At 39.4% G+C, this 60,948-nt stretch overlaps 6 protein-coding genes across 9 annotated transcripts; 2 read left to right on the top strand and 4 right to left on the bottom strand.

Moving 5' to 3' along the window:
• Positions 1-1,423: 1,423 nt before the first annotated feature.
• LOC110047453 (uncharacterized) lies at positions 1,424-13,810 on the top strand. 2 transcript variants are annotated; one of them, XM_020753204.2, is made up of 6 exons: positions 1,424-3,420; positions 4,438-4,569; positions 10,943-11,041; positions 11,316-11,366; positions 12,033-12,107; positions 12,475-13,810. In XM_020753204.2, the coding sequence occupies exons 1-6, from the start codon at positions 3,259-3,261 to the stop codon at positions 12,925-12,927; spliced, it is 972 nt and encodes a 323-aa protein (XP_020608863.1). In that variant the 5' UTR covers positions 1,424-3,258; the 3' UTR covers positions 12,928-13,810. The 2 variants fall into 2 exon arrangements, with proteins under 2 accessions (XP_020608863.1, XP_020608862.1); XM_020753203.2 differs by having other exon boundaries at positions 1,425-3,420; positions 10,940-11,041.
• Positions 13,811-14,384: 574 nt separating this feature from the next.
• On the bottom strand, positions 14,385-16,964 carry LOC110047521 (uncharacterized). Its single transcript, XM_020753272.2, has 5 exons — positions 16,475-16,964; positions 16,127-16,197; positions 15,539-15,650; positions 15,006-15,138; positions 14,385-14,662 (listed from the first exon to the last, which is right to left on the bottom strand). The coding sequence occupies exons 1-5, from the start codon at positions 16,551-16,553 to the stop codon at positions 14,515-14,517; spliced, it is 543 nt and encodes a 180-aa protein (XP_020608931.2). The 5' UTR covers positions 16,554-16,964; the 3' UTR covers positions 14,385-14,514.
• A 116-nt stretch (positions 16,965-17,080) lies between these two features.
• LOC149098612 (histamine H2 receptor-like) lies at positions 17,081-20,733 on the bottom strand. The gene is made up of 3 exons (XM_089277897.1): positions 19,440-20,733; positions 18,090-18,303; positions 17,081-17,528 (listed from the first exon to the last, which is right to left on the bottom strand). Exons 1-3 carry the CDS (start codon positions 20,211-20,213, stop codon positions 17,452-17,454), a joined length of 1,065 nt encoding a protein of 354 aa, XP_089134023.1. The 5' UTR covers positions 20,214-20,733; the 3' UTR covers positions 17,081-17,451.
• A 1,307-nt stretch (positions 20,734-22,040) lies between these two features.
• Positions 22,041-36,350, top strand: LOC110058862 (glucose-6-phosphate exchanger SLC37A4-like). The gene is made up of 6 exons (XM_089277532.1): positions 22,041-22,465; positions 27,297-27,693; positions 28,307-28,392; positions 31,615-31,728; positions 32,069-32,207; positions 33,284-36,350. The coding sequence occupies exons 1-6, from the start codon at positions 22,049-22,051 to the stop codon at positions 33,445-33,447; spliced, it is 1,317 nt and encodes a 438-aa protein (XP_089133658.1). The 5' UTR covers positions 22,041-22,048; the 3' UTR covers positions 33,448-36,350.
• Positions 34,762-45,183, bottom strand: LOC110047493 (E3 ubiquitin-protein ligase rfwd3.L-like). 2 transcript variants are annotated; one of them, XM_089277530.1, is made up of 12 exons: positions 44,651-45,183; positions 43,848-43,939; positions 42,674-42,970; positions 41,171-41,309; positions 40,474-40,572; positions 39,884-40,044; positions 38,877-39,083; positions 37,780-37,877; positions 37,115-37,206; positions 36,843-36,930; positions 36,164-36,309; positions 34,762-35,249 (listed from the first exon to the last, which is right to left on the bottom strand). In XM_089277530.1, the coding sequence occupies exons 1-12, from the start codon at positions 45,035-45,037 to the stop codon at positions 35,091-35,093; spliced, it is 1,965 nt and encodes a 654-aa protein (XP_089133656.1). In that variant the 5' UTR covers positions 45,038-45,183; the 3' UTR covers positions 34,762-35,090. The 2 variants fall into 2 exon arrangements, with proteins under 2 accessions (XP_089133656.1, XP_089133657.1); XM_089277531.1 differs by having other exon boundaries at positions 36,164-36,306.
• Positions 45,184-46,242: 1,059 nt separating this feature from the next.
• LOC110047476 (monocarboxylate transporter 10-like) lies at positions 46,243-58,628 on the bottom strand. Of its 2 annotated transcripts, none has more exons than XM_020753229.2 (6): positions 58,206-58,628; positions 51,621-51,702; positions 51,121-51,316; positions 49,655-50,223; positions 48,706-49,075; positions 46,243-48,293 (listed from the first exon to the last, which is right to left on the bottom strand). In XM_020753229.2, the coding sequence occupies exons 3-6, from the start codon at positions 51,290-51,292 to the stop codon at positions 47,815-47,817; spliced, it is 1,590 nt and encodes a 529-aa protein (XP_020608888.1). In that variant the 5' UTR covers positions 51,293-51,316; positions 51,621-51,702; positions 58,206-58,628; the 3' UTR covers positions 46,243-47,814. The 2 variants fall into 2 exon arrangements, with proteins under 2 accessions (XP_020608888.1, XP_020608889.1); XM_020753230.2 differs by lacking the exon at positions 58,206-58,628 and adding an exon at positions 56,876-57,169.
• Positions 58,629-60,948: the final 2,320 nt, after the last annotated feature.

Genomic DNA, 60,948 nt, shown 5'->3' with positions numbered 1-60,948 from the left:
GTTATCTAAGAAGAAAACTTTTCCACTATTTGATAACAATGTCTATTCTCTTCTTTGGCGGGGCACAATTTAGTTACGAAACCTTTTGACATAACTGCACGCAGCTTGCCGCGGTTTGGCAAAGTCTTAGCGCAACCATTAAACTTTTAAATTAAATAGATGAGAGTTTTTCCGGTATACATGTGGCTGGACATGCTGATAAATATAAACACAATTTATTTAGAAACTTAAACACTGAAGGGTAGTAAGTTAAATTTTACTGAGAGAAAATAATGCAATTGAACTAATTCTGCCCTTTGTAAAATAGTTCAACGACGTTTTCTATGTTTCAAGGACAATATTGGCAGTGACTGGCTAGCCATAAACACATGCCTACTGAGAAACTTTGGGTTTATAGTTAGATTCCCAGGGGCATCTCATTTCACTGTCCAAGGTCTCATAGGAGTATCTTATATTGTCGCTCTGTTCCCCCGGGCGATAAGACTATTTGTGCTATAGCTGGATTTCATGAAGCGGATTAATCTGAAGACGAACCACAAACATTTTAACCAAAAAAGACTGAGAGATTTCTGCAAGACCACCTCTAAGAATTATACTTTGCACACTAGACAGTTAGATTATGAGGGCGAGATTTCTATCGCGTGATAGTTGACTCGGGCTGCGCCCTCGTCAACTATCACGCGTAGAAATCGAGAGCGAATAATCTAATTGTTTTGGTATAAATCTACTAGTCGTTCAAAACTTCATCTAAAGCCTCTTCACAGTTATTAGCAGAGAAGCGGCGGCCGTTTTGTTAACAACTGCACACTGCTACGCTACTCACTATCTACAACAGAATGCAGACTGAGTAGCTTAGCCAATAACAGAACAACGGCAATCATGATAGAACGCTGTAGATTTATACTAATGTAACTAGATTTATACTAATATAACTTATATACTCGTAAACGAAAAGAAAATGTTGTGTTTTAGCTGGATGGCCAGGTTTCATGCAGGGGATTAGTTTGAAAACGAACCACAAACATTTTGACAGAAAATCTCTGAAAGAACACGACTGGGAATGTACTGTGCGTAGCATATCCCGCTAAGTTCTACCCTCAAAGAAAGGAATTTCACTTATTTTCGAGAATAGCTGTTCCCAGCAGTGTCCATAAGTTCTGTGTCTGTAGGTAAATAAAAAATTTGAAATACTACCAACTTGTTAAGTGTTTGTGTCTCATTTGGCTCTCGTTTCTCTTCTCTAAGCCCGCCAAATAAACTTTTTCATCGGCGCTGGTTTAATTAGACAGTTCTGTCCCGTTTCTAAATGGTTTCTGAAAAAAAAGGGTTGAAACTGCTCATCAATGGGGAATTTCTGATTATGATCAAAACTTGACACAGATTATTATGTACAAATGTTCGAAAACCTGGTATTTTCATGTTAATAGTATTGAATTTTTTTTCTTTTTCAGATATTAGACATTCTTTTGTCCGCCTGGCCTTCAGAATGACCTTTGAAAGTTATACTTTTATTTTAAGTCTCTTATCTATTTCTGATCATTGGAGAAATTGTCCCTGTATGTCGTATGAATAGCTTTTTAAAATACCTGACACAGAAATGACTGAATGCGGCCATAAACGGGCAATTAAGTGTAAATATCTGTAAGATTTTTGAGCGGTTTGCAAATTTATCTGGCTTTTTCACATTTATGTCAAACTTTCTACATTTTAGTACGACGCGGCATAAGTATTTCTGTGCTGATTTTAATTTTCCACAATCTCATTGCCGAAACAGTGGCAGCCCACCGGAGAAGCTGGCTATTTTAATGTAACTTGAATTGTCCTATCGTAGCAGAATCCTTCTTTCCTTTATCTAGTAAAAATGGCGTCTATTTGATCAGGAAGCAAGTGATGCTGAACGTTTTAGTACCTGGATGCTGTGATAGGAACATGACGTTTTCATGTCCCACATTTGTTATCGAGAGATTGATGCATATGTGTAATTTATCTATTTTTCTTTTTTTTTTTTTTTTCATGTTCATACAGTGGCCTTCAAATCCTGACTGACATATACACCAAAATCTAACAAATCCTCGGATTAAGCCTAATTATAATTATGGTTTGATGTTGTAGAAAAAAAAACCAGTAAATGATAGGAACCCATTGAAAACTAAGATTGACAAACAATGGTGAGGTTCGAGGCAAACGAATTGCTGTGTAAACGAGCGTGTCTGAACATTAACGGGATAAAACGCTAAGAACTGAAACAATTATTTAAAGGCAGTTGTGATATTATCATTTGGTTTGATTTATGTTCGTGACTGATGAGGGAGGCTGAACGAAACGGAACATAACATGGCTTGACCTCAGTATCAGCAAAAATAGAACGTCTTCAAGTCACTCAAAGTGTTCGAATTTTCAGAATTTTTAAGCTCTCACGGGGATATTAATAGATAGTTTGGGAAAAGTTCTTATTTTCTGAAAGATTAAGTCTTTTTTTGACGGATTGGTTTAATCCGGCATGTTTTTCCTCTGAATTAGAATAGGATGTTTTATATTTTCAAGGAAGTTTTTATGGCCGCCCAGAAAATAAACTTATAACGGTCTTTTTACACTTTGGAGAGGAAATCGTTGCCTTTTCTGATATATTTCGGGGTAAGCTTGTTTCTTTTGCCACTCCGTCGTGTTTTGCCAGTAAATAGCATTTAAAGTTTTCCTGATCGGATTTGGACCAAATTAGCAGTGATTTAAAAATCTACTGCTAATTCCTTGAATTTCCGTGGTTTTTACCCTGCGGCTTAAAATCCCAGGCGGGAAGTTCATTGCAACCAGTATTCCTGGGTTTCTCGCAAAAAGAAACAGATGTTAGTAAACTCAGTATGAAAAATCCAAAACTTTTTGCACCGCAGCGAAACCCAACAGAAAAATCGCCATCGACGCAAAATCCGGGGAAATGACTAGAGGGGAATCCTTTACACTCTGTGCCTAAAGCTAAACTTGCCACGAAAAGATAACTTTTCATCTCAAACGGTGAATACCGCAAACGATAAGTCAAAGTCGTGTTACAATTGGAACAACCCTGATGAGAGTGTTGACTGACGGAAGACCACAAGGAGAGATTCCGGGATCTTATTGGTCCACATCGACCGAGGGGCCACATAAAGTCCATCACGGTAAGGAGATTTTGAGCTTGTTTCTGTTAATCACGAAAAGGGAAACGTCCATACGAGCTGTCATTCAGCTCGAGTTGCCCATTTATTAACGAGTACTTCATTCAACATGGCACCCCGTGCAAATCGCGAGTACTTCAGAGTGAGATTACATGGCTTCTCGGTGATTAATTTAATTGCTTTAGCGATTATTGTGGTTTGTATGGTGGCAGGAGCGGAATCGGCCCGCGAGACGAAGGCAATAAAGACATCGAAATCGAGTAAAGAAAAGGTAAGGCTGTCCGTAATGCGACTGTACAGTACTTCAGTTCAACAATGAGCTAATTCGAATCGCTGTGTTCTTTGAGAGCTGCGCTTGGTCACGAGTAAAGCATGAAAATTCGCTTGAATGAATACGGCGAGGTCCCGGGCAACATGCGCTTTATCTACCATCAAAACAAAAACTAGGCGTTATTTACACAGTGAAGTGGGCTTTAATTATTGTGGGAGATACAAAATCACCATTCATGTCCTCAGACATCCACACGAGGTTTACCCGCCGAGTAGATGTAGTTGGGTTTGCTGTCAAATTATGAACGAGTTCAATGAAGTTTTGGCCGTCTCGCCAGATGGGTAACAGATAGCCACCCAGGATCCACTCAGTTTATCAACAGCGATATTACATGGCAAACTAAGAAAAGCCGCCATCAAAACCGTTACGTTTCACAATTTGTTTGATTGCGCACCCATCCCTGTCTAGCCGTGTATCCCTAAACACTTCTAAATCCAAACAAATTCTAACCAGAAGCTAGTTTTAATCTTCTCGGACGGATGTGGAGAGAAAAACAAATATTTACAATTGTTTAGTATCTAGACCTGTGCTAAAGAACACTATTACAGACAGCTCAGAATAAGCCTTTATTCGTCCTCTACCACAGACGCTGTTTAACTGATTTTAGCTCGTTTCGCGATGTTATTGATTCGATGTGTACCAAAAGAGATGTTTTCGCTGGGAGACATTAAGCGTATCGTATCAAACACAGATGTGTCTCGTATCTGCTCGCCACCCATTAATTCTGATCTGCATTGTCCAGCCGGAGAAAACAAACGAAATCGATAAGTCTTTTGATCTAATTATTTTTTAATAAGATAGTCAGTTTATGGAAAACCTGAATTGACGCCGGGAAGAACATAGAATGGGAATGAAGTATTATTTTTGCTCGAGGCTAAACCTGTTAGTTGTGTATACTCATCTTACATCCATACGACGGAGAATTATTTTACTTTTAACCTTGTTGGCATTATACAGGAGAAGTGCGTAGTCCGCCAAGATGAAAATCATCGTTATTTTGTGGAGTGTAGCGTCCCTGGAGAAAAAGGAAAAAAAAGGGGGAAAGGCCCGAACTCTCCCGGAGACAACAAAAAACGCCCAAATAGCCAGGTTAGTAAAACTTAGATAACGGTTTTTTTTTTCTTCCGCAGGTTTTATATACCCTACATAAGTAAGATTCAAAAACGGCGCGGTTATGGAGAAATAAAACTAAATGAACTGGTCGCTATTAACTCGCAATATAAATTGAAACGAAATGAGGCCATTTTCAGACTGAGGAAAAACTATGTGCCCACATGGCCTAGTCTTGTGACTGTCGTATTATTATCTGTTAATGACTTATTGTCGTGGGTAAACGAAGCTCGCTACGTGGACTAAACTAAACATGACGTGTTTTTTTTAATATTATTGTTTTCTTTTGTGTTATTTTTATTTTGATAATTAGTGATACATGGTAGTGGTGTATCGATAGACAGGCAGATAACGAGCTCCACAGTTTAAGACGTTGTCACGCAAGCCTCGTAAATCGCACATTATCATATTTAGAACTATGATTTACTTAGAACCTAGTAGGATACGTTTGGGAGTCTTCTTTCCTAAGAAGAGAAACTAAACAACCCTTTAAAAAAGTCGTTTTTGAGGGAAACTTTATTTTATCTCCAGCTGTAGATCTAAGAAGTTCCATCTTGTTAGTTGAGGCTCTTTACTGTGTTTGAGTCAGATATCGTTTCAACTTTGATCTTGTGCCTGGTTTGGCCTTTGAACGTTTTCCAGCATATCTGCCCAACTCTGGAAAGTCATTGCCTTTTCTTTAACCAAAGTAAACGCCCCAAAAAACACATGCTCAAAAATTCCGTTATGAACGACATATTTGCAACACTTAATCAACTTGCCTTCTTTTCCTCTCACTCTATCTCATCAGGGTGTTTAGAATACATACCCCTATCATAGCACGACACCTCTCTGACATGTTGTTTTATTTCTGATATCCCTGTTGGAAGAACAAATCTTTCAACATGTCCGTTCACAGTCACGAACGGCACCGAAATCGTCTCCATTTTACCATAAAGGCGACGCGTTTTGCCGACTTCAACAAGACAAAAAACCTTAGTTAGCCTTCGTTTAAACTTAATTCAATTTCTCATGATCTGGTTTTTCTAGAATTGAGTTCTTCTGGTTTTGATTTTCACGAGGCGCCAAGCCCAGCATGTGATATGAACAGCTCGTTTCACTAATTAATTAAAGTGGATTATGGTTTTACCGCAAACAAGTAGTGTTCCGTCGACAATAGCTTGCAAATAATTTTGTTTATCTACTTGTGTGCTCATTCTGGTTAATCCCTGAGCAAAAGGGCTGCATTTTTAAATCTAGATTTGAAAAGATAGATTCTACTTTGAGAATATCCCGGGGGGCTTTAGGATAGGAAACCATATGTGTCAGCGCACGGACGCGCTATCTAACTTTTCCTTCGTTTTTCAACAATTAACCCGTGAGAAACTCTCTCATCGCTCGTTCTGTTAGCGTGATTAATCTGTTGCCGAAGAATTAATTCTCTCATTGTCTCTCGCTTCTGGTTTGAAGATATTTAAAACTGATCATGGCTTATCCTAAGAATTCTTCGCAAGCTCTTCAAACACAGCAATACATAACTCTTTGATGGTTTAACAGCATGTGCTGTTCCACAAATGTTTTTCATACCCTTCCTGTACAACCAGTGCCTCAGAAAAATATTATTCGTTCACCACGAAGAAGATGGCGGCACATAGGTATTAATTTCACAGTCTGAAGCGCCTACTGAAGAACATATGTTTTTTTTCGGAATTCTGTCTTTGAAAGATTTTTGAGGAAGCAAGCGCGGCCTCGGGCTGCTAAACATACCACAAATTACCCGGGATTCTACAATAGAAATTAGAGCTCGGACGTGAATTTGTAAGATATTGGTTTGTAAGTGTATGTTGGATTACGATAGTGGTAAAAGTTTTGCATTGAAGATAGCTAGTCTGGGATAGGGTAGGGGTTTTTGGTGCCTAGTCTGGTGTAGAATTGTAAAATCAAGTTGATCATGGTCCTGTATAGGGTAAGGATTTCAGTGTCCCATTGGCACACCCCCACCCAAAGATTTACAGAGTACACCCCCGGGTATTTCCATCACAAAAGAGTAGAGTTAGGTCTAGAGATGCAAATTATTCTAGTCAGTACGTATTTGGCGCTGTTGATATTGCCAACGAGGTTACAGTCTCTCGTTCGAAAGCATTTTAATCCGTTATTTCAAACCATGGTCTAGTTTTGCGAAGGTGGTAAGCAAACTTCCAGGCATCTCAGCGAGGTTCTATCAAGATATGAATTAATTCGTACAGGTCTGTAATCATATGAATGCGAATTTACACATGATTTACACCACGAGTGATGTTTGAAAATTCTCTCATAATTGCACAGCACGAACCTTTAGAAGAGAGCAATTTCAAACAATTTTCAAATATCACTAGTCGTTTTAATGCGTAATTGCTCTGAACTGGAATTTCAGAGCAAATTGAAAATTAACAATCAATTTGCCCGCTCTCGGTCAACCCTGCACAATGAAGTATTTTTCTCAGACATATGGTAAATTAAGAAATTAGGCAAGTATATATCAAATTAAAATTCTCAGTTGATTTTAAGAGCTTTGTTCTGCAGTCACTAATAAATGTACCATATTAATGAGCAATAGACCTTTCCCGCATTCCAGTTCAGTGCGTGCGAACAATGGCATAAAACCAGTTAAAAGGCTGACCGGACGGCTGAAAAGGGTAAATTTAATGCGCAATATTTTGGTTAGACAGGACTAACCTTCTTCAGGGGCTACACTGAAGCTAAGTGGACATTTGCTGTATTTTTGTCAACCCTGACTTCGACTCGACGACATTGTTTGTTGGAATACTGAAAAGGCCTGTTGTATTGCAATCAGTGTCACGTTTGGAACCCGTCAGTTACCGAAATTCTGAACAAAACACTTCAAAAGTGTTTAAACATTCTTATTTGAGCATTTAAAAAAACCTAGTAACCCCCAACACCACCACCGCCTCCCCCCTCCCCCCGCGCCCCTTGCCCCTCTCCTTAGTTTGGTGCAAGACTTGACGTTATCTGCCTACCAGAACACCCCTTGACTTAAAAAATCGTTTAGCTGAGTCGCCAATAAAGCCTGTGTACAGCCCTCCCCTCCCCTCAAAAAAAAATCGGGGAGAGAGTCGCTCTTCCGGATTTTTTCGAGGGGAGGGGGCGGCTGTACACAGGCTATAGCTAGTATTGTGCATCTCCGGTTAACGCTTTTAATATTATGCTTGTACTGATATCGTATTTTAATGACCGATAAGGAGATAATCATTTATCGCCTTTATATAGCTTAGGAATTAAGAGGTCATATCTGGATTATTGTACTCGTAAAAAAAAAATCGAGATCTTGTCAGATTCTATCAGGTAAAACTTAAATATGCCTAGAATGTAATCCAATAGATTCTCGAGAAGTATAAATTTAGTCGCGGATCTATACTTAGTCTCGGATAACTGCTTTGTACCAAACTAGATTTCAATGATCAACTTCCGACAGGCACAAAATCACGAACGATAACTGCAAAGTTTGCCCGACCAATATTTATTGCACCCTGTAGCTGCTAGGAAAACGCTGGCCCACCTCAGATAGGTTAAGGTGGCTCTTTGACGCCTTAAAAAAATAACTAATTAATTAGTTAATTAATTACCCTATTCATTAATTAGTTCAATGGTGCAATTCATTCATTATAGAAGCTTGGGTCTGGCATGAAACATAGACTTGACTGATTTTGATCTGTCGCCGGCGGTAACTGAACTGGTGTTTTTCTTGTTTGCCAAAAGTAAATACAGACAGTTTATGTCCTGGATATACTTGTAGTACTGTTTAATCAAAAGGTCCTTTAATAATTTATCCTCCCTCGAATCCAGAGCAAGGACATTTACGAGGAGTGTGCGCCAAGTTGTTCGAATCCTATCCCGTTCCCTTTCGGACCAGACTTTCGTCTCCTGACCTAGTGGTTTGCATGCATAGCTGACTAGCCGGTCACGCCAAATGAGATTTTCTGGTTAATTCGCTTTCCTTTTTTTTTCGCACATCTATAAAAAAAAACAGTGAGATAAAAAGAGTTCTTGTAAATTTCTCTGAAAACAATTCCCATTTTTACACCAAAATGGCACAACATTCTAAACCAGCCCAAAAATCATTTCTCAAACTCAATAAAAATAAATAAAAAAAAGGAATTGTATTCATTTCATTTGAAACATTAAACATGTTATAAAGCTCAGTTACATACGAGACAATAAATTCTTTGTGGTCGAATACACGGCACACGTTCGTCAACATTGAAATGTTACATAACCCTCAGTTGAAAAATGGGAAAGATTATTTATAGAATCATTTTGAACTCCAAAAACTTGTCGGCGGTGAACCCAAAAAATGCAACATCGGGCTCATTGTTTTGAACGTAAAACAGAAACGATAAATTAAAGTACATAGTCTTTTTCTAGGTACCGTGTGGCAAGAAATTTTTTGCGGGAGGTTAATTTTGAGAATCGGCGATCGATTTTTTTGCATTTTGCGGGAACCAAACAGTTTTGCGATTGTGGAATACTGGTTTTTCAGTATCACTACGTTACAATTTCATGTTGCCCTAGTGTGCCTGATTGCTGGGACAACGGCTCAGCTTAAACTACGGTACCACTTGATGCATATCCCTTGAGTTTGTTTTTAAACGAAAGAGACGTTTTAAATAAATGGTACCAAGATTCTACTTGTGATGTTTGCATGTATAATTTCACCAGCGGAGAAAATTATTGCGGGAACTTTTTTCGCGGGAACGTATTTTTGCAGATCGTGGAAAAAACCGCAAAAATCGCAAGAATTAGAACCCGCAAAAGTTTCGTGCAACGCGACAGTCGGAACAGAAGAAGAAATCTTTGCTGATCTGGATTTATGCCGGATTAACACCATTAAAATTATCTGTATGAGTTCCATTAACCACTAAATCTTTGCTTCTCTGGATTTATGGATTAACACCATTAAAAGTATCTATATGAGTTACATTAACCACTACCAGCTCAAGTTAGGATATTTATCTTCTCAAGGTTAACCGCGAACATTGTTTTTTGTTCGAAATAGAACTTTCGAAATTTACAGAAACTGTAACCGAGCTGCAACCTCTAAAGTCGTAATCGCTATGCAAGTGCGCTGTCCCAGAGGTTTTCTTTTCGTTGGCATGTTCTCTTTGATTGACAAATAGGAAAGAGAAAATTGTACTACAAGAGAAATTGTACCACGTGACCTAACTGCATGGCTACAGCTTCAGCTGTTTAATTTAATAAAGAGTGTTCAGTTATATAACGCGGAATGTCTCAATAGAGATTTCTGCGCTTTATCAGTTCGTTTTTGGTTTATCACGAAATGAACTTACATTTGCGGTTAGAGTGTGAGAAATATAAAAACCTATAGATGCCAAATCCTAAAGTGGTGTCATCCGGCTCAGTTTTGAATCTCTAGGACAGGTATAATATGCCATGATAACCAAAGTGAGTAGCGGCTTAACTCCAGTCTGTTTTCATGGCGATTTTGCTACATTTTGGTCACCAAATGCACCAAATGTTCCTAAAAGATGAAAGATGAAAACAATAATTGAGTTGATCAAGGGGGAACAAGTTTCAATTGGTTTTATGGCATTTTCCCAGAACACGACGACAAAATAGACTTGACAGGATAAAAAAAAAACGAGGAAAGCGATAGATTCTCTCCATGCTACGCACACACGTAAAAAAGGCTTAGGACACAGCAAATGAATTCAGATCAAATCATTTATTTGTGAAATTTCTGCGTTTGTCATTAGCTAGCACAGAATCTTGTGTTCTTCCAATGGTGTTTTTTTTTTTCCCGTGCTTTCAACGTTTTTTCAACGTTTTTGACGGTGAGTGTTTCCTTACCAACCTGTAATAAACTCGGACTGGAGACATCGCCGCGACATTTTAAGTCGAAGGCCAATGCAAAATTGTGATTTACAAGCGATTCACTAGACGAAATTTGGCGACTTGGTTCGAACGAACAGGCTGACTTGCACTCGCAAGTTCAGCTGCGTTAAACGGCTGTGTTTTACCTGAATGCTATCTCTCTTCATTCGTTTTTGTTCTTTTCTCTCCTTATCTATTATTGTTTCAACACAATCAATCGGAAAATGCCGTTATAGTTTTATAGTGGTCCCGGACAATTCAGAGAATTTGTTGCTGAATTTTAAAGATGGTTATGAAGGTGAAAAAAACGGTTGGAGAATTATTAGTTGTGAAATAAATCGGGGAAAAAACGACTTGAAATTAGATTTTACAGTAAATGATTAATCGGATTGTTGGAGACGTTTCTCTGTAATGGCTTAGCGGGATCAACCTGCTCTACAAAGGCCCGCTCATTGATCAGATCCCTTGTGTCTATTATCAGCAGTGTTCTTCTGAATGTCGCGGAAAGCGAGGCCAGAGAGGGCAGCGCGGGAGAGCTGGATCGAAAGGACAACCGGGCTCAAAAGGACCGAGGGGACCCCCGGTGAGTACAGTTTCACCTGAGTATGGAGACCACTTCGCACTTGCTTTGCTTTTGCATTGCTACGCTTAGCGATTGGCTTAAAAAAACTCCCGCCACTTTGTCATGCAATCAGAACTGAAACCAAAACTAATCGTGAATCGTTCGCACGCGTTTTCCCGCGTTTCGCGTCCGCTACATGTAATTACTTTGAGATTTGATTGGTTCACTGGATTGTCTGTGTAATTTGATTGTCATAGTCGTGTGATGATGAAACATCATATTTTCTGTGCTTTAGGGAGACGACGGACGCGACGGTGTGAACGGAATGCCGGGACCCAAGGGATCGGTACGTAAATCACAAGGTCTGGATGAGTGTGGGAAGGGGAGGGTGGGGGCTGAAATCTCAGCTGTAAGTTAAATGATAGGACATTCCTCGGCTATCAGTTAAACTTTTAGCCCATAGACACGTTGCATCATAGCAATACAGTATACATCCTAAGCCTCGCATTCATGTGAAAAATCCTTTGTCTGGAAACATAAGTACAAAGCTAAGGACGTCTAAAGTAGGGTCTATATCACGGTTATGAGTGAATTTTGGAGATCTCAGATCTCAGCTTTCACTTCAGAAGAAAAGCTGACAGTTAAAATTCTCAGCAATCAACAAAACTCAATTAAGACACTCAAATCTATTCTCGTATTTTTCTCAAATTTTCCATTTGAGCCCTGCAAACTTTATTTCAACTAATAAGGATAATAACTACTCTGTACCCCAGTACCAATCAGAAAACAGAATATTCCGTTTTGGGCCATGTAGTGCCGGAGATAAATATTTAGTCAATTTTGTCTCGCGTTTTATGTGTATTACACAGTTACAAGGCTGCAAATAGCCATTGACACATACAATTAACTGCACTTTAATCGTTTTAGCTTATGATGTAGCTTTTGAATTTTTTGATAATTCTTCTGTTCTTGTATGTATGCATTTTTTCGATGTTTCATTGTTTTGTTGAAGATTGGACCAATCGGAAGGCCCGGATTACAAGGTCCTCCTGGAATACAGGGCGGCAAGGGAACAAAAGGAAACCAGGTGTGACATTTATCATTTAATTTCGCCATGATTGTATTTGAATACAACATTTTTATGACAACTCCAAACCAAAATAGATGGAAAACTCGTAAGCAGACCATTTGGGAACGGAATCGAAAATGATCGATTACTTTACGGTTTTCGAAGAAGGCTCAAACTAATGTACAATCAAAAGCGAAGAATTTCTTTTAAGATTATCTTTTGAACTCTGTAACTTCCGAGTTGAGTCGACAAGAAAATGGATCTACATCACTCAAAGTTGATGGGTAAAGCTACCTTTAAGTGTCTTTACGTTGACTACTTTAATTGTAGCGGCCACGGCATAAAGACAATGAATAAACTAACCGCCGGTTTCCATTTCATTCAGGGACCTCGAGGGCCGTCCGGCTTACAAGGGCCCCCCGGAATACCCGGAAACTGTGTGACGCCATCTTCATCGAACACCACTATCCCCCCGGTATTTTGTTTGCCTGGCAAACCGGGCCTCAAAGGAGCCAGGGGTGAAACCGGAAAGCGCGGTTCACAGGGCCCCCAGGGGCCCCGAGGGAATAAAGGACCTAGAGGAAGCAAGGGCAGTGAAGGCTCTCACGGGAAAAAAGGCGACCCCGGTCCTCCGGGGGATTTTGCGGGGTTGACTTGCCTGCCTCGGTACACAGGGTGGGTGGACAGAGGGGACTGGATAAGTGAACAGCCAGAGGTTCATTGCGATAGAAGAGAATTCTTACAAGGATTTAGCCTGGAAGAAAACAAAGCTCGTGGTCAAAGAAGATTCAAATACACATGTTGTGCGCTAAGATTAACCATCCCTGGACAAGGTTAATTAACAGTTAATGGCAAAAACAAGTACCAGTGGTACCCGTGCGAAAGCATCTGTTTGAGGACTTGCTCTAACTCCTCAAACAAAGGTTCAGGTTTCAAATGAGGTTGAAACGAACATTTCCAATACAGACCGGCTCTGAGAATTTTACGGAATAATCGTCATAAAAAAGCGAAAAAGATGTATATAAAAGTATTTTCAAGCGCATGAAATTAAAGATATTTTAACTAGCACAACCCCTTTTTTGTACATACGGTATGCCATGAGCAATCAAACAAAAAGAGAGTTAATCCCCGTATGGTCCTTAATCCTCCGTACGAAAAAAGATGGCGACTGGTACATTTACCCATAGTTCTTAGCGCACGAAAACCTTAACAACGTTCGTAAAAACGCACAGAAACGTTATAAAATCTTCAAATCTAGGCTACTCAATGTGCTTAGTACAGGGACAAATACTGTAAAAAAAGGCTTTCTTTGTGCCTTATAGGCTGTGTTAAGTTCGCAAGGCATTTTGGTAAAATGTACAGCCGCCATCTTTTTTTCCTACCGTGGATTCCAAGGTAATCCCTAGCTCTATAAAAGGTTCATTTTAAATATGGTATCCAGTCGTTGCGCGTTAATGTCACCACGCGCGTAACGCGGGAGAGGATGAGAATGTAAGCAAAGCCACATGGGGCTGACCACGTGATTAATCTCCAGACCCTCCTGGTATCCCTGAAGCCAGAACTGATCTGAAAATAGCTTGAAATGTATTACCTTAGTAATAAGTGATTCAGTCTTACCTTTCATCTTCTCTTGGTAGTAATGATTTGGATAATAAGAAATTCGATGCTTCTCCAATAATCAGTGAAATAAGCAATGTAATAAAGAATCAAATCAACTCTTCCTTGACCTTCTTTTCTTATTAGTAGTAATGGCTGGAGTGAACAGAATTTTTTTTCAGACGAAGGCAACGTTTATGAGCGTACGGGTGGCTTTTAAATGAAAATATACAGATTTAATGGACTTCTACCGGACAGATGAGTTCCATAACGGGAGAATTACTTGCCTGAGAGGGGGGGAGACTCTTCTGGGATTTTTACGATCGTGTAAACTTAATCGTGTACACATTTTAAGTGACTTGGCTTATTTTGACTGAGGGACAAAGTTAAATCAGATTCAAAAGTACTTATTGAGTGAGTTAATTTCCTTGGTTTTTTTTTTGGTTTTTCTTCATGACACTGAAAGATCCCCTTTATTTTTCGAGTACTGCTCTACGAACGCTAAAGAAGCGTGCGAGAAACAGCTGGTGCTACAGCCGCCCACCCCGAAAGAAAAAATCGAAGAAAGCGCTCTCTGATTTTTTTTTTCGGGAAAGGTAACCGTAAGGCTAACGAGAAATGCGAGAAAAAATGGGAAAGCGAAGGATGGTAAACGTGGAAATAGGTTACAATATGGACTAACTTAGATAAATAACGATATCCTGTTATCAAGAACAAATTTATTTTCCAGTTACATAAAGTGTTTGTCACAGTAGAACGTTAAAAATACACATAATGTTTCACATTACGAGACAAAATAAAATAATACAAGAAGTTTTCCGAAAGAACGCTAATGAGATTTCCGCTGTCCACGCCCGCGCCCAGCACCTTTTGTGTGGCTGGTTGCTATGGTGACGTTCCAGTTTTCCGACAAATTCTTCTCCCGGCTTCTAAGGAATTCTTTCCTTTGCCTTTCTCTTTGACGGAATTTAAGCTCCCTAAAAATAGATTGGTAAATGTTATGGACGTTTTATTAAACCAACAAATCGAACAACAGACACGTAAGCAACTTCTGAGCAAAGTTAATAGCTTTCTACAAGAGAACTCCTCCATAAACGAGCTTGTTAATAACGCCACCTCATTTTATGCGGTCACTTTCTTTCTCTATGACCAAGACCTCACGGCTGTAATTTTATAATTAAAGCAAAATTCCTCTCATAATTTTAACGTATTGCTCAAAACAACTCAAAACTGAAGTTTCCATAAACATAAAGGTTCTTTACCAAGAACAGAATTTTAGGAAGCTATGTCACACTTCCATGACCCCATTGTTGTACTTACTCGTAGAAGCTTCTCTTGGTAGCGTTTCGAATCATCTTCAGGCACACAGCGATCATTATGATGATCACCAAGAACTCGCCAAATTTGTTCAATCGTTTCTGACGCAGTTCCTCAAGAATGACGGGATTGATACCTGTCGATAATGAACAAAAACATGTTATAAACACTGCGCCGCACAGGACCCCTGTCGGTGAGACACATTATTACTCTCCTTACCCCGTGGTGGTCACAACTGGACCGAAAAGAAGTGATTCAGAAGAAAACAAAAACAGTGAATTCATTATAAAGAAGAAACGCTTGTTGTTCCCTCAACTTCAACTGGATCTGATCTTTTTTATCCTTTGATAGCAATTGGGACAAACTATAAAACGTAGACGTTTAAGTAAACAACACCAACCCACCCACCCTCCCTTCCTTCCTTCCTTTTTCCCACCGTCCCTCCCTCCCTCCCTTCGTGAAAGAAAAAGGGGAAGGAAGTAGGTTCGGTCTGAGTAGTGATTACATGCATGTTAAGTACCTAGTGTAATACCAACCTTGTTCTCTGATTTTCTCATCAAACATGAAATCCATACTCCAGTCAATGATATCATAAATCTCATCACCATGTTCTTCGATGTGCCACGAGACCCACGAGTACGCGGTTTTCTGGTGAGAAAATAAAAAAAATCAGTTCTAATCAAAATATTGTCAGAAGCGGAAATCAGTTTACCCCTTGGGGTATTCAATTTTGGACAACTACGAATTTTACCACCATAATTATAATCCTGTGAAAAAGAATTCAGATATTGGCAAATTGAAGAAGTTCCGTTTGTGGTTTTTTCTTTTATAAGGACCGAACATCTTTTTCTTCATGTCCAATTAGAAAATCCTCCTAAGCAAACATCCTTTGGTTTTGTTACGCATCACATGTCACGTTTTACGGGTCAGGGCGTCGCGCGTCAGGCATTTGAAATGTCTGCGTAAGAAGCTGACTAAAGTTCGCGCACTTCAAGTGATGTCACGCGCGCTCGGTCAGGATGTCTCGTCTCTCTTGGCAACCACGTAAACAAAAACCGCGGGATCGAGACTTTTTATAATTGGCATATCTACTGCCCTAATTGATTAATTGATTAAATACTCACGAGTGTGATCCAGTAATATTGAAGTCGATCATTGATCATTCCCTGAAATCCTTCTGGGTGCTCTTGAATTCCTTGAGAAAAAGAAATCAAATATATCAAAAAGACAGGTTAGGATAAGTCACTAGCCAGTGACATAGAAAAAGATTGAACACGGCAAGATCGCAGCGAGCTAAAACTAACGCAATTATCCAAAAGAGTATGTTCTGATATATGCTATGAATATGTTCACCATTACTATCGATCTCTGACAGCAAAATTAGTTTAAACCCTTCCTAAAAGTTAATGTAGCGGCGTGAGTATTTTTGTTCAGAGTTTTAAACTGCGCGCAAGTATAAAAAAATATCTTACCTGGTCCCTCACCAGGAAAAACGGCAAGAAGCATAAGGCATAAGAGCCCGCTCCACATGCAAACGAAGCGCATTTGCATCACGTATCGAAACTCAAGTCAAGAAATCCTCCTCTCTGTGCTTAAGCTTCACGAAAACTGCGACGGGAATAAAACCTAAGTTGCAATGGACAGCGTGCACATCACAATGGCCATTGGTTCTTAGCGCGAGAGAAAGAATGCGCGCAGGTGAGAGCGTGCGCGCGCAGGAGTGAATGCGTCAGTGTGTCAAGGGATAGGTTCCTTAGGAACATCAGCAAAACACAGCATCATTTAACGATGTAGACCAATTTGGATGTCGACAAAACAAACAAGAAACATCTATTTTCGCAACTGCTTAGACATTTGGGCCTTTGGTAGCTGCAGGTTTAGTTTTTTTTATATCTTGAAGGCTATAGAGTGTAACCCAGTGGCGACAAAGTGCCCTTTTATCCTTATCATAAACAACAAAAAACAGATTCAAACGCGATCATCAAACAAGACGAAACTTTGACAACATTTTCACTTATATTTTGTGTTGAATACAACTGAAGCCATGTGCTCTTTTCGAACAAGTGGAACCACGAGCCTGGCTGGACTTTAGGACTTTATTTTCAGTGGTATCATCGCGCATGGATCGACGTGCCAGTCATTTACGTACTCACCAATCTTGCCGATGGTATATGTTTGTGAATTACTTTCATAATTTAGCAATCTACTCTCATAACATCCTTGATAGCAGTTCTAATATTGAAGAACTCCATGTTTTGACTGTTTGATTTACCTATGTTATCCTGCCTGTTCATGGTTTTCTAGGCAAATATCTCATAAAGCTTTATTTCCCTCTCTCGACTAGAGAAGTTAGTTACTATATACTTGCTACTATGCTGTGTTAGAAACCAATTCCATGTTGAACGTTTCACTGGAATCAAATTCGAAAATCACTTTTCGAGTACATTTTTCAGTCCAGGAAAATACTTTTCGTTCTCGTCGAAAATGCAGACATCTTCCGCAACTCAATGCCTCGCCCATACTCATCTGAAAAATACAATGAATTTGAAAATAAATTACAGATGTGTTAAAATATCTGATGGAAGGTGGGGCAGCTTAATGGTTAGCGCCCTGGACTCTGGATAGAGTGGTCTGGGTTCGAGCCCTGGCCGGGGGTCATTGTGTTGTGTTCTTGGACAAGATTCTTTACACTCACAGTGCTTCTCTCCACCCAGGTGTGTGGATGGGTACGGGTGAAGTTAATGCTGGGGGTAACCCTGCGATGAAGCAGCATCCCATCCAGAGGGGAATCAAAATATTCCTAGTCACTTAATGCTACAGAAACTGGGAAATACAAGCTCCGGCGGCATGGATCAATTGGCTCAACACAGACTTTAAATTAAAATATGTTGCAGAGAAAGTTAACGAGAACAAGCTGACGGTTTGCAGAGAACTGTCTTCATCAGAACACAGCCGAAGCTAGCATACTCACAGAGGAAACTTTCACTCAACCAACACATGTTTACTAATAATTAGGAACGCAATGGGTAAGTCCTTCGTGATCGTTGAGTTTCCGGATGTAATTATCCAATCAACTGTTTTGCTTACCTGTCAAATAGAATTTCTCGCCAAAGCGACAGCATGTGTTCTTGCAGCGGCATTTGACAAACAGCTCCTTGATAGAAGCTCTATACTGTTTGTTAAACAGAACATAAACCAAAGGATTTAGCAGAGGATTGATGTGAGCCAACAGCTCCGAGTAGAAATAAGTGGTGTCGCTGTACGAAGATGGACCTTGTATCAAGATGTAAAGACGGTAAGACTGAAAGGAAACGGAAACAGAACAACATCGATCAACATCGAGATTCTCCTTAGCTTTTTCATACATTTTCTCTTATCTTCTTTGTAGAATTTGGTTTTAAATAAGTCGAGTAGTTAAGTTTTGTTTAGTTGTTTTTGTTTGATCGGGGTTTTTTGGTCGTTTTTCTTATGTTCTTTTCTTGTTTTTCTATTTTCATGAAATCTACCTGAAATTGTCATAGAAAGGTGAACTGAAATTAGGATCTTGAATTACACAGACTTGACCGGGAGACTGATGAAGAATTCAGAATAATCATTTGCAGACAAACTTGTTTCCATGAAGGAAGGGGTAGCCGTCATCAGTAGCAGTCGTTTCCTATCCGAGTGTGCTAGAGGCTCATAATTAATTATCAAAGCCTGGCTGTCTGGCAGAACAAAAATTGCTCTCCGCCCCGGTAGAATTTTTAGTTGCTTTTCCATTGTGTGTCTATGATACACTTCAACAAGTTCTCAAAGAGAGAAAATTCGCCTGATACAAATGAATAATTTCAAGAGAGGTAAAGGTAAAGTCTGCATGCGAGCCAAGTGGCCCGTCAGGCCGGAGCTTATCCCGGTTTCTGTAGCATGAAGTGACTAGGAGTATTTCTACTCCCCCCTGGCTGGGATGCTAGTCCATCGCAGGGTTACCCCCAGCATTAAGTTCGCCGGTACCATTTATACACCTGGGTGGAGAGAGGCACTGTGAGAGTTAAGTGTCTTGCCCAAGAACACAACACAATGTCCCCGGTCAGGGCTCGAACCCGGACCGCTCGATCCGGAGACGAGCGCACTAACCATGAGGCCACCATATTAATTTTCCCCGTGACTGCAATTAGTTGGTATTGGAACCACTATCATTCTAACAGGTATTCAAAGACGCCACTAAGAAGGCTGATTTAGATGTCAGAGGCACTTGTAGATATATCTAAAGCGGGAACACCCGAAAAATGGGAGGAGGCAATTAATCAGAGACCTTTTTTTTTTCAAAAAAACTGGGTGGGTCTAGTGATAGAAAACCAAACATTTTATTGGGATGGCCTTATTATTGAGATTGCCCAATTCTGTTAAATAATCAGAATAATCATTGACTGTTGCAATTAACTGCACTGCACTACTTACCAAGAAAGGCACGTAACAAACGCAAAACAATACAACTATCACAAACGTCAGCCGAGCGAAGCCCCCTTGCTGTTTGTTAACCTTCTGAATACTTGCCCCTCTCTGTTGCTGTTCAGACAGTAAACTACTCACTCTTCTTTTCTTCTTAATAAAACACAAAATAGTGACGCAAAAGTACAACAGCGCCACAGTCACTAAACTTCCTTCGACCACAGTGGCGTAAAGAAGAATTTTACCTCTAGGCTCGTCTGGCGAGAGGTCGAGAGCACAATACAATCCTTTACTGTATAAACGAAACTTTCCAAAGCCCGTAACGGGCAAGATTAAATGTAAACAAGGCCATATCAGCCCAAGTACTAATGCCTTCTGAACTCTTTCACATGTTACTTGATTCCTGTAGAAGAGAGGCCTTGTTACGGCGAGAAAACGAAGAAGGCACATCACAAATACGATGAGAAACGACCAGCTCAAGAAAGTTGTAGAGATGAACGCTGTTATAGAGCAAAGAACTTTGCCCACAGTCCAGGCACAGTTTGCGTACGAAATGATAGAAAATGGCAGCGTCGATAAAGGGATAACAAAGTCGCTAACAACCAGGGTCCGAACGACAAGATGATATTTGTTTTCTTCCAGGCCAGGGAGCTTCCATATTGCAACTGCTGCGACGACATTAGCAAGGAATGACATGAATTGAATAGTTACCATTGAAATTAGTTCAGCGAAGTTTTCGCATAACTTCGGCGAAGAAGCTGTGGGGTTAACTGTTGAATTCATTTGATATGTTCCACGCTGAGCAGGCGTCTGTGATGAACTTCTGTCCAGGATAAATGAGAATTAAACGATGATTGATTACCCGAGCGATTGGAATTGTTTAAAAACACGTTCTACGCTTTCATTTGTCAGTCTGAACCAAAGTAACAGGAAATTGTGTTAAGAGATACAACTGACGTTTACGAAAACTATCTCCGTTTCATTTTCAAACTACGCAATTTATATTTCTGTGTTTACCCGCGTCCTAATTACTCATGTTTCTGTGTTTTTTCCTTGAACAGAAATAAAAAAAGCTTTTGTGACTTATTTGTTTAAGCCATCCGCCTGTTTCCCGGGCCAACACGTATTTTGGCCGGTTGCGCGTGGGGGTCAAAATTGACACAGATCAGATTATAAAAAAAATCTCCCCGCTTACCCTTTGCACGGATAAGTCTGATCGCACGAATTAAAGGAAAAAAGTTTCTAAAACTTGTTCTGGATTTCTAATGGTTCTAAAAGTAGTTTTAAATGGAGATTTCAACTTAAGCAAACATCTTTGTGAAAAGTGACAAGCTTGTTAATAATTGTTTTCATCAGTGAAAGGCTCCTGTGTTTATGCTAAACAGAAAATCGACTTGTATCATTTCAAGTAGAAACCCGAGCTTACAGCTGTATAAATTTTCTGTTATTGTCGCAAAAAGATGAAAAGAAAAGGCTCAACGGTCATTACGGAAAGAATTTATCACGACAAACTAGTAACTTGGAAATAAATTTAAAAATAAAAGGGAAACAAATTCGGCATTTGTATTTGAATAAAAGACTAAGTGACATTTCTCTTTGTTTTGCGTCAGCCCAAGAGTTCGCACCTATCAGCTCGGTTAAGCCAGAAATGTTACTCAAGAGCTCTCACCCTAAGAACTGCGTCCACCCAATACGAAAGAGTATTGCTCAATTTTAACACCCGAATCTAATTGCGTTTCTCGGTATCGCTTCGACCAGGCGCGCCAAAAGTAAGTGTGTCTGCAAGCTGTGTTGTTATAAGTCTATGACCGCCAATTTATGAATATATACAACTGAAGAAAAACATAATTGAAAAACTCTGCACTTTTATCTGACTCGTCCAGTTCAAGTGCAAAAAGTGCTAGGCGCAATCCAAATCAAAGGTCATAAAAGAAATGAATTCTTGAGTTGAAAACAACATTCATAAGCTGAATTGAAAAAGTTAAATGATTCATCAGTCCTTGCTGAATCGGCCATATCTTCTTTATCAAACCTTACTACACGAAGCATATCAGCAAAATATGTAAGTACTCCTTCATGGAATGAACCGCGCAATTAAGCAATAATGGTTGAAAAAAATCAAGGTGTTGAAAAAAATTAACAAGCGCACCAGACAGAAAGGCTGAGATTGTTTGGTGACAATTTCTCGAAAACATCATTCAAATTCTAACAAAGTTAGTAACATTACGACAGCTGTTTTGCTTTTCTCTTCCCGTTCTCATATCTTAAGCTTCTATTTTCTCTTAAAATTATCCAGGACGCTAGCGAAATCAGTCACACCCACGGACATTGAACGCTCGCCTGCCGGCTCACTTGTGACTAAGAAGAAACGACAATGGACAGAATATACTTCTCTAGTTTGCCATTTATCGATTTGATTTCCTTTTTTTTTTCAATTACAAGGGAATATATAAATATCCCGTTCAAACCTGATTTTTTTCAGGCTTTAATTTCACAACTGCTTAAGTTGTGTCTATAATCGCGATGATAAAACTTTGAATCTCGCGGGAAAGTAGTCTAGCTGGCCTTTTGTCAAAATAAATCGCGCGCGAAAATATTCCCAGTCACGTGATACAAACATGGCGGCTCCGATGGGCTCTAACACTCGTCGTTATCAAAGAATTCGATGGACGGTGTTTATTTCGCTATTTTTAGGTTATTCCTCTTATTACTTCTCCAGAAAATCATACACTTTTGCTATTCCAGCTTTGCTACGGGATCTAAAGTTGAAAAAGAACGAGCTTGGAGTTATAACAAGTGGCTTTTCGGCGATGTATGGCGTAGGTAAATTTACCGGAGGGCTTTTGTCGGACACGTTGAGTCCTAGGACGATGTTTACGGCGGGAATGTTACTAACTGGTGTTATAAACATTACAATTGGTTTCACTGGTAACGTATGGCTGTTAACATTTCTTTGGAGTGTCAATGGTTTAGCGCAAGGTTGTGGTTGGCCGCCATGTACGAAGTTACTACGAGAATGGTTTTCCCCATACGAGGTAACCTTGTAATTTTTATTTTTTAAGTAAGTAATTCTTATATCCTTTTTATATGTGTAAGTTTAACATTGACAATGTGAGGAATGTTCGAGATATTTACCGTTTTCCCCCGGGAATAAATCCCTGGGCATCTGCTAATCCCAGGGAATCACCAGGATAGATGTCGGCAAAAATAAACTAAAACTAGTTGTAATCAGAGATTATGAGAGTGCGTTTGACGCTCTCACTTTAATATATATAGATATATTATATATATATATATCTATATATATATAAAAAGTTAAGATGCTTCGAGCCAACAGGGATGCCACGCGCCAGAAGGATCCAAAAGGATTCGTAGTCCAAACCTCGAGTAATGAAATTTGTAGGCAATTGTGGAAAACGAGGACGGACAACTTCGAGCGAAAAAAATATATATATACAGTAAAAAATCTAAGAAATCTAAAAAAAAGTTTAAAAATTTAATAAAAATAAACGTTTCGGTCAAAGACCTTCATCAGTTGCAGTGCAAGTGAATAATAAATTACAATAACCTTAAATAAGTTTACAGTATAAAAAGTGACATAATATTACAAAGATGATTACATAACAGGGCGTGGTAACACATGAAAACGAAAAAATTAACCAATGATAAACAATCGGTGATTACTAAGCAAGATATTAGGACAATGCGGTACAAAACTCAAAAGACACAAACCAAATAAGAATAAATAATCGAATATAATACAAATAAGGTTAATATCAAAAAAGTAACGCGATTCGTCGAGTCAGCCGAAAGTGTGAAGGGACCCGGGTGTAAAATATTCAATGTTCAAAAAAGGCGGTCCCAAAATCCCCAAACAAAGCCCTTGAAACTATGCCGCGGCAAGGCACAACAGGCATCCTAAACAGGGCCCTTAAACAACAATAATGTAATAAATTCCCCGATGGGGGCCCCTGAGAAAACCTAGCGCTAACAAAGCTAACAAGATCCAAGGTCAGGGCCTTTGAACACCTGAACTAAGATAACCGCCAAATTTGCAAGTTATTTTTGCGCTAATTGTAGTTTATTCTTTTTTTCGAGTGGAATTCCTGACGTTTATTCAAGCCAAAAGGTGCCAGAGAGAACAACTGTGCACTCCAATATGCCTCTTTAGTGATTAAAAGCTTTTCGATGTTACTTGTATTGTTTGCATTTATCTGCACCTGATCAATACACTGGAAAGAAAAGTCGTTTAAGTCGTGCGGTGTTCTGTTGAAATGCACCGCTACCTCACAAGTCTTTTTCTTGGTCAGCATAGCAGACTTGTGGTTGCGAAATCTAACTCTAAAATCTGTTGTTGTAGAGCCAATGTATTGTAAGTTACATTTCTTACACGAAGCCAAATAAATGACATTTTTTGAATCACAGGAAAGTTTCAATCGTATCTTATAGCTCTTGCCTGTTTGAAAACTTTGGAAAGAATTTGATTCAACAAGGTAGTTGCGACAGAGATCACATCTTGTTCTTTTGCATTTAAAGCAACCCTTAACCTCAACAACCTCTTCAACCTTATTGTTAGAGCCTAGTCAATCTAGTCAATCAGGGTTATCCCACAAAACTAGTGGAAGATCAATTTTCTAAAGCCTTAACTACATCTAGAACTGACTTACTTAGAACTCGTGCCAAAGCTGAGAAGAAATTGTTTCCATTTGTAACAACATTTAATCCAAATTTACCTGATGTTGGTCGCATCATCAGAAAACACCTAGGTATTTTGGAATCCAACCCCAAATTAAAAGAATTTTTTCCGCCAAATTCCATCATAGCCTCTTTTCGAAGATCTAAAAACCTTAAGGAGTTGTTAGCGCCATCTCGTTATGGCTCTAACACTAAGGTTGAAGAGGTTGTTGAGGTTAAGGGTTGCTTTAAATGCAAAAGAACAAGATGTGATCTCTGTCGCAACTACCTTGTTGAATCAAATTCTTTCCAAAGTTTTCAAACAGGCAAGAGCTATAAGATACGATTGAAACTTTCCTGTGATTCAAAAAATGTCATTTATTTGGCTTCGTGTAAGAAATGTAACTTACAATACATTGGCTCTACAACAACAGATTTTAGAGTTAGATTTCGCAACCACAAGTCTGCTATGCTGACCAAGAAAAAGACTTGTGAGGTAGCGGTGCATTTCAACAGAACACCGCACGACTTAAACGACTTTTCTTTCCAGTGTATTGATCAGGTGCAGATAAATGCAAACAATACAAGTAACATCGAAAAGCTTTTAATCACTAAAGAGGCATATTGGAGTGCACAGTTGTTCTCTCTGGCACCTTTTGGCTTGAATAAACGTCAGGAATTCCACTCGAAAAAAAGAATAAACTACAATTAGCGCAAAAATAACTTGCAAATTTGGCGGTTATCTTAGTTCAGGTGTTCAAAGGCCCTGACCTTGGATCTTGTTAGCTTTGTTAGCGCTAGGTTTTCTCAGGGGCCCCCATCGGGGAATTTATTACATTATTGTTGTTTAAGGGCCCTGTTTAGGATGCCTGTTGTGCCTTGCCGCGGCATAGTTTCAAGGGCTTTGTTTGGGGATTTTGGGACCGCCTTTTTTGAACATTGAATATTTTACACCCGGGTCCCTTCACACTTTCGGCTGACTCGACGAATCGCGTTACTTTTTTGATATTAATCTTATTTGTATTATATTCGATTATTTATTCTTATTTGGTTTGTGTCTTTTGAGTTTTGTACCGCATTGTCCTAATATCTTGCTTAGTAATCACCGATTGTTTATCATTGGTTAATTTTTTCGTTTTCATGTGTTACCACGCCCTGTTATGTAATCATCTTTGTAATATTATGTCACTTTTTATACTGTAAACTTATTTAAGGTTATTGTAATTTATTATTCACTTGCACTGCAACTGATGAAGGTCTTTGACCGAAACGTTTATTTTTATTAAATTTTTAAACTTTTTTTTAGATTTCTTAGATTTTTTACTGTATATATATTTTTTTTTCGCTCGAAGTTGTCTGTCCTCATTTTCCACAATTGCCTATCTATATATATATATATATCTATATATATATATATCTATCTCTATCTATCTATCTATCTATCTATCTATCTATCTATCTATCTATCTATCTATCTATCTATCTATCTATCTATCTATCTATCTATCTATATATATATATCTATATATCTATATATATATATATACTGTAAATAAATGATTTCACTAGCTGACTTTCAACCTTTGTCTACTGCTAAAATCAACATTTTTCAGCAGCAACCGAGGTTTTACAGTCAGATATGCATAGTGTCAAAGTCCATGCTAGTGAAGAGGTCATGATTTGTTGATACATTGCATGACACCGCCAGTTTCTGTAGACTCTCAAGTTTCATGGAATATTTAAATTACGTACATTACTCTAAGCTAGCATTTGCAATCGCGTGCTCATTTCGCGTGGTCATTTATTGTAAACAAACTCTGTGCGACTAATTCGAGTATTTCCCCTGATGAATAAAGTAGTCTTATGGATCTTGCCTTCAGAGTACTTTTCCACCAATTCCAAACAATAAAATTTCAACCGGATAAAGACTGAGCTATCTGTCGCGACTGGAACTAATCAACAAGTGCAATCAAAATGTGGCTGTTCCCACGGTTATCATCCCAAAGCCAAGTTTTGTTAATAAACAAGGACAATTCCCTTAGATTTCAATAAATTAATGCTACCATCGAAGCGTTTAAATTTGCCAAAATCTAACACTTAGAGCACATAGTAGCGAAGCGTATGGCGACTGAGTGGAAAGAAGTCAAAGAAAGATCCATCTGAAAGACGAGCTCACATGGCCTGCTCACACTCACATGTTCATCGCATGTCTTATCACATGTCTTAGCATTATACGGTACCAGTTTACTGGCCGTGACATGCCCGTGAAAAAATCAAGCGGGGTGGCCATTTTGGTTTCCTTACAGGAATGTGGTTTTTTTTTTGGCCTATAACAGTGCACAGGGAAACCAACTCTGGAAAGCCACGGGTCAAAATTAGGTTTGCGTTCCACTTCGTCGAATGCAAAAACAATAGCCTGCATTTGGCAAGAAAATTTGCTCAGATATTTGTCTGCAGACATTATCTGTTTGGAGAAGTGAACTGTGAGCTTCGAGTAACAGTTAATCTCCAAGGACAAATATTCAAGCTTTTATATGGCAAAGTAGTCTTGAGGTAAATTGGAGAACTCTGATTGGTTCTTTCTTGGTTGGGATTTTGGCATACGGACCATTTATAGTCATGCATTTTTTTAATTTTGAATGTCAGCAAATTCAAAATAAGTGCCACATGGTAAAGTGCTTACTAACCTAGCTTTCTTGAGTCGCACTGGAAAAAAATTGGCCCTCAGTCCTTTTTGCACAGATGTCGCTGCACTTGGTTTGTACTGCCACAACATTGACCCAATTTTCCTCAGAGGAGCCCTCATGCTCGGTTAGTTAGAGGTTAATTTTTATAAGTCAAATGGAGGCCATTGTGTTTATAATCCTTCAAATATTTTTCATAACACATGGGATCTTTGAGAATTGGGGAGTATCACTTGGACATTCCCAGTTTTAGCTGGGGCATATTCAGTCATGTAATGCAGTGAGACTGATCGCGTACAGGCGAAAAGACATATTCAGTTTTGGGTGGCAGTAACTGCAGCGAAGTGGAGGACTGAGGTTATAATGCATAGTATTTTTTTAACTAGAGAAAAGAAATGTCATGCTAATTGCATGCTGTTGTGCTTTAACACAGCCATGTTTTCTATCTTACTTCTTCTTCAGTGTTTGGGCTTGAAACTAAAAAAGTGTATACCCCTTTTAATTTCAGCTTGGTACTCTTTGGAGCCTTCTCACAGCTGGATGTAACCTAGCAACCAGTATATCACCTGTAGTAACAACATTTCTGACTACAAACTATGGCTGGTCGGCAGGATTTATCACTCCTGGCTTCAGCACGGCTGTTATGTCTGTCTTAGTTTATTGTGTTATTTGCGACTCTCCGTCAGAGATAGGACTGGATGAATTTAACCAAAGAACTGCAAAATCATCAAGAACTGAACACAAAACAGCAATGACTAAGAGAGAGCAGATAGCAGCATTGTTACTGAGCCCATTTTTGTGGATTTTAAGTGTTGGATATCTTTTGACATTATTTGTAAAAACAGGAGTTGGCGAGTGGACACAACTATTCTTGATGCAGACAGTAGGAAAATCACAATATGACAGTGAGTGTACTAATAAACGTGGGCGGTTTTTTAAGCTAAATCAGTATATAATTTCTCCCTTTCATTAAATCAAAATACTCTAAAATTCCAATAATTCCCTCGCAGAAAATACTCCTCGTCAAATCTCGGATGTAAACTCCTTCGTAAATATAAGATTTCAATGTCTATAAAAAAAGATACAACGTTTTCGAATCATGAGCCTACATATATAATTGTTACAAACATCTTTACACCCTGTACATTTGTAACCTTTATTTCAGCTTGACAGCTACATGTTCGAGGAAAAGAAAATAACGATAAAGTACAGTTAAGTTCAAATCCTGATACTAAGTGAATTCATGCCTTAACTTATACAGTTGTAAAGCTGTCGTTGTAAAGGAAAATGGTTTGCAGTCTTGAAAGGGAGGCTTTTGAGTGTTCACACATAGATATGTCAGGCTGTCTAGAATGAAAACTCCTGTTTGTCATGAAGAGGCTGTGGCTATGGAGAGTTGTCAGTTAGTGGAGAGCTAGACTGTAGACCCAGTACATTAATTATTGTCTATCTATTGATTATTCTACAAGCCATTTGTTTTGTGGCCTTGCAACTTACAGATTGTTTTTCATTCCTTAGGTAGCATTGCAATGAGCTTTTTAGAAATTGGTGGACTTTTTGGCAGTATAACTTCTGGTTATGTTACAGACAAGTTGGTGCAAAAGGTAGGGAGTGCATCATTTACTTTAGGGACCAACCATTTAATTGCTTTAGGAGAAAAGAGACTGGGTCTAGTGGGCCTTTTTGAGGAGTTGGGAGGATATGGTCTTGCCAACCAAGTGAGCCAGCCAAGCATACTGGAGAATAAGGGAGGCTTTAATATGTCACTCATGCTCAAAATAGTGCATTTCCGTATTCCTACATGTTACCTTCTATTTAAAGAAGTGACCATAAAATTTTATGAATTTGCTTATTGATTCTTGATTGTCCTATGTATTGTTAACTTTGTCCATCTGATAAACAGAAGTTGTAGTAATCATATTCATGGAAAGTTTGGTGAGCAGAGGTGGCACAGTAGTAAGAGTGCTTGTCCCCGACCAATATGGCCTGGGTTCAGATCCCACAACTGGTGTCATAAAAGAATTATTATCTGGGTTGAGATTGTTGTTGATTCCCATTGTGGCACCACAGTTTGTTCAACAACAACAACAACAATGCTTTATTTACTCTTGACACTTATTACACATTTGCAGAGAAAATTGCAATAACTTAGGGAAAAGATATGTGTTTAAAGTCGAGCCAGGGGCATAAATAATCAACCTTGCGGTTTTCAAGTTATTCCCCTGCCTTTTACATGCAAAACAAAGTAAGACCAAGGGAATGAATGAGATGAGTAAATAAAGTGCAAACACAGGGAGACAGACCAAACTATATGAGCAGTGGATATTCGCACAAATTGAATGCTCAAAATGTTAGTTACTTCGTGCTATGTTTGAGTTGTTCAGGGAAGAGATATAGCTTAATTCTCCAATACTCAAGTTTCCAAGGGAAACCAATATTTCTAAATATTCTAATTTGATTTGGAAGACAGTTAACAATAAAGATTAGCGAAAAAACTGAGCAACGACGTTTCGGTGTCATCCTGGCACCATTTTCAAGTTAAAAAATATTTGTGCGAAAAGTAAACTAATTTATACCAATGGTAGAGGTGCGAAATTGAATAAATTAAGATTAAGATAGCTGTTCAATGTTCATGTTCATTCCAATGAGGTGTCAAACACTGGTAATGAGTTCAGTGTCTGTTCAAAGCCTAAACAAATACTTTTGCGCGAATGGAGTCTGACTGTGTGTTAAGGCTCGGTTTCTTCTTGCGAATCCACAACATTTCGTGGATCAAGCAATCAAACTTTCCCTGACATTTCTTTAGGATCTTAAAGTTGTTAGTCAGGTCACCAACTGTATCAACTCGGTGTTCATTTTGAAGGTGTTTTCCGATGGTGGTAAATCGGTGTTCCTCAATGCGCTTGTAAAGATGATGGCTAGTGTAACCGACGTATTCTGCATCACACAGATCACATATATAGTTATAAACAACGCACTGTTGATTGATCAAAGGTGGTTTTGGCTCTTGTACTTTGAGATCATCGCCAATTTTACGGCTTCTGAACACCGGCTGTAGTTTGTGATCAAGTTTATTACTCAAGTCCGAGAGATGTTTCTTTACTATGTCCGCTGATTTCTGGTCTTTAAAAGGCAGGACAATGCGGTAGATATTCTCTGTTGGAGACGTCGATCTTGTGTCTGGTGACATCACTGAATTAACGAAACGGGTGATGGTGGAGTCCACAAGAGAATCTGAGTACTTGAGGTTAGAAAAGATCAGTTTAAGGCGTTCGCATTCTGTTGAGAATAGTTCCCATGTTGAGGACAAGCGGTAAGCACGGTTTAACATGGTTTTAACTAAAGATCTTTTATAGCGGTTGTCAACATGACTTTGGTGGTGTAAGAGGAGACCAGTGTTTGTGGGTTTACGGTAAACACTTGTTACCAGCTTGCAGCCCTTCTTGCATATTTCAATGCTGACAAATGGTAGCTTACCGTTAGATGCGATCTCCATGGTGAAGGATATGGATGGATGACAGTTGTTCAAAGTCTTCAGAAAGGCTTCTGCGGTTGGTATGTCTTTCATTGTGGCTAGTGTATCATCCACGTAGCGTCTGTAGAAGTCTGGCAACTTGTTCTCGTTTTGTAGCTTTTCCTCGATAGAGCAAAGAAAAGTATTGGCCATTAGGGGACCCAAGGGAGAGCCCATCGCTACTCCATCAATTTGTTGGTAGAGTTGACCGTTAAATTGAAATAGTCCTCAATATGTCCTCAACATGGGAACTATTCTCAACAGAATGCGAACGCCTTAAACTGATCTTTTCTAACCTCAAGTACTCAGATTCTCTTGTGGACTCCACCATCACCCGTTTCGTTAATTCAGTGATGTCACCAGACACAAGATCGACGCCTCCAACAGAGAATATCTACCGCATTGTCCTGCCTTTTAAAGACCAGAAATCAGCGGACATAGTAAAGAAACATCTCTCGGACTTGAGTAATAAACTTGATCACAAACTACAGCCGGTGTTCAGAAGCCGTAAAATTGGCGATGATCTCAAAGTACAAGAGCCAAAACCACCTTTGATCAATCAACAGTGCGTTGTTTATAACTATATATGTGATCTGTGTGATGCAGAATACGTCGGTTACACTAGCCGTCATCTTTACAAGCGCATTGAGGAACACCGATTTACCGCCATCGGAAAACACCTTCAAAATGAACACCGAGTTGATACAGTTGGTGACCTGACTAACAACTTTAAGATCCTAAAGAAATGTCAGGGAAAGTTCGATTGCTTGATCCACGAAATGTTGTGGATTCGCAAGAAGAAACCGAGCCTTAACACACAGTCAGACTCCATTCGCGCAAAAGTATTTGTTTAGGCTTTGAACAGACACTGAACTCATTACCAGTGTTTGACACCTCATTGGAATGAACATGAACATTGAACAGCTATCTTAATCTTAATTTATTCAATTTCGCACCTCTACCATTGGTATAAATTAGTTTACTTTTCACACAAATATTTTTTAACTTGAAAATGGTGCCAGGATGACACCGAAACGTCGTTGCTCAGTTTTTTCGCTAATCTTTATTGTTAACTGTATTTCCAAATTTAATCTTATAATGATTTGGAAGAAATGGTCAAATAGCCACTCCATGTACATATCTGTTGGACTCAAGCTGCTAATTCCCAGGTATTTGTTTGACTTACCCGCGTAAAGTAGGGGTTTACCTCGCACAATTTTTACACCATGCTCTTGTCTTTCTTAAGGACCAAACAATCAGAATACAATATCAAAACAGATTACTAACATGGCTTGTCATTTGTTTTTTGTAGTATGGAACATCAACGGTGTCAAGTCCCAGAATTCCTCCCATGATTTTGTTTGCATTTATTCAGCTAGCATGTGTGTATCTCTTACATACAGCTGTGACGTCAACTACATCTTTGGTATGGAAAGTTTTCTTTTAGTCTTTGTGTGTGTTTTGAATAAATTTATGAAAAGTGAAGTAAAATAAGGAAATTATTTCACTTTCATTTTTTGTCATTACAGTGGAACCCTGTTAATATTGTCACCAACTGGCCACAAAGATCTGGCTGTATTGGTGCATTCCACTCTATTCTAGTACAGTTGTGATATTAAATTGGCCCAGCCTTTACTAGGGGAACAAAATTGTTAAATTGCATTTGATAGAATGGCTGAATTACACTAGAAACACTTTCAATTTAGACTACAATTTCTTGCAAACCAGGGCCTTGTAGTCCTTAGATGTATTCTGTTCCTTTGCAGTGGTTTATCTCAGCATTGATATTTGGCATAGGGTTTTCACTCTACACAGCCATTAACTTGTATGGAGTGTTAGCCATGGAAAATGGTCCCCCAGGACTGTCTGGAACATCCCATGCTATCGTTGCCCTAGCAGCAAACGGTAAGACTTTATTGAAGGTACCTTATTCTTGTGCATGGGTTAGTGAAATTTAAATATTAGGGCTGGGGGCTGGGAAAGATTGTATCTGCTCAGTGTTCTGATTGCACCACTTTTTCAAAGGCAAGGCAGGTTATATTGCACTAATTTCACTGAAAAAAAGTAAAAGTAATCAAACTACTTTTGAAACAATCCTTTGTAGAAGATTATTGCTTGGAGGAAAGGGATGGAGGGGAGGCAAGAGTTAGAGGAATGAAATTAAGGCTCCCCAAAGATGACTTGAACAGGTTGTGACCAGTAATACACTGTAAATTGTGACCCTCCATACAAAAACACTTCTCGTGAAACAGGGCAATTTGGGTGAAACCTAGCCTGTGAACAGGCTCCAGCTAGAAGGGTCTGACCACGGCTGAAAGGACCAACAAGGAACTAGCTTAGAATGAAATGGCTGGGAGGGGGGATGGTGTCGCCCCATCCTTGACCAGAGAGCCTGTTCACTTGCTAGGTGAAACTGGGTTTCAAAAGGCTTTCGCACTCCTAAAACTGGGTTTTCACCTACCATCCATTTGTCTGGCTTTTCCTGTCCGGGCTGGCTGATCAACCACGGAGGTATTTCTGTAGCTTTGCCAAATTTTCTTCACAAATGTCTTCCCCGCATGCAGACATCTAGCTGTAACGCTCACGCTAAACCCCTGCACGAGTAAAAATGCCACTTGCGAAAGTAAACTTGAAGAATAACAAGCAACCACGTTGAATGAACTGGCTACACAGTGGCAGCCATAGTTTTGAAAACGAGAGCGGCGTTGATATATAAGGAAGGCATGATTGATGGAAGCGAATTACCAAATGTTCGTAAGAGTTTTGATTCGGGGGTCGCGTTTCAATGAAATTGGTGGTAAGTGCATTGTAAAAAAATTAATATGTTGGTTGTGTTGAAGGTTTCCACAGTCAGCATGCTTGTATTTAGAAACCTGTCTTAAAATCCCTTTTCTTTTATGGTGGAAATGGCATCTATCCACCTTACAGGATTTGTATACTTTTAATAATGCCTTCTTTATTGATTCTTCCCATGAATCCAGTTGGTGCAACCCTTGCAGGAATCCCCCTGACGACAATCAGCAAGTCTTATGACTGGGGAGGTGTGTTTGTTGTCCTTGAACTGGCTTCTTTGTTCTGCGGCTGTTTGTTGATTGGAGCACAAAATGTCAGTAGGCACATGATTGATCCATCAAAGTTTGAATGAAGATTCTACACGAACAAAGAAACATGGCCTGAACATCCCACGTAATAATTACATTCTGAAACACTTTTCCAAGGTTTATCAAGTCTTTAGTCTAGAAATGAACAAGTTAAACATTAAATTAATTATTTAAATTAATTTAATTATTTTAACATTAAATTAATTTATTTAATGTTTAACTTGTTCATTTCTAGAGTAAAGACTTGATAAACCTTGGAAAAGTGTTTCAGAACGTAATTATTCTTCACCATGTCGCCAGTTCCAACTGAAATATTCAAGACACAGTAATGAACATTTCATTTTCCTTGTTTCAAGATTTTTACATATTTGACAGGCATGTAAGTCGGTCTCCCTTATTGTGGAATGCTGGTTGACTTAACAATGTTTAATTTCTTAAAGCCGTTATATTTGTTAGCCTATTTTTAAAATCAGATTTTAAAATCCATAAAATAAACATTTAAAAATAAGAAGTTCAAAAAAAATAATAATAGAGTAAAGAATTTTCATAAACGTATTTATAATTGTTTATTTATTATAAGTAGTCAGCCTCTTATTAATTCATGAAATTATCATGGCAATTCTAGTTGAATTTTAGTTGGGAATATTCATTATGCCCTGCTCAACTGGTGATAACATCTTGCTTCAACTTGATTCAACATTGTTGGTTGAAAATTGTAGAACATACAATCATGTACTTAATTGCCCTGTTAGAACATGACTGTTGGATGAAAGTTGATTAAATTAAACCTTGTCCTACATGTTTTAACATTTGAAAACGTGTGTTTGGCTTTTTGCCTCAATTTTGTGTTTTGTGAAAATTATTGTCTTCAAATCTTCTTCAAATTGAAGATAATACTGTGTTACAAAAGTGAAGCCTTGGAGCCAACTGGCTCATAGCTGCTAGAGCTTATCCTGGTTTCTGTAGCATGAAGCGGCTAGGAGTATTTTTACTCCCCAGGGTTGGGATGCTAGTCCATCACAGGTCACTCCCCTGCAATTTGTTAGGTTTCTCCAACAGTCAGCCGGTACCCATTTATACTCCTGGGTGGAGAGAGGCACTGTAAGAGTTAAGTGTCTTACCCAAGAACACAACAGTGTCCCCAGCCAGGGCTCGAACCCGAACCGCTCAATCCAGCGACGAGTGCACTAACCATGAGGCCACCGCACCTCCACACACTGGTACAAGGGATTGAATTATTTACGCATGTGATGAGAGACATCTTTTTCAAGTTAAAAAAGAAACAGCACTGCCTTGTCACCGGGTATTAAGCTAAAAAAAAAAATCAGTATTGAATAATGAACAATACAAAAGAACAGTTTCTTGAGTCAATTTTATTAAAAAATGCAATAAGAAGAGTAAGACTTAACTATACATGTAAATTGAAACATCTATTTTAATGCTGTGCTCTGCTGCTCAATAAAGTTGTCGCACCACTTGCTACCCAATCATGGGTTCAACGTCAAATTAATGTCTGCTATTGTTTTGTTCAGTGATACATGTAGCTCTCTGTCCATCTTGTCTTTCCTGAGAAGAATTCCTGACTTAGTTTCTCACTGTGGACCCATACTCCAGGGTGTGATTGAAGTCACCATGACACAGCTACAGCTTTGTGTGGCTTGCTGCATGTGTCTCCACAAAAACAATATCATACATTTAGCCATTTGTAAATGGTTAATTTCTGTTCATCAATTGTGGCCATAAAGTCATTTCCATTAGCAGCAAAGGGAAGAACATCCAATGTCTCCTTTCCTTGGTTTGGAAGTTTCTGTAGCTGGTTTCCATTGCTACCATTCCATATTAAAGTCTACATTAAAGAAACAAGTAATTGATGTTAGAAGACTTGCTGATGACAATAGAGTTGTCCAATGCAGTCACCTTCTTTACAAGTTCCCATGTCCACTGATGCCAGTTAGTACAGTCCTGGTCAAGTGTTTTCTTCTCCACAGTAGTGTTTGTTGGATTTTAGAATAGAAACTAATGCAATTTGAGAGCGGGAGAACAGGACACAGCAAAACTGCTTTGATGCAGCATTGCTGCTTTAATGCTCATCAAAGCAGTTCATCCCTGGCTTTTTGCTGGCATGGTGGTAATTAAGACGAATTCCGCTCAAAGTTTGAGCAATAAGTGCAAAAATTATTTACTAAAAATCTACTCAAGCACGGCAACTTTTGGAATACTATTATTTTAAAACAACTCACTTTAGTTCATTTCTCTAAGTGACCCTGTAATTAAATTCTCAAGCATTCTCGAGAAATTTTATGTAAAACCTCATAAGAATGCTTAAAGCGTGTCATTGTGCTTGAATGTTCTGCAGAAATCATCTTAATTAAAAAAATTGCTTATCTTCATGCACAAAGTTCAGCTGAGGTCAACCTGTCTAACTGCAAATAAATTATTATTTTGCAGAGAGAAGGTAGCTATTCCAAAACAACTTGATTTGTTTAAACTCTCCAAACATCTAAAACTCTCAAGGTAAAATTATTTTTCTAGGAAATATTTTGGTAACTTGGGACAGAAAAATATGACATCAAGGACTGTCACTGAGGACTGTAACCCATTACTGACACCCGTTGCACTTGAGTATATTGTATGCTTGATAGGCTGCTATAATTCACTCAAAAAGCAACAAATTTGTCATGGGTGTGAAGATCAAGGCAACCGGTGACTCAAACTTAGTTACAGCCCTTGATGTTACTATCTTGATAAAGTGGGACTTACTGATGAAGAACTCTCATCACCAGCAGCCACCATTAGAGTGTTACGATCATCAGGACAAGTGAATAGCCTGGATTTGCTGAGAAGTTTCTGTGTTGTGCCACCAACACACTGATTGATGGCTTGACAGGTGCAAAGACTAGCTTCTGCTAAAAAACAAAACAAAGAAACAAAAAACAAAAACACAGAAGAGTGAATGTAGATGTTCTTGACTAGCAGGGCTCAAACTGTACATTCAAGGCAAGCAACCACGGTTAATGAATTATACATTCTTCGAATCACTTAGTTTGTGAATTATAATGGCTACCTTCAATAATCAATTCCCATCCTCAGAGACCCAGGGGCAGAAGAAGTAATTACATGTATACCAAACAAAAATATGCTGTTTGACTACATCAATCAATCAGTCAGTCAATCTGTATTTCTTGGTTTACAGTTGGACTGGCCTGCAGATAACTAGTCCTAGTCTAGGCGGGCCAGTCTATGGGGAATACTCCTGTCTGTGGGTAATACTACATTTCCAAATACAGAGAAGGAAGGTATACATTTCCAGTATTACCTAGACACATTAAAATGGGAATTTAAACTTTTTTGGTCTGACACTGCACAATAAAGTGAATTACAGTGAAGCCAACAGCAAACCTGCTTTGCTGCATATACCAGTAATCAGTACAAAACATACCTTCCTCAGTAGCCTCCATTTCTGCTGCTCTTTCTGCTTGAGCTCGAGCTGTCGACACTCCAATACCATTCCCTTGTAACCAACAAACCTGCATTGAACAACAAAAATAAATGCAGTCTTTTGCTGTACACAACACATGAAAATAAATTTAACTTACTATTGTACCTTAACACAGGACTTCCCAGAAGGTTACTATAACAGTAAATGTGGTTTAATCATAGAGGATCTTCAGAAATACTAAATGTATATCATAATATGAAAGGCAATCCTACCAAATGTCTTGTTTGAGGAAATTTCTTGGAAGGACGGAGTGAAAACATGCAGTGACGAGTTGTAGGCTCAAATGACAAACTGGTGCAGGACCCTAAACAACAAGAAACAAATAACAGCAATATTAATTAAAACTTAACATATCAAAATAAGGGAAAAATTAATTTTTTTTTTTTTTTTTTAATGCATAATGGAATTCAGCAAAGGATACACTTTATGAAATTTAGCTCAATGTTCTACAAGGACCCCACAGAAGAAAAGTCCTTGCTTTAGGCAAAACAGGAGATTTTTATTATTTTGTCAGCCAGAGGAAAGATAACTAGCCTGGGGGCCAGCCCCGGGGACTAGGCTGAGGACATTTCAGGCAAATACTAGAAAAAAGTCAGTTGACAATTTCAAGTCAAGTCTGTAGAGGGTAGCAGCGAAGGGTGGTTTTCACTAGCACACAAGCATTTCATAAGCAACATCTCCAGACTCAGTTAAGTGCTGTTAAGTAGCCTCATTTGTTGGGAAATTGTCCTAACCAAAGGGCACAAAATAATATCAACATCTTACTACTGTACGTCTGCATAACTTGGCTTATGCTTATGGGCTAGTAAAAACCAGCCTTGAGACCAGTTATAGTTCCTGTTGTCTTTCTCTGTTAAATTTACAATGTACACTGTACCTTCAGGCAGGGTAAAATGATGTGGTAGATAATCGGCACCAGGAGTTTTTTCCCAGAAAGAGGCTCCTTCCAGTTTACACACAAGAATTCCTCCAGGTCTGAAAAATAATTTACATTTGGAAGAAACTTTTGATTTAGTAACCATATTGATTCAACCCTCTAAAGCGAATGTTTGCATTATTTTGTTCTGCAAAGAATTAATTTGCTAAGATAAAGCAGCTTATGCAATTAACAATAAAAGATATACAAAAAAAACTTACAATATGCTCTAGCCAGTAGTTGGTTTTTGATTGAGTGTTATTAAACCAAAAACAGAGTAATTCTGTGGCTACATGTAGTTACAAAGGGCACAGGAAATTCAGTGAAAAATCAAAGCTTGAAAGTGAATGGACGTAGTTGAGATGAAGCACAGGAAAATGGGTGCAGGTGAGACAGCGCAATTTGTTTTGGTTTACTTCTGATTGGATGAAAACATGGCACAATTCCAATTGTGCAGTAATGTGACACCAATTACCTGTCAATTCTCAAGGAAAAACTATTCTAATCAAGAACAAAACCAAAATCAATGGCAGACTTTGGGTTACTATGACTATGTTCTTCAAAGGGCACATCAGAATTTCACTTTTTGTGACTGGTTGTCACTGTGATTACAATCATTTCTAGGCAATTATTGTGATTGGAAAACTACTCTAAGACCACTTCATAAAATCCATGTGCTACACAACCAATCTTGCTGTGCTCATCTCACCTCAGAGCACCATGTGGATCAGACACAAAAAATTACAGTTAAAAATTAAATTGGGTACAAGTAAGTCCATATTGGTTTGGTCTTACTTCTGACTGGATGAAAATGTGGTTCAAAATTTCTCAATTCTCAAATGAAAACTGCCCTCATCAAGAACAAAACTAAACCCAATGGCAGACTTTGAGTTACATGACTATGTTCTGATAGCTTCAATGAGCACATCATTTGCACTTTTAGCTACTTTTTGTCTGGTTGACATTGTGATTACTGTCATTTCTAAATGATTGTGATTGGAAAACCACTCCAAGACCACGTCACATAATCCATATGTAAATGCACAACTAAATCTTACCTTAGAGCACCATGTGGATCAGGTGACACATGGGCAACGGAGATGACAGGACAGGATCCGCCTGTCGTGCTCTGGATGCTCTTTAGATAAGTGTCTGTGTTTCTAACATCAAAAATTAAACAAGTGCCATTCTGAAGGCCGCAGTAGATGTAATTGGCATCATGGTCATTCCAAGCACAAGACCAGGCAGGGACTGGTGTACTGTAACTAACAAAAAACAAAACAAAGTTGAAATTGTTGATGTTTTTATATGGATTCTTTTGTACAGTTCTAAACCCTGTAAGTGTCAAACGATGTTAAATATGATAAGTTAATAAAGATAGTGAATTTTAAGCTCGGTAAGGAAATGTGAAGGTGAATTAATCAACATGACACGAGCATGGGACAAAGAAAAAATTCTGAGTCCCCGACAGGAATCGAACCCATGACCTCCCGAACATCGGGCGGGCACTCTATCCACTGAGCTACGAGAACTCATGGAGAGCAAGGTCATTTAAATGAGTTCATGTAATATATTCAATATATTCACTTGATAACTAGTTTATAATGTAAAAAGACTAGATACTTCTATTTTAGATTATTCTCACAGATCTGCTTTGAATAAGTTCTGCAATACAGTATTATTTAACCCAGGAAGTAATGCAATGGTCAGTGTCTAAGATCTATCTGCAAACAAATAAACAAAACAAAAGATGTATTGAATAATAGAATGTCCATGGGCACATGGATTCTACAGCAGAATTAATTCCACAGGTTATATGGTAAGAGAGTTTTTTTATGATGTGTAGAAAACTGTACAAAACTTTTATTATTATGTTGAGTGTACATGTAATGTCCTTTCTTAAGCGGCTGATTGTGCCAAGATACTGTCTCATTGCCTACAACCCATGGGGAAAATGCTTAATTAGTCAGCTACTTATTTTTTAAAAAAAAAAACTATAAAGTTAATGTAGTACGTGAAACCTGTCACCATTCTCAAATGCAATTCATGATATTTATTTACTTACGTCTGCACAACAGTATTGCTGAGCATGCTTGTCACCCTGACTGTCTTATCCATGCTTGCTGTCAACAATAAACCATCACCTCTGCAGTTGAATGCCACATCACGCACAGCCTTCTGATGAATCCTCACATACTCACAATGCTTGGAGTCTAGAGAGCTCACCTAAATTTTAACATCAGAATGATATTTCAAGATCTAACTATCAGATCAACTTCAATATCTCCTATCCCAGGTGATGGGAGGTTCTTGTACTCTTACAGAAAATTGGTCCAATTTAATGGTTGACTTTATTTGATATGTTGCTAATATCTTACTGGTTTTAATGAATCTCCAGATTTTACAAAGATCTCCCATTCCTTTATTATAATTGTCCCTCTTCATTACTGCAATTGTCATCAGAGATGCAAGCTTTTTACCAACAACTACATACATGTATTGAAATCAATTTATTCAACTGAGTATTTGGACAAAAAGACAGTACACATAGTACTTGCATTTCATATTGCAAAATACTTTGTACAATAATTTATTTTCTAGACGTGTAAATAGATTACATTCACATGATACCTTCAGGAACAGATTTGTACTAACCTTTACCACACCAAAGCCAGGAAAGAGTTGGTTTGGTGAAGGCTTGGACACCACTAACACAGCATGGTGTTGATCAAATGCAACCACTCTGGCTCCACTCTTGAATGGTAAACAACATGAGAAGATATTAAGTTGGATTGTTATTCAATCTCATGCCAATACACATACAATGTACATGACATTGTATAGTGGAGCACGCTATCTAATACATTTTAGTATAAATCTACTAGCATTCTATCACGGATGCCGTTCTGTGATTAGCTACACTACTCACTATCTATTCTGTGATAGATAACAAGCAACGTAGCAGCGTGCCCTTTTTAACAAAATGACGGCCGCTTCTTGGCATTTTCGAAGTGTCTGTGAAGAGATTTAGATAAAGTTTTCAACAACTAGTAGATTTACACATGTAAAACAGTTAGATTAATTGCTCTCAATTTCTATGCGTGATAGTTGACTCGGGCTGTGCCCTTATCAACTATCACATGATAGAAATCTCGAGCTCAAAATCTAATTGCTTACTAGTTAGTACAAAAACCCATGTATAAGCCACTCCCATATAAGTCAAACCTCACACTATTTGGAAGCCCATATATTTGGATAAAAAAAGATAAAAGAAAATACAACTTGAAGTACCATTAATAAACGAACAATAAAATTTTCAAGACATTCAATGCTGTGGTTATTAAGACCGTACCTGAGAAACTTGAAAAGATGTCTGAAGGACATAAGACTTTCTTGCTGTCGGACCCTGACTGATGGTGCTCTGTCCATAAGTCCTTATGCCAGTTGACGAGCCCTCAGATTCAGAATTACATCTACAGCATAAACTGGACCTACAGATATACGCACATCAGGGCTGTCAATAAGGGCCGTAACCTGTAACACCTGTTACGGCTGAGTATGTTTGATGGACCCTTGATGTTATGGGTGCACTGACCTGTTGTTCATACCATTCCCTCATAAAGTAACAATTTTGCTATGGGTGTGAAGATTAACGCTACAGGTGAATTAAAACTTAATGACAGCCCTGCACATTGCATGTACACATGCTTATTATTAGCTCAATTCCCTCCTTCCAAAAAACCTAGGGAAGGTACATTGTATCTCCATAACAATGAATAGGAAGGAAAATATCAAAAAACATTTTCTCTTTTTTTGTGTATCTGTATGCAATAATGAGACAACTCTATGGCATAAACTCTGCATATATTTGTACATGCACAGGACCAGTGCACCAGTGACAATACTACAATCTACGTGTATTATTTTATTTTATTTTTTTTAAGCTAAACTGCTCCCACTTTTACCCAGACTAGTCACTGAGCAGTATTATCAACATTGCACTACATCAATCCCTGGTTGAAATCCTACATATACATGTAATAGAAATAGCGTATGCAAAACTCAGTTTTCCAAGGGTATCTTTTGGAGATCTTTTGTTCAGCGAAAAACGAAGAAACCTTTTGTTTTGCTAAAAGGTGAAGTCACCGAAGTGTGGTATTTGCCGCGAGTTTTATTATTCATATAATTATGCAATACCCTTACTGTTGCTTCATTAGCGCAAGGCCCTGAATGGGCCGGATTCGAGTTAGTTTTGTCGTGACACCAGTTTGATACGAGGTCGATGGATTTTTTTTCTCTGGTCTATTTTTCTACTTCTTTCAAAAATCAAAACATCTATTTTAAAAAAAACCGTGCTGTCCAAGCAGCTAAAAGTAACAGTTTAAGTTCACCCCGCATCAAAATCCACCTTCGAAGGATTCACTTCAAAAGATGCCACTCGGAAAACTCAGTTTTTTGCATATGTTATTTCTCGAAAATGAAGTGCAAATCAACAAAAACAATTATGCAATGATGCTTTTCATGTCAAAACAAGTCAGTCTGCCAAAAATTAGCTCAATCCTGCAAAAAATAAAAATCGGCCCAAAATGCTAGATACACCCTTTTTGCACGAAAGCCTTCAAATGCATAAAACTGTTTGAAATTTAACCCAACAGAGATCAACAACTAAAGGCACAAAAGTTTTATTCTGGACTTGTAGCTTACTATACATACTAGTAATAGTTCTCACTAAAGATGCCCCATTTTTTTTCTTTGCTGTTTGAAACATTTAAACATTGTTTGAACTAAAACTTTTATTTCTATTTTTTGGTAAACTATATCACTCATCACTACACGGATACTTATGATTGCTTACCTTTCTCTCTGTAAACTAGAAACCAGTTGTTCTTGCTTTTTTAGCTGTGTGACAATCTTCTCACACTCAGCCTTAGCCAGCTGGTACTGTAGCAGAGCACGCGCCTCTCGCTCTTCTGCTTTCTGCCGAGCTTCTTTCTCTTTCTCCAGATCTGCCAGTGCTCTGTCACGTTCCGTTGTATCAATAGACTTGACCGCTTTTGTGTAAATATTTCGAATGTCTTTCTTTTTTGCTGGTGCATTACACTGTGGACACTTGTCATTTCCTCCTTTAGCTTTTAACCATCTTTCAATACAGCTTCAGGAGAAAAATCAAAATATAGTGAAGTGACAGCAAAATTTCAGTGATCTGCATTTCGTAATTTCATATGAAATATTGATTATTGATAGCGGAACATATATATACAGTGGAATCCCAATTTCTCGAACCCTCAGTTTTTCAAACCTCCCGATAACATGAACCAAAAGTTGTTTCCCTCCTCAGTCAAACTCTGTAATTTTACCCCTGATTTCTCAAACTACCCGATTTTTCGAACCAATTTTCGTTTCCCTGGAGGTTTGAAAAATCAGGATTCCACTGTACATGGAAACTGTTTTCAACTGAGTAGAGACTGGAAATTGGAAAATATAGCAAATGCTGAGGAAATTTCCACTATTCCATCCAGAACAGAAGAAGAGGACTACCTCTGAAATCCAAATAGATTTCCCAGAAAATTCCCGGATTGAGCAGTTGCGGTTTTGAAACCTGGCCGGACTCACAGTGTTGTGTTCTTGGGCCAGACACTCTACTCTCACAGTGCCTCTCTCCACCCAGTTGTACAAATGGGTACCGGCGCATTTAATGCTGCAGAGTAACCCTACGATGGACTAGCATCCCATCCAGGGGGAGTAGAAATACTCCTAGTCCCTTCATACTTCTGAAACCAGAGACAAGCGCCAGCCTGATGGACCACTTGACTTGTTTACAGACTTTACCTTTAAGTTACGCCAGGTGTCCATATTCAGTACAACTAGACTATAAATAGTCTGAGGACTGAGGGGTTGTATCTTCCAACAAGTACAACACCACAGTGTTGCTGTTTCCAGGTAGCCAGGAATTATCAAAAATGTATCGAGTCTTTGCTGCAGACAGTGTCTAGTTACACAAAAATAATGTAAAAACTAAGATCAGTTACCTTCTTCCAAAGAGATGCCCACAGCTGAGAGACGACAGCCGGTGAGTACCCGAGTTTGACCATGGCTCAAAACAAATTGGGCAACTTTGTGACTGTCAGAAAACAGAAAAAACAAGCATTACCATTCCACAAAACTCACTGTCAGTTTTTCTTTTAGTGGTCGTGTGAACAGCGTCAAATATTAAAAAACCTTGCTGTAATCATTTGAGCATGCGCAGATTACTAAAGCTTTCATCCTACATGTGCGAGTAGTCGTAAAAACATGGGGAGCCACGTTAAATGTACAAGGGCCATTCAATTATGAGGGATGCAACTTGCTAATACACACATCGCACATGTATGCTAAAGATGTACATGGCGATGTACAGTCAAATATTCAGTTCCTTGTGTATATGTCTCCAAGGCTGAGTGAAACGTGGAGGAAAATTTAAGATTAACTGTTCAGTGAAACTGAAAATGGGACTGTGCATGTATATTCCTTGAAAGCGTTGATAATCACAATTTCCAAAGCACTACATTTGACACCGTGATATCTGCACCTGTTTCAGGATGGCACAAAAAAATAACAAACAGTTCTGTTTATGCTATGATAATTTCGGTAAGGAGGTCTAAGGAGAAATTATTGTAGAAAGTGTAAGTTTATTCTAAGCTCTTGCTGGAGAATTTGAAGCTTATGTAATGCTATAGTAAGGGTTCGTATCCACTACAGAGAGTTGGTTCGTTTAACTTTCAAAATACAAGAGCTAGACAGCTATTCAGCGAAAAAGAATTAAATATCTTAACAGCTCACGAGCCAAACTTACATCATCATCCTTTTCGGGTGATTTTAACGGTGACTTTGAAATTTTCACCTTGGAAGTGTTTTTAGAGGACGGTTTTGACGCCTTGTTTTGAAACTCGTCTGGAGAATTCACCGCTAAAACCCCTAACACTTGTACACTTCTGGCAACCGCTGGGGTGGAATTCTGCATTGATGATTGTAATTCTGTATCTTCTGGGACATTATTTTCATCGTTTGATGGTTGTATGCCTTGACTTTCAGCGCCATCGTCTCCACCGTTATCGATTTCCATCTCTTGATCTTCATCATCGGGTTCGGTCAAATCGACCACATTGCTACCTGTATTTATTACGATTTCTTGGGCAAATTCTTCAACTTCCACATCTTCAGGATAATGGATAGTAGCCATCAGACTTTCCTGATCTTTTATAAACTGTTATCGTTCCATATAATTCCGATGATGTATTCCATTTCAAACACTCTCTCTCCTGAATGATTCACAAATACGCGCCATTTTCTATTCCTTTGCGCATGTCCATTTGATAGTCGACCCAGTCCCTTTGCTCATTTCGTCTGACCGCTGGTTCATGGGAGGAAAGGAGACTAACTCAACAAAATAGAAGGAGGGGGGACCAGGGGGGACTCCGATACAAAAAGGACCTGGGTGCTAGAAGAAAATTCTGAAAAGAACCCCTGTTTTTTTGGGCGTGGCTTAAACTTTTTTTCACCCCTAGAGGTACCAATTCTTAAACAGCACATTATCTCCCGTCATATTTTTTTGGCTCGATACCCTAAAAGGTACCGCAAAATTAAGCTCCCGTTGTGGACCTACCAAATCAAATTTAGTTGTGACTTCTATTCTAAACGGTCGCTTCTGAAGATGTATGTCGAAATATAAGAAACGTCAAGCTAAATGAATTTTGTTTTCCAACATGCATTTGATTGTCTTGTTTGTCACCGCAGTTTGTGTGTTATTTCTTATTAAGCTACGTTGGCTAAAGAAAAAGAGTATTTACGGTACCAAAACCGTTTTTTAACCCGCTAAAAGGTACGACGGGAACCCCCGTCCTTTTTATATTGGAGTCCCGGGGGGTGAGTTTTAGACCATTCAGCTTAAAAAAACGTTTAACGGAACCACGTCAATACGACCAGCGTTTGGCCATAACACCATGGTCTTACTATAATATGGGAATGAGTGACTAAGCACTTTCATCGATTTAAAGAAAAGTGACCGTTGTGGGTGGCCATAAGACCGGATTTCACGGTACTCCAACTTATTTTGCCTTAACGCAGTCCCGAAAAAAACAGATCCCGTACAGTTCTTTGGAATTTAACTACGAGCTAAAATCAATGACATTACTTACAGCTGGATAGGATAGCTGAAGTCACGCGTCACGTACCTCGTTACGACGTATCCTAATTTATAACACTCGTGAGTGAAATATATAATGGAAGGGGTGGGTGGGGAAGGAGTTAGAACAATCCACCCATGTAGAGTTAGTGTATTTTCGATTCCAGGAATCCGTTCAAGATGTAAGGGGAAGGACTATTAATTCATAGTAATCACTAAGCACTTTACTATTCTAGCTTTCCACTAAGCGGCCAAAAGCACTCTTTTTGTTTCTTCTCCACTCTATTACCACTTGAATTAAATTACACTGCAATATAAATAATTTTAATTGTGACCCCTGTTTCAGACATTCACAAACATTGGCACAATGTCATTAAGGTTTAGCTGTTCTCTATCGTCGATTGAACTTTTTTGAAGAAATGAACCATCGGCTCTTCCTAACTTGTTTGATCCACCTTTTTCTTAAATATATGAATCAATAATTCTGCTTCTCGTTCTCTGTGTATATCTCTCATGTGCACAATGGTGATCCTCAATGGGACACCACTTTACACCTGAAAAGTTTACCTTTGAATTAGTCATAACGCCCTTTATAACAAGGGCAATATCTGCTATATGCTGGATAGTTTCTTCCAGTCTGTCGCCATGAGTATCAAATGTTCTCAATTCAGATATAGAGCTATGTCACAAAAATATAGGGTGCTATCAAAGCTCAAATTTGTCTTCGATTGTAAGGCGCCCCCTCCCCCTCCTCCACCCCCTGCTCACCCAAAAAAATCGCGCAAGGCAGTGAAAATGGAAACTGATTTAACTGCTGTACACGACTTAAATACAAGACTTTGGAGAAAGGTACTAACAAAAACTCGGTTCTTGCTGATTTGATAAAAATTATCCCCGGGTTTGAGTTAAAACGTCATCCTTTATTTCAATGCAGTTATGAAGCTTACATTTGACTAAAAATACATTTTCGCACGACTCAATTTTCTGTGACATAGCCCATCCGAAGGGAGCCGAGGAATGGAACCGTTAAAAACAACTTTACCGAAGTACTTTTTCGTAGATAACAATGCGATTTTGGAAGTGTCTATCAAATGAGAGTCGACCAAAGTAGCTACATTCGTCGCCGAAATTCCCTTTGTTCGAATTTGACCGTGTTGCTATGCATCGTGACGTCACGATAATGTGGTAACTAAAAAAGAGAGAGCTTGGGATCGAGGTTGTGATAACTAGTTCTTGTAGGAAAACGGCTCTAAATGTTTAGAGTGATATTAGTAAAGTTGTTTTCAAGGTTCTCATTCTCCGCCAAAAGCACTGAGATGGAGAACATCTAATGCTCAAGGCTTTCATGTTCAACCTTCTAAAAACTTCTAAACCCCGGCGTCGTCTGTGATTCGAGGGCTTTGTCGTCGACAAACTTACGACAATAAATAATAATGTTATGATATCAAGATGCATCGACGCTGTTAAGCGTTCATTCTCGCTCTATAAGAGCGATGTATCCGGTGATCAAGCGTTTCAGTTTTGACAATCGAAAACAATAACGAGAAAAAAAAAGTTGAATAAACCAAAGGAACAAACAATCATTTAAACCAAAAATTCTGTATGAAAACGCTGAGAAGCTAAAACGCTTCCATGATATGAGAGGAACTATTGTTGTTTGAATGATAGTTCTGTGGACCATAAGCCCGTCGTGGTTCGACTATTATATCGAGATCTCATGAGTTACTCCAGATCTAATTATATCGTGGGATCTTTGGATAAGACCTGGCAACAATCTTCTCACTTCTAAACACATTTTCTTAATTGAGATAAATAGGCTATTTAATTTAGTAAAGTTAAACTATGGTCTCTCTGTCTGGGTCCAACAAATGGATCCAAACATCACTAGAACTCGAATAGTCACTGAAACTTCCCAATAAACTGTCTTTTTGATCCACGAGCCTTGGCATGGAGAAGTACTTTTCAAGGATAAACCCGAGACCTGAGTCGTTAGATTGTCTTTTGGCAATGCTAGATTCAAAAACATTTTCATCTAACGATACAGTCAAGTCTTTCTTTTCGTAATCTTGCACAGAGTCTTTTTCAGATTCAGAATAAAATGATCCGGAGTCCAAAGTCCATGATTTTGTTGCTTCACTGGAAGTCGATGATTGGATGCGCATACGAAAGCCATTAGAACGCATGCGCCACTCTTCCCGTACTTCCGGCGGAAGTAGGAAAGGAACGAGGAACAATAGGCATACTCCAAGTGTTGTGAAAGCGCCGGCCATGTAAAACGCGGGCTCGTAGCTTTTGGTGAATTCGTACATCCAACCTGTCGAAAGGAAAGAAGAAAACTTTTTAACCACGTGTTATGTTATAACATAGACTTATTTTCTAAGGACTTTGTCATAATGTAAACTGTAGCTATATTCGGAAAACGTCAGTCAGTTAGCTGTATTTGGAGTCTTTTCATCCTCACTGTTAGTACCTCGATTTTCAGCGGAAACCTCACACGGCAAACCGCTAGATCTAGAAGTCACGTGACCAAGCTCTGCAGTCATGTTCAGAGTTCTCAACGGGGGATTGTAACGCCAAGAAGTAGGTTTTAACGTAAGTGATTTACCCTGAACGTTTTTTGTCCTGAATGTCTGTTTATGTCAAATGCCAAACGGCTAACCTGAAACTGTCGCTTGCAGTTTGCTGTTAACGCGAAAACCCTGGTGCTAAGTTTCTTTTTCACTCACCAGCAACCGGAGGTCCCAACATCATAGGAATACCAGTGAAGAAGTACATCACACCGTATGCTGTCGCCATCATTTTTCTTCCTGCTATATCTCCAGTAAGAACAGCAATAAGAACCACAAAACAGCCCTCATGGAAGCCAAACACGATGCAATAGGCCAGCAGAGCGTTGAAGGTGGTGAAGAGGGGGAGAAGAGTGGTGAGAACGCTACATACCAGCAGACACATTTGGTAGAGGTACACACGATTGACTCGTGGGTGATCAGCAATTCGACCGAACACAATCTTGCCCACTGTTTGAGACATTGCCATGTAACCCACTAACACTGCTGATTTTTGCTTCCGTATACCAAGGTCTTGTCCGTGCCGCACCTGCAAGAGATTGGAAGAAGCGAAAGGAGAGAAGATTAGAAGAAGTATTATACGTTTTCCGTCAATACATTTTTACTCGGTGGCACCGTACACAATCTACCGATTGCCAGACGGTTTTTTTGTCGGAATTTCAAGAACAAATCGAATTGAACACGATTGCTTTTCCTTGTTTTAATGTCAAACAGCGTTTTACCTTTCCAGTGTTTTCGTTCTGAATTTGTGGTCTAACTTTTTGTTTTCCGATGGCCACCTCTTTTCCCGCGCTTCTCATTGGTTATGAATTTTCCCGTCCTTTTCACCAGTTGCCCGTTTTCTCACATCTAGTAGTTGTTGTTTTTCCCCTCTGCTTCAGTTCTGGTTCTTGCCTTATTTCTCCCTTTACAATGAGTTTTGCAATATTTTAAACGTCAACAAAAGAACTAAACAAAAATATGGTCTTACTTTAAGGTACCATTTTTTTTTTTGAAGCGTTCCCTGTGTACATTAGAATAATCAAGCTCTGCAATTAGTGATTGGGCGCAGAGAACAACTTAACTGCTGGCTGAAAGGCCTGAAGACTCAGGTCATAAGTTCACCTACCAAATGTACGTATGGTATATAAAATCCAAACAGCACTAGTCCAACAACAGCAATCCAGACAATGTAAGCCTTGTTCTTTAGGAAGGAGAAGTCAATTCGTTTTGTTTCCTCTTGATACTCATTAGCGTCGCTAAATTCCATCGGCGCCGGCACCAAATAGTAGATGAGGCCGCTGATCACGAGAAGTAATGAGGTCGCACTGAGAATGCGCAGTGCATCACGCCAGTAGTAGTTGTCGAGCAGAAGGCTGAGCGCGGGCGCAAGTGATATGGTTCCCACTCCTGCTCCGGCCAGGCCAATGCCATTAGCGACGACTAGATTCTTTGAAAAGTAGCCGCTGAGCACTAGAACTGATGACACGTAACACATGCTGGAGCCCAGGCCAAACAGGAACGAGTACGTCACGTACATCCGGAAAATGCTGTCGACGTAGGACGACAGTAGAAGACCAACTCCGACTAATATTCCACCGAGTGTGGTAACCGCTTTGCATCCAAACCTTTTACACAGAGAGCTGCTCAGAGGTGAGAAAACGAAGGTGAGGCCAAATGAAATCGAGGCTACCCAGGCTGCGGGACAGAGCAAAGGGGGCATAATTAGTAACTAATCAGCAACTGTTTTACCCTTTTTGCAGCATGTGCCGTTAAGGTTCCTACCGTACCGAACTCCTTAGTCAAGCTCATAGTTAATAGAGGGGAATGGTTATGAAACCCAACAAAAACGTTTCGCTTACGTAACCATGCATTGTGTATGAGCGCGGAAAAAAACATTGTGTACGGTTGTAGACCATCCAGCAAAGACCTTGGTATCTTTGTTTGCTCAGTTATATTTGCCCGGCTCCATGACCATTCCCCTCTGTTACCTATGTAAGACTCAATCCTCGATCTTAAAGCGCTATTTCACCAATAGGTTCTCTACTGGGGTTCAGGGTGTAAAAAATATACGCGAGCCTAGCTAGCTGAGTATGGGTCTCCTCTGGTACGGTACAGAGCTTGTTAAACCTCAACACCATGTCAATCCCTAGGCACGCTCTCATTAGCATGTTGACCGTTCTCTGGTGGTGTACAGCCTAGCTAGCCGAGTGTACCTCTACTCTTGTACTGTATCGTACCCGTAAGCCTCAATCCTCAATCCTTAAAGCGCCATCTCACAAGCAGGATCTTTAGTGCGCTACGGAACGTAAAAATAAATGCGGGCCTACTAGTCGAGTACACCCTCACCCTTGTACCAATCCTCAATCCTTAAAGCGCAATCTCGCTAGCAGTCTCTTAAATGGGGTAAGGACGTAAAAAATAAATGCGAGCCTAGCTAGCAGAGTCTGTCTCTCTGTAGGGAGCCTGTTCAACAAAACAAATGTTAACTGTACTGAGCAACGCTTCTCTGATTTGCTTCTTTGCGTTGCGCCGTTTATTGACCTTAGTCTTGGACGCTTTTTACACAAACGCGGAACTATCACGCCTTCTTACCTGTAGTGGCCTTGCTTTCTCCGAACTCTGTCAACAGATTAAGGTACAGCAAGCCAAATACGTTATGGATCCCCATGACAACGAATTGCGTCATAAACGAAGCAAGAACGGCAAACCAACTCAGGCCTCCGTCAAGGGTTCCAGGCACTCTCAAACTTCTCTTTTGCATCATGTTTCGTGTGAAATTCTTTGCAGCCTGGTGAGTGGAAGGAGAAAAAAAGTTGATTGACGTTTCGAGAAAACTGCAATTTTACGAAACCAGCTAGAATGTCTCAATTGTCTCACTTCTTAGCAAATACTTTATGTACTTTATTAAGACTTACTTGTTCAGTTCAAAACTTGTTTGTCATTTTAGAAAGTTTTGTTGGATGGGCGAGTGTTGAGGGGAGGGGCTAGTGTTGAAGGAGGGGAGGCGAACGTTGAAGGAAGGGGGTCTAGTGGTTCCTCGCTTTGTCCGCGCTCAGTGAATGCATATATAACTGACTGTGTAGTTGATTTACCTTTGTTAAAAGTTGGTGTAAACTTCTAGCTTTTTTCCAAACGATGTCTAGTTCTCAGATCTCCTCCACTCTGGGAACCAAACTGCAATGAAATGCGGAAAATCTAATGATATATGGTGGCACCTTGATCTTTCTAAGAGTATACAACGATCGAGTCTTGCCATAGTGAGCCCGCAAATCTCACGCTTTTAATTAGCGGCCCTGTTAAAGCCGCTAAACTACAGAAACGATGGGGTATGGGTGAAATCATGAGAAATTTTGTAGACCCGTAGTCGTCATCACACGGCAGTTTGTCTGATATGCAAAATATTTTGAACGAGATGATTGAGATGGATTGGGAATGAATAAGTTAGGCCTCACGTTCCAAGATACAGCATTCGTGACCAAGCCACTTTAAATCCTCGGTACTTCCGATCATATTAACTTTATCTTCAGCAAGTTTATGTCCAATGCGACAAATTTTCCGTAATAATCTAGAAATCAAGCCCGTAACAGCACGCCCTTTCGTTTTTTTGTTTTCGTGTCCCAAATTCCAGGGGTTGACAGGATCGGTGAAGCGTAGAAATGTTGCTATTCCGCCCCCATGCAGCATTTTGATCAGGTTAAGAACACAATTAGAGAGAAGCTTTGTTCGTGTTCTAGACTGGTTTTTAAACACTTTAGTCACACTCTTAAACCAGAAGAACAAATCTTGGCACCACAAGTCCGCCAGTTTATGAGGTTTGACCAGAGGTCTATAAATAGCTGTAGACCTTTGGTTTGGCAGAATATTTGTTCCAAATGTTGAATTGTTCACGCTTGCTGAACGCAAAAACTGATTTAAAAGATTTAAGCTGAAGGCGAGTGCGTCACACTGTTGTAAACAATATTCTGTAAAATGAAAAAGGCAGCAGTTTGAAACGATAGAAAAACACGACTGAGAAATGAAACAAACTGCAAAAAAATATATATTGAATTGAAAAATGTTGAATCCAAATGTTTAATTGTTCACGCTTGCTGAGCGCAAAGATCTTAATTCTGATCTAAAATTAGATGCCAATAGGCTTAACGCTTAATGGCGGGAGTTCCCCTGGGCTTAAGGTTTACTGTGTCACGCTATTGAAAAGCTCTATCATGTAAAATGAAAGAGGCAGCAGTTTGAAAAGACCGGAAAATACGATTGAAACTTGAAGCAAATTGAAAAAGCACGCGTTTACGTGAAGAATTCGGCGGTGCTAAAAATAGAGGGCTTGGTATCCGCCACATTTAAAACAAAATGGCGTTGATCGATCTACAACACGATAGCTAACTTCGCGGTGGTCTTCCAATGCTAAACAGGTCTTCTGAATAATAATATCACATCACGCAAGGTATTGATAGATATATCAATTCGTTTTCTTACTGTCTCTCCTATTCTGTTTCAACAGTCAGGGTCTAAGAACTTCCTTTCTCTCGTTGTATCATGTTTCACTGCCTTTTCTCAGTGGTATTCATTTCAAACTTGGTACTGTTCCTTTTTTCGTCGACGTCTTTAGCTCGCGACGAAATTGCCAGGGAAATTGTCATCTCTTCAGTAACAATCTATTTCGAGAGTAAAAATGTCTTCTTTTCTTCTGAAAAGCAATTTCGATAAACTGGCTTTTCCTGGATGTAGGGAGAGATCCGTGAAGCGGGACGGGATTTCAATTCTAATCGGCACAGTTTACATTCATTTATGTCACAAACAGCCGACTTGAGAGTTCAATTTCCGATATCAATCTTGAAAATAATAATCTGCTACACTGACAAAAAGATTCCTATCATTTGTCTTGCTGAAAACGTCGGGCAAGAGAAAACAATCGCCTTCTTGTGCTTTTGAAAATAACTAATAATTTGGTCCCAATCGGAGTGAAGTGGAAGAGTGTAAAACTGTTTCCTCACTTGAAACTGGTTTGAAATTTGAAAAAACTGGACTGGAGAAGGATTTGCGCAAGAAAGCGACCAAGTTATCTTCATAGGATTCATTTTACAGAGTCGTTTCTCGGACAGATTTTAGAATAAATTTGAATTTTGGATTTCTTTGATATCCCGATCGATTTATATACATTGCCCTCGTGGTTTGAACTCTACCAACGTGGCTTGCATTAGCGGCTCGCTTCCACAAACAAATCTTTCCTGCTTTGTAACAACTGAGGAAATCTCAAACAGATTGAAACTTAAGTTTTAATAATAATAAAGAATCGCACGAAACGCTAAGAGCGAAGAGCCTTCCTTTGTTAAACACGCTTGAGACAGAGACTCATGAAACCTTTATCCTCGAAGCGAATGTTTTCCCTGTGTGGTCCGTGTCATATCTTATCAGAGAATTTCTGCACTGAAATTAAATAGAATATGAAAACACGGTGACCTGATACAAATCGGAACCGCGCGAAATCACGCGGGTAAAATAAACAAAACACGTTAAAAAGAAGAGAGAAGGGATCGAAATGTTGCTGACAAAATAACTGGGTGGGTTGTGTATCGCAGGCATGGCTAAATATCCCCGGAAAGGAAACTATGCATTCGGAACTGGGGTCATTGTTCGACCCACTACGACACATGTTAGAAGTTTGATGTCTTAAACAGGCCTATAAAGTCAAGAAAAGGGGAAAAAATTTAGCCTGAGGCATTTTATTTACAGGCCGAGTAGCCAGGAAAATCTCACGATCGAGTTAGATCAGGTTTCGAGAACGAGAAACTTGTAAAGCAGCATGAGATAATTGAAGTGGAAAGCAACTTGGTGTCGCTGTTGCTGTCGATGTTTTAGCGACATTTTTCCACGTAGTCACACGGGAAGAGCTGAATGAGGGAAACCTTTTCTAGGCATCTAACCCGGGGGAGGGTAGAAGGTACTTCAGAGATTTTTAACCCACTTGAGAAGTGCGGCAAATTCCCCGATTTTAATAAAACTAAAATTACTTTCATCTAAACTCTCCCCTCAGTTCCATATAAAAGTAAAACAAAACTTATTCCCAGAACAAATTGATCAAAATCTATGCCCTATTTTAAACCCGTCGGCGGAAAAGAGCAGCCTCCCCCCTTCCCTCCCCACATCCAGGCTCCTGGCGAATACAAACTAGTTTAATACCACGTGCACCGTTTTCGTCTTCTGTCATCGTGTGATCAATCTTCACTGAAACTCTACCTTGATTTGACATACTTCAACTTGCTAATACGAAATATTAATTAAGAGGCCAAGGTTGCATGCATTTCTTGAAGAATTATACTGGGCCACATTGGAAACATGTCGCAAAGATCAGTCTAGAGACGGTTCGAAATGCATATGTTTATAAACTACTTCACTAAAACAGTACGAATTAGTTATTTTGATTCAGAGACGGCCAAAACCCGAAACATATTTAGTTGAATTGCTCTTCTGACCCGTAAACAGTGCTCGGGTATTTTGGTCAAATCATGAAATACATCCTCAATCCTCTTAAAAAGTGTACTTCAGTTACAAGAGCACAACCTCTCTTGCCCGAAATAAAACGGGCAGCAAGTCACGTCCCATCTCATTCTGGAAATAATTTGCCAGCCGATAATCTGAAAATGTCCAGGGCACTGTTCCTTGGTGACATTTACTTGGAAGAAGTCAACACATGTTCCGGTCACTGCTTGTATAACAGGAATAGAGAACACGTACCAATTATATTTCTTACTGCGTTCAGTTTCTGTGCGAACCAGAAAAATTGTGATTTTGCCATGAAAACCATCTTTTCACCAATTTTGGATCAGTTTCCTTGTGATAAACCTTGCGGATTTTCTTTTCCAACAATGTTATTGTATAGTGACTCAATAGTCGGTAAAAAAAAATCAAAGGTATAGTTTCAATGTTGTCACAGAGCTCTTCGTTTGAAAAAAAAAGAAGACATTATTTTTTGTTCTTATTCTTCTTTCGTCATGCTTTATATAACGTGACACTAACGACAGTGACAGTACTGCGCGAATCAAAACATATTTCTTTTGTGTCGCTGGCTTATTCCTTCTTGAAGCTCTCAGATCTCAGTGGTAACCGGACGTAAGTGGGAAAGCAGCGGAAATCGGGCCTTCCTCTGAGCCATTTGGAAATGTCTTTTCTTTCAAAGCACAGAAATAAAACACCACAGGGAGCCTATGCCGCTCAAGTATCAAGTCAAGGTTACTCCTGCGACCTTCCCACCTCACTCCCCCAGTATGTCCCCCATGATTAATCCTTTGAATACAGGACAACTTTTCGTTTCTGTTCAGAGAAAGTTTCTCTAATAATAGCAACAACACTCTAGTCCAAAAGCAGGAGAACAGTTACACTGTAGTTTTGCAACACCCACTCGTACCAGGAAAACTGGTTAAGATATCAACAACTGAACGGCTGTAATGTATCATGTCATGAAACACGGTTGTCCAAATTTGTACATCCACCTCGCTACATTGGCCAGTACCGTCACGGTACCTGACAATCGTTTGCCTAAATACGAGAACAGTGGGGAAATGTGAACCAGAAAAGCGCATATTTTGAGGAAAACGTTTGCAAATGGGAACACCCCACACGATCTCGCCAAATTTCCTTCCTGTGATCAACAACTGAAGCTCAATTGTACAATAATGCATCGCCGAAAACTGGAAGTACAAGTTTTGTAATGGCGTCTCTGTTAAAAGCTGTTTTTCTCTAATTTTGCAATTATAACTTGAAATGACGTGACAGCTTTATGAACAAATCCAACACGTATATTTGACAACAATTAGGATAGGAAAACAGAAATAGAAATCTTTTTTGCTCCGAGAGACCCTGAGGTCACTAACTAGCGAGGTATTCTGTTTCGTTCTTCAGTCACTGCTAAAATCCTTCAAAATTGTTTGGCACAGCTGTTGAAACAACGAGGCTAACGTATCGCGCTGACGGACCTTTACCGCGAAGCCACAGCACAAAGTAGTACTGATCTTTGTTATACTGGCAAATTTCTGTCGATAACTGTGATCTCCGAAAATTTACGCGCTAGCTCATGGAATCTCGCAACAAAAATAAGACCTCCTCTATTCCGAGAAGATCATTCGTATCACAGTTACAGCCGTGTGCATTTTTGCTGGCGATATTCTTATAAGGCTGGCGTTATGAAGTGAAAAACATTCAAAGGGTTTACCCTGCGTGACGCCAGGCGGGGTTTGCCCGGACGTGAGATATTTCGATTATATTACCGATCGTTAAATAAGTTCGAAATATCGCAATGTGAGAGAAATCAAACGCGTTAAGGGCACTAAATAATGAAAGAATATTGTCTTACCCGTGTTTGGTGAAAACGATAGCAGAGAAGTTTCACTCCCGGAACAAGCGAAGCGAAGTTTAGTCTGCACGAAGTCGCCGTAACCAAGACAGTACAGATTGGGAGAATTTTCTGTGATCAGTGAGCATTGTCTGATGAAAATAGAAATTCTCTCTAAAGGCCAACGCATTGGGTAAACGAAATTTTCTTTAAAGAGAGGCTTTGTTCTCCGGGTAAATTTATCTCCAGGCGAAAAGAAAATCAACATTGTGCAACAAAATGTTTAGTCTCTGCAGTGAATGAAAATCTGGTGACCGCATACGTGCAGAATATTCTTGATTTTCCTGATTAAAAAGAATTCGACACTTACAAACATCTCGATATGCTTGAAGGGTTAATACGATTTTAAGAAGAACAAAGAATTTTGTAGCATGGTTTTGAAGATTGTTTAGACAATGAAATCCGGTCTTTTCTAAACATTTAAGAGCATGAATTTTTCTTTTGTCATATTTTGTAAACCAGAGCATAAGACTGCAGGCATCGAAGTAAATAAGGTGTTATACTGTTAATTCAGGCCGCAGGTTCAATATCAATGCAGTGCCTAGTCTGATAATTAATTTATCGTCCGATGAAACCACGAAGGAATTACACATTTCTGGGACAAGGCCGTTAATATTCATTGCTATGCGAAGATCTAAGCCGCCTTTGCCAACGCTTCGGCTGCATGTGATGTAGCAACCGCTTTGAACTGGGTTACAACACCAGCCAGGAGGGCAATAATCTCTCATATCAGCTCGAAGAGAATTGCATACGAGCTAGTAGTAGTACGGCTACAAGTCATGCCATAAACGATCAACATAACAATCTTTGCGGGTTGTTTGATATTTTCGTTTGACTTGAAACCGCAGGTGGTGATGAAGCTGAAGATTGTCAGATATTAAAAGATGTCAAAACAAAAAAAATTGTCTGCACCGCCAAAACTCAAGCTACTAGATTGACCCAAGGGTCAATTCTAAGTTTCCAAAAAAAAATTTAGGCGACATGCCTAAGGGCAAGCAACGAATGGAAATACCGTGCAACGCTGATAATTTTGCGAGCATGAAACGAGCAGTAGAGAGATGCTGGATGACCGAAGACTTAATTTTTTTCAGTCAAAATTATTGGCGTGCTTCCTTCGACCCGTTCGAGCATCACTTCCGAATAGTTAGGAGTTTGGTGAGGTCCAGACGATATTTCGACAACTCAAGCCATTATGTTATGTCTTAATTTTCCAAGGTCTCGTTGACTAATTCGCTCGTTATCTGAGCTAGCAAGCTCATGCAACCCAAAACAAAGCAATCAAAATTCGTACCTTGTTTGGCCGCCTTGAAGTCCAGCAAAGGACGGCTTGCTGCAGTCGTGGAAATAGACGCGGATATTGGTCATCTGTGAGCGAGTGCCTGATGGTGTGGCACAGCACTGGTTTTCCCCAGCCAGTTTATCCGGCTCGTCCAGTCACTAATTTAAGGCGCGTTGGATAATGGGATATGCGCTTACCTCGGGGGGTTCCGTTTATACGTAACTTTTTAAAAACTGCAACGGGGCTTCCGAAATTCCTTCCTCAAACATTTGCCTGAAACTGCACTGCAGCACAAATCTCGCTTTCTGTCGACGTGTGCCCACATTAGAAATATACGCCCACTGGAACAAACAAAATGAAACTAGATATTGGACTTCCGCTGTTCCATTCTGTGCGGTTTTTAGCCACCGCATGCGAAAGACCTCCGTGTCGGAAATGAAACTCAGCAATACTGCTTTCCCCTTTTTCCCCCATTCCCTGCAAGGCTGAATGAATTTTCTACCCGTTAATCATGACATCAGAAAAAACGCTTTCCAACAAGAAACATTGGCACGAAAATTTCGTTGGTTTCCATGGCAAAATGTACGTTTTTTTTTTTCTTGAAGTATCTCAGTCAAGTAGGAAAGGTTGGCAATTGAGCCGCAAATAATTCGATTTGGACTTCGAACACCGGCCGGCAAGTGTGCATGTGCTGAAATCAATAGCAGCTGTCAATCATCTCTCTTTATCTTGGGTTCCTCGAGAAAAACAAAATGCGTGTTGAGGAACTTTTCTCAAATTAGAAGAGAAAAGTAATTGATAAAGAATACATTTTGTCAAAATCTCAAATATTCTTTTTCGATTTTTGTTCAAAATGACGCTACAAGTGCCCCGCGTAATCTTGATAACCTTGGAAGAAAACTTTCCCCTATCTTCCCCTCCCTTTCCTTACACGTTAGCAAAACCTCAGGAAAGATCTTTCTTTTGTGTTTGTAAAAAGTCACGTCCAAAGGAAGTAGAACATAAAGCACTCTCAAGTTTGTCTGTGAGTGGATACCCAAGTGGATGTGGACACCCTGAAGATTCAACCTGAGTGAGCTAGAAAAACGCACAAAACCGATTCTGACAGGGAGTAGGGGAGAGTACACAGATCAGATTTGAACGTGATAAGGAGCTTCCGTTATCGTGTTCAAGCGGATTGACTTGGAGTTTTCATGTCATGGTGTCCCTGACATCACGTGGAAGATTCATGCACAATTTAAACCGGATCTCCTCAATTTGGAAAATTTGACCTTGAAGACCTCAGTTAATTAGCGGTTAAGGCTTATAGTATCCGATTACTACGTAAACACACGAAAGTACATTTGTTTAGCACTGAGCGTGCATGACCTTGGTGCAATTTGATCGGTCACCCCTCCCTCCCTTCCTCCCTCCTCCCTCCCTCCCTCAAATAATCAACGCACCCTCTCAGGTGGGTAAGTTCCGTAGTTAAAATATCCATCCCTTCCCCGTGAAGTCAATTGGTGCAACACAGCTTTTGAAACAATTTTTGCCGACAAAAAGGAACTTTCACAGGTTCTACTGCAGTTCAATTTGTTAGCGGGATTCTCTAATGAACATGTTAGAAATGCTTTTATTCTCTGCTCCCCGACATGGCAACAACTACCCAATTGTGTTCCAGAAGAGGAGCTCTTGAGGGAGGTAAACAGGAAAAATTGTCGCGTTGAGTTGCATAAAGGTAATAATTTTGGCATTTTTGGAGATGGGGGACACCCCGGGGGGTACTCCCTGAAAAGTTGGGTTTAGATGTGCAGCCCGGGCGCTTCCCAAAACCCTGACACTATTTAAGACCAAAATATGGCATTTTTGTTTCGCTATTTATGACCTGACCAAAAATTCAATGCCCTATAAGACCTGACCCGTAAATCAGTATTCTTTTTCAGACCTGCCTTAGTTCAGACCGGGAAGAAAGCAAATTTTCAAGGGTTATTTGAGGGTAAGAGTTCGTTTTCGTTCTGGAACGCTGATGGACAATGATTTATACTGATACGATGTACAGGGATAACCACCACGTCCGCGTGAGATAAGTGTGACTTTCAGTTTATCATTTCCAAGAACGCCGTAACTGAAGAGGCCCACATAATGTGGCAGAGGAGGTCAAAATTTTAACTTTCAAAAGAGCAATGTTGCGTTTTTACTGAACTGCATGTTCTTTCTGGCTGCCGTGAAAAGTTGGATGTTAATTACGCGCGAAGCCTAGAAATGGTGGACCATTTTACCACCGTTTTTTGCACCAAAACTGATAACGTTGTTTTTCGATTCGTGACGTCGGAATGTCGTCGATATCTAAAGCTGACCAATGTACGGAAAGGTCTAGCCTAGGTCTACCATCTGCTTATCAAGAGTATTTAAATTGATGAAGTCACAAGTGAAACAAAAAGCACGACCATTCTTAACGCCTATATGAGTAATTAAGGCTCAAAGGGTTAAGACTAATAAATATAGTTAACTCGTGCTTGCTTAGCCATATACCATTCCTTTGACAGTAAATGAACCATCTCAAAGCAATAGCGACGCTACACATCTAAACGTTTTGGCCCAGCCTCGAACCCAGTGTCTTCGTTCCCTTTACCAGCGGTCGGAAAACGAGCGATCCTGGAAAGGTCCGAAAATATCGGACATACGGTTTATTTGCGCATGCCTAGTTGACAAACACGTGGCTCAATCGAGACGCTGGTGTTTATCTCCGGTGATTTCCATTGTTTTTTAAAACCAA

This window comes from Orbicella faveolata, unplaced genomic scaffold (genome assembly GCF_042242905.1).
Source record: "Orbicella faveolata isolate gen_17 unplaced genomic scaffold, um_ofav_v1 contig_46, whole genome shotgun sequence".
Taxonomy (NCBI): Eukaryota; Metazoa; Cnidaria; class Anthozoa; order Scleractinia; family Merulinidae; genus Orbicella; species Orbicella faveolata.
Note: the sequence above shows the minus strand (reverse complement) of the source record. Positions and strands in the feature narration are given on the sequence as shown.

Excerpts from the sequence above, each read along its gene's own strand:
- LOC149098612 (XM_089277897.1), bottom strand. The coding sequence starts at position 20,213 with ATGAATTCAACAGTTAACCCCACAGCTTCTTCGCCGAAGTTATGCGAA. Across the intron at positions 18,304-19,439 it reads TTTGTTACGTGCCTTTCTTG|TCTTACCGTCTTTACATCTT; the intron begins GTAAGTAGTGCA and ends GTTTCCTTTCAG. Across the intron at positions 17,529-18,089 it reads CGAGAAATTCTATTTGACAG|ATGAGTATGGGCGAGGCATT; the intron begins GTAAGCAAAACA and ends TGTATTTTTCAG.
- LOC110047453 (XM_020753203.2), top strand. The coding sequence starts at position 3,259 with ATGGCACCCCGTGCAAATCGCGAGTACTTCAGAGTGAGATTACATGGC. Across the intron at positions 3,421-4,437 it reads CGAAATCGAGTAAAGAAAAG|GAGAAGTGCGTAGTCCGCCA; the intron begins GTAAGGCTGTCC and ends GGCATTATACAG. Across the intron at positions 11,367-12,032 it reads TGCCGGGACCCAAGGGATCG|ATTGGACCAATCGGAAGGCC; the intron begins GTACGTAAATCA and ends GTTTTGTTGAAG.
- LOC110047493 (XM_089277530.1), bottom strand. The coding sequence starts at position 45,037 with ATGGCTACTATCCATTATCCTGAAGATGTGGAAGTTGAAGAATTTGCC. Across the intron at positions 41,310-42,673 it reads TCTAGTTTACAGAGAGAAAG|GTCCAGTTTATGCTGTAGAT; the intron begins GTAAGCAATCAT and ends GTATATCTGTAG. Across the intron at positions 40,045-40,473 it reads CTGGCTTTGGTGTGGTAAAG|GTGAGCTCTCTAGACTCCAA; the intron begins GTTAGTACAAAT and ends GTTAAAATTTAG.
- LOC110047476 (XM_020753229.2), bottom strand. The coding sequence starts at position 51,292 with ATGATGCAAAAGAGAAGTTTGAGAGTGCCTGGAACCCTTGACGGAGGC. Across the intron at positions 50,224-51,120 it reads AGAAAGCAAGGCCACTACAG|CCTGGGTAGCCTCGATTTCA; the intron begins GTAAGAAGGCGT and ends TCTGTCCCGCAG. Across the intron at positions 48,294-48,705 it reads GTTGGGACCTCCGGTTGCTG|GTTGGATGTACGAATTCACC; the intron begins GTGAGTGAAAAA and ends TCCTTTCGACAG.
- LOC110058862 (XM_089277532.1), top strand. The coding sequence starts at position 22,049 with ATGGCGGCTCCGATGGGCTCTAACACTCGTCGTTATCAAAGAATTCGA. Across the intron at positions 22,466-27,296 it reads AATGGTTTTCCCCATACGAG|CTTGGTACTCTTTGGAGCCT; the intron begins GTAACCTTGTAA and ends TTTTAATTTCAG. Across the intron at positions 28,393-31,614 it reads CAGACAAGTTGGTGCAAAAG|TATGGAACATCAACGGTGTC; the intron begins GTAGGGAGTGCA and ends TGTTTTTTGTAG.
- LOC110047521 (XM_020753272.2), bottom strand. The coding sequence starts at position 16,553 with ATGCAAATGCGCTTCGTTTGCATGTGGAGCGGGCTCTTATGCCTTATG. Across the intron at positions 16,198-16,474 it reads TTTTCCTGGTGAGGGACCAG|GAATTCAAGAGCACCCAGAA; the intron begins GTAAGATATTTT and ends CTTTTTCTCAAG. Across the intron at positions 15,651-16,126 it reads AATATTACTGGATCACACTC|AAAACCGCGTACTCGTGGGT; the intron begins GTGAGTATTTAA and ends TTTTCTCACCAG.